Source organism: Lonchura striata, chromosome 9, assembly GCF_046129695.1.
Source record: "Lonchura striata isolate bLonStr1 chromosome 9, bLonStr1.mat, whole genome shotgun sequence".
Classification (NCBI taxonomy): domain Eukaryota; kingdom Metazoa; phylum Chordata; class Aves; order Passeriformes; family Estrildidae; genus Lonchura; species Lonchura striata.
The window spans coordinates 22,442,179-22,514,267 of record NC_134611.1 but is presented as its reverse complement, the minus strand read 5'-3'; the positions used below and the strand labels follow the sequence as shown (position 1 = coordinate 22,514,267).

Sequence of the window (72,089 nt, the reverse complement as noted above, 5' to 3'; positions counted from 1 at the left end):
ACATTTGTGCAACATATGTGGAAGTCACTGGGGAAGATACTCTGTTGGTATGTGTTGCACTGCTTCAAATCTGCTGGTGACATTTCCCCCCATATTTCATTTACCCTTGACGTAGATGTTGCTGTGTGTTGGCAATCACTGACAACCTGGCAGATGTTACAGGGACCTTGTTGCTTGTGGATTAATACACTTGTGAGGTGGAAGGTTATTTCAAGGAAGTGGCAAAGAGAGTAAATGCCCTGGGTTTCAGAGGGAAAGAGCATCTGCGTTCATTACTAAGGTTCACCAGTTAGTGGCACTCATGAATTTTCAGGTAGCAAAACCAGCCAGGTGTGTCATTCCCTGCTCGAATCAGGCTGATTTGCAACTGTTCTCTCTCATGTGTCTCTCAGCTGATAGCAACCTATTATTGCACATTTTGTATGTCATTGGTTTCACACTTTACTTTTGAAAATACATTAAATGCTGATTCTATCTGTATGATCTTCATCCAAGTTATCTTAAATACTAATTCTCCCCCAGCATCTTTACCATCAGATGTGATGTGCATGTGCTGTGTTTCTTATGTTCCTTTTTTCTGTTATGCATATAGAGATAAGCTCTCTCTCCTATTGGAGAGAAATGCCTCTCATGTGTTTCTCTGGCAGATCTAAAGCTTGAAGAGACCATAATTTTTAAATTTTCATTTTGCGGTATTTTGTGTAAGAGAAAAGCAATTTGGAAATGTCATACATTTAGCTAAGAACAAACTTCCTAGCATTTTACATGAAAAGCTACAGAAATTAGTGTACAAAATTCTCTGTTTTATCAGTCCTATCTGCAGATGTGTTCTTTGATATTCTGTAGTTTGGTTTGATATTCAGGTTACATTACATACCAGACTCATCTCTGTTCTGTCAGTTATTCAAAGAATGCCTTTGCTGTTCACAGTTAGCTTCCCACTGCTCTGTCTGTCCTCTGTCCTTACACCCTGGGACCACAACTAATATGCATGTCAGAAAAAAGAGACTTTTAGTTACTGCAGCACCAAGCTTAAAATGTAAGAGAAATCCTCTTGGAGAAAGAGAAATCAAAGTGTGAATATGTGGAATAACTTGATGAACTCTTGTCCTCCAAAGATTGTTCTGAATATACATTTCAGTATTTCCACCATGAATATGGTTCAGGTTATTACAGTATTTTTCTCTGATCATTTTTTTCAACCATTAGCGAAGCTAAAAAATCAGCTGAGGCTGATTTTTGCCAGTTTTAGATCATGTATGAATTCTTTCTGATAGAAGAATGAACACTTCGTTATCTGTCAAAGCCTGAGTAGTGTTTGAAAAAGCACCTGTCCCTGTGCATGTGCATGGAACTGAGAGATAACTGGCACACAGATGAAAATCAAAAGGAAGATCATCACTAACAGCAGTTTTCATAAGTAGAGTATCAATTACTGTAAAAATTAACTTTAATTTTTTTTCTCACCCCAATGACATTCATCAGGAGCAAGAGCCATGAAATCTAAGTAGTAAGTCTGAAACTCCTCAGGTTTGCCCATCAATCTAATTCTTGTGTAGCTGGGTGTCAGGGCTGTGCCTTTGTGCTCACCAATCTGCCACCACTGGGGGCTGCAGCAAATCTCAATCCAGCCAACTGCAGAGACAAAATCGTGGATGATTTAAACAATGAGCTAACATGAGATAAAGTGGTTGAATGAATTCTTAGCCACCTTCACAGCTATGTTTTTAACTAATTAATACAGGGACTCTCTTGGAGGGAATCTTGGACTGTCCTTAAGGCTTCCACAGGCAACTCCTGCCATGCCCAGACCAATTTATGTATTTCAATGTATTGATTATAAGCTGGGCAGGAAATCTGAACCTTCCAGGAATTCCTCAGTTGGTTCACCTTAGAAAATTGATGAAAATGTATACAAATACTCATTAGCCCACATACTCTAAGCTCTCCTGCATTATATTAATGCAGAACATTTGCCCTCCTAACAAATAGATATTGATGATAAATAGATAGATATGATACGAATGGGAGATAGAAATGTCAATAATTCAGAGGAAAGTATCAACCTTTTTTAAATTTCTTTCTCTACATTAAAATGCCATAATCTTCATTGTTCTCCATTATCTCTATGAAGACTACATAGATTTAGCACATAGAAATTATTTCTTACCATGGAGATTTTCTTCACAACACAGTGTGACCTTATTTCCTTTTTCCTTGACTAATTCAACGTTCCACAGACACTTTCTCTGTTTACCTTTTCACAAGCCACTACATTTTAACCACACTGGGGAGCATAAGTGCTACTGATAGTTCTAGTGAGCTTTATTTGAATTTTACTAGATTTCTTTTTTTAAGGTTAGAGCATATCTTACATCTCCTGATTAATTGGTAAGCACTTTTTCACTGGTATATGTGAACTTCACCCACAAATAGGAAGAGACTAATGAAATAGAATGTATTCCTAGATATATCCTAAGGGAAACCTGTGATGAAATAGACAGCTAGTAATCATATGGTAGTGCCTTAGATCTGCTTGGAACTTGGAACTGTCTTTCACCAAAAATGCCAGAAAATGGACATACAAATGGCAACTGTGGATAACCGAAGTAGCAAAATAGTGAGATTAGGGAACTCCATTTCACAACTAAGGATATTTGAGTTAATTTTTCTGGCTGTGAAATACATTATTAAATAAATCCCTTGAAGTCATATTCAAGCTATGAGCACAAGTACCTCCTCCTCTATTTCCTAGTGATTTGGAAGTAATTAAATCTGGGCATCTTTTTGCATTGAAAGCTGTTGAAATTTTCCGAGATGCTCATTGCTGATGTTACATTGTAAGAGGATGTCTCCTTGTGCATCTGAAGTACCTGAGTTAGTAAATATGCCTAGAAATTGCCCATAGAATTGATTTCTAGGCCCTTTGCAGAGCAGTGACCACTTTTTTTATTCAGCTTTGTGGCCCTGGCCTTGCTGCCCAAATCCCACCCCCTTTACAGGAGCTAAGAGTGGGGTCACAGTCATAGTGCCAGGTTGATGGTTGGACTCGATGTCTTAAAGGTCTCTTCCAAACTTAATGATTCTATGGTTCTGTGAAAACCCTGCTCTAGAAACATGAGTGCAACTGTCTCATGTTGAGGAGAGGTATAAATTGAGTGAGTTTTGATCCAAATAGGATCAGAAACACCGAGAACAGGTTTGCATCAAGTGTACCAAGAGAGGACGTTCAGCCTACAGCTGCCAAGTGTGAAACTCACCCTTGGCTCCCATGCTGCCATGGTTCAGAGCTGCTGCTGCTCAGCCAAATGCTCTTGTCCAGAGCTCCTCCTGGAGGTGTGTGCTTGTCTCTTCCCAAACCGCAGCTGTGAATACGACGCTCTAGCCTGGCAGCGAGGCAGATTGGTGATGATACATGCCAGGGGTAGGCTTGTCTGGAGAGGGATCCTGTAGGCTGTTGTTAGGCATGGCCCCAGAACAGCAGCTCAAGGGAGACAGGCTGCCTAATGCATACAGTGGGGTACTGCCAGAGAAAATGTTTCATAGGCTGCCTAGTAACTACTTACATAAAAAGACTTCTTATCACTAAAACAGAACTAGTTCCGTATTGAGAGATATTTATAGGGAAGCTTGTAACATTTCAGCCACACTCTCACAGATGGCTTCTTGATGTCTCATTCAGGCTCACTCATCTCTCTCCAAACTCATAGCAGAAACCTCTGGAAAGGCAATTTCATGTATTATGTATGTTTATCCTGTGTAAAGAGTGTTCCAGGCTCTGACCAGTGCCTACCTCGATGCTATGGAAAAAAAAATCTGAGATACATCTCAGGCTATAAGGTTCATCCCCATTTGAGTGCACTGAGAGCTTTTGACACTGGCCAGCACACATCTGCAGTACTTACACAACATTAACAAAACCACATTGCTCCTTTGGTGTTATTCTGCAGAAGATAGATCTTAGACCCTTTTTATTCTTGAGCTAATAGCTGAAGAGCTGACACATATTGGTCCTTAATTCTCAGAGTTTGTTCCCTTTATTTTAATGTATTGTTAGCACTCAATAAATAATAAATAAGTGCTATGTTGGTGTCTCTTTAATGAACTGAGCCTATAGTCCCAATGTGCAGTAGCTGTGCATGCACATCTCCATGTGCAGTATTAATGGTTGTATTATGTAACTGTATAATGGATTGTCAAGGAGTCTCTGGGACTCTTGCCTGAGAGAGGATTTGAAAGGAATGTGAACAGCAGAGTTTGGCCCTGGATTCATAAAAGTGAATTATCAACAGTAGAACAACATTTTCTATTCACTTGATAAATAAGTTCAGCCTCTAACAATCTGAGAGAAATTTCAAGAATATATGTCGTATTTGCTTGCTTATGAAGTACTTTTTTTTCTTGCTTTGAATAAACACAAGCTGAATGCAGATAATTGCAGCTGTGTTTTATAGCACCAAAGACAGGGCTAAAAATTCCCAGAGTGACAGGGTCACAGCTAAAATTCTCCCAGCTCCCAGTGAGACCTGCCTGGTACATGCCTAAGCTTCACAGAACTGAGCAATCGCTCTGCTTCACATTGCTACTGACTCCCTATAGGAAGAGGGATGCACAATGTCAGGCTCCTCCAGCCACCTGAAGGGGAGAAGAGCATCAGAGATGGTCAGTGCATTGCTAGGAGCCAGGCTGTACACACAGAGCATTTTGGTTTCTTGATATTGCTTGGAAGCATCTGCTTTCTCTTCTATTTAACCTGCTCACTCCTGGACTGCTGAGCCCCAAGCCCTGTATGAAATATGCACATGCACAGGCAGGGCATGAGAGGGAGAAAGGGTCAGCTGCAGTTTACTAAAGCATCAGAGGAAGAGAAGGAATCAAAGATGAATTTGGGAGGCCATGGAAGAAAGAGAGAAGGAGATGCAAGAGGCTGAAAAGTGTGCTACATGCAAGAAATGGAATGAGGGAAAGGGAGTACGTGAAAGATTAAGGAGAAACTGGAGGGAGAGGACAGGGACACCAGAAGGAGAGAGCATAAAAAATGTGTAAATGATGAGACATAAGTGAAGAACAGTGAGGGGAACAGTCGGGGTAAGCAGAAGAGAGCTAATGGACTATTTCAGTATCTTTTGGGAAGAGCCTGGAGGGAAGCTTTTAAAGCAGAGTTTTAAAAATTAAATAATCAGAGAAATAGTGGTTATATTTGTTATATCAGATGTTTTTAAGGAAGAAGAGAGCAATCTAGAGGGACTACTCAGCATTTAGAAGTTTTCTAATTCTTGAAGATTCTAACTTCTCCAGAGATTTTAGTCAATTTACTATAACAGTCATGGGCTGTTTTCTAGTATCATTACATCCACAGTACTTTTTTCTGTAGCAGAGATTAGTAGTGAAAGTTTTTCTTTCAGGCAGTTATTGCTTAAGTTTAACAACAGATCCTAATTTTCTTGTAAGAGAATAGGAATGTTTTTGTAGGTGCAGTGTTGAGAATAAGGATTCTGTGGATCCTTAAGAACCAAAGATCCACTGTACTGAGGTTGCACAACACAACTTCACAGCTTGGCACTTCCTTTTAGTCCTGTGTTCCTGTGCTTCTGTAGAAATCTGATAGATTAAAATTTAAATTTTGAAAACCTTTAAGCTTAAGTTAATGCCTCTTCACCAAAGTCCTCTTGTTTATACTTTAAGAACATGCTTAAGTTTCTTTGAAGTCAATAGAATTAGAAAAGCTCTGCCAAAAAGAGATAAAGGAATTGTTTTGTTGATGTATGCAGGCATATAATGAGTAAAATTTTAAGCACAAATCTTAGTATAGATACTATTATTTGGAACAAAAATGGCTGTAATTTATATAAAGAACGAGTAAAATCTAAACTAACTTGAAGATCTTTCAGACTGGAATAAAGAAGTGCACATGACCAGTCCTCTTCCTTGATGTAATGCTCACCACTCCTTATTTTGGTACAAACATGTGTTTTACATAAGCCTTTTCTAGTTTGCTGTCAGCACATTATTATAAACAAGGCCAGCTTGTGACAGATGGACACAATAACCTGTGTTTCCTTCCCAGGTGAAGATGATTTCGAGCAGCAGGTGCCAGCCTAAGAGAAGCCACGTGATGTTGCCATGCTCCATATTAGTTGAGGTAGGAAAATATAGTAGATACATTGCTAAGTTATTGGGTGTATTTTTTAATAAAATACTCGCAGCAACTGTTTATGTTTATGGGCTGCTCTCTGCTAGCAATTGCTTGTGGCAGCTGGGAACAAAATTCCTGTCCCTATAATATTCTTTCATGAGAGGGAATGGAGCCCCTATACCTGCAATTAAATTTTTAGTAATTGTGACATTCTGAAGTGCAAGAATGCAGGGAAGTGAAGTACCTCTGGCCTGGACCCATAATTTTGGTGATTAAATCTTAATAATACTCTCTAAGTCTGCAATTATTTTTGTTCTAAAAGCACTTTACATTTGAGAGTTGCATATCTTGGGGTGTCCAATAAAATATTGCTGTGAAGGAGAATGCAACTCTCCATAGTCAGGTTTTACAGGGTAACTCAGTTTAGAATAGTTGTGCTTATTTATATTGGCAGAGGTTTTGTTCCTCTTTATTTTAAGCCATTTATATGTTCAAAAACATTTTGGATCACACAAAAAAAATCCAGCAACATTATTCTTATCTTTTGGTGCATGCTAATTACAAAGAAAAATACTGATGGTTCTTCTCAGGTTGCCAGCTGACTTGGTATGAGGGAGCCTGAGGGAAATGATTAAGCTGTATTTTCAGCAGTCTTTCCTGACCTGCATGGGCACACTGGTACCATTGGATTCTGTGGACTGCAGACCACCGTGGAACCTCTTCAGATAAACATTTCTTAGGCTGAGTGAGAGTGGGGCATTTGCATTCAGTTTTCTGCTTAGCCACAGACTCATGCACCGTCCTGACCACCCGCTTGGGCCTTCCTGCAGAGGCTATTCAACATTGTTATCCCTGCATTTCAGGCACCAGCTGTTCTAGAAATTTCAGTGGTGCTTAGTGTTAGACTTCACAAGAAAAACTTGAGAAGTAAGATTTCCCCATGAATCTAATTCCTAGTCTCTGCATCTTGGTACCCATCTCCTTACCTCATTCTGGTACTGAGAAAGCAGTACTTTGGTTCCTGTGGGATGCACAGATCCTTTTGTGATACATTTAGAGTTATCTGATAAATGGAGAGTGGGGGATGTCATAAATTGAGGGAGACTATAGCAGCATGTCAAGCAGAAGTCTTTTATGGTGTAAATATTATGACTTAAATGACCTTTCCTGGAGAAATTCTCATCCTCAGTGGAGTCATGGAACCTTTTTGCTGTTTGAATTAAAGTGTTTAAGGTTTTTTTTATCAGCACATTCTGGAAGTTATTTCTGTGTGAATAGAAAATTGCTTCATTGTCTGGCATTATTTCTGTCACATAATTTCAGCAAGTTTTGTAACTTGGCAATTTATGTTCACTGTTTTCAAGTGATGCTTGAGATCCATTGTGACACAAATCACTGCAGATCCACTGGCTTTTCTTGCATGTGCAATGCCACAGTGAGACAGCAGCAAGACTCATGGCCTCTGTGCCATCACATCTAAGTATTAGGGGATCAAAAATTCTGATGATGTCATGATGCTATTAAATAAGTTTGCCATGAAATTAATTAGAGAGATTATAAAGAGCAGCTAGACCTATAGATGGGGATTAGGAAATGTGATTTTTCTTCCTGAATGTTGGGGGGATATAGTTAGCCTTGTGCCAAATCTGGCATAATTTGGAAAATCTGAATAAGAATTCTACACCCACATTTAATAAGATACCCAGGTAGAAAACAACAAATATGTTGCAGCAGATTGTATTCTACAATCACTTGCTCTTATTGTTCTCTAGGAGCAAAAGGTGATCCAAAGGTTGTATCAGCTGTAGTTCGGATATTAGGAAAAAGTTTTTTACAGAAAGAGTGATCAAGTTCTGGAATGGTCTGTCAGGGGAGGTGGTGGAGTCACCATCCCTGGATGTGTTTAAAAAAAGATTGGATGTGGCACTTGGTGCCAAGGTTTAGTTGAGGTGTTAGAGCATAGTTTGGATTTGATGATCTTGTAGGTCTCTTCTAACCTAGTGATTCTGTGATGATGTGATTCTTTTTTTAAAGCAACTAGATAGGACAAGTATGGAGAATTTGCTTCCTGCAGCAATTGTTTGGTAGGAATCCAGTCATTTGGAGAAACACACAACTTTCAGTGCGAGCATGCCTAGTGCCTTAAAAGTTTGTCTTTTTAGTCCTGCTAAAAGTCCTACAAAGCTTAGCTTTGTAGCCAAAAAGGATGGTGTAGAGGAGATATCTGCAGAAGGTGGGAGCTTCTTGAAGTGCAGAGGTGTCTGTGCTGCAGGGGGCATAAAAAGTGTGGCTTTAGGAAATGAACCGGTGCAGGAGATTCCTGTGAGGTGTATCCTCAGTGGCCTGGTGATGGTGTCATTCGTGGCAGAATCCCAGGGCTTACAAATGCTTTGTGTCTTTATAGCTGACTTTTGTCACTTGGGTTTTCTGCTTTCTTCAGTTTTCTGTCTTTGCTGCATCCTCATGAACAAACTACAAAAGAAAGGACATTTTCCAGAGGCACATGTGTGAAAACATGAATGTCTTGTAAATGGCTTGGTGTCAAATGAAATGTATGATTGTACTTTTTATATCTCCATGGATCATGAATGCGGAGGGATACACAAGGGTGCCAAAGAGCAGGTCTAATGAGTATGATGAACTGGACTTAGGTATTTTTAATATTTAATTTTTTCAAAGTAATCTAAGAAAACAATCAGCTCTATTGCTAGTTTTCTTCAACAATTACCTGGTAGTAAGGGATATTGTTTGTAGTTCTGTTTGAGAAATTCTGTGGGCTTGAGGATTTTTTTTCCTTTTCTCCATTGAATTGTTGCCTGTGTATCCTGAACTTGCTCTTTCTATGCTTTTCATTGTAATTTTATGAAATAACGGATAATGTCCAACTCGGGAATGGGATTTCAGGTGTAATGCAAATGAGAAATGTCTGGTATAATTTGTAAGAACATAAGTAGTTCTAAGGCACAACTGTGTGTGAGCTTCCTCAGCAGAAACTGTTACAGAGGAAGTGTGGGACTCCTGCCAGCATGAGCTGCATACATTAAACTACAACCAGAGCTGGAAGCATTCTGTGACTTTGGTGCACAATTTATTATATTAGTTCATTTGTCTCTCCCTTCTGAAAGAAAGCCAATAAGTGGGTTAATTTAATCTTACATCCAGATTTGTGCTTGAAAGTGAAGTCTTGTATCCTTCCCTGGCCAAGATACAGCTGCTAGGGGCCAAGCTGGGGTAAGGAAAGAGGAAACTCTGCAAGTTTTACTCTGTAACTGCCAATGGGAATCATCAGACATGAAAGGAAGACCTTACAGTTCCATGCAGAGTCCCATGCCAAAGCTACAGTCTAATTTCTTTACACACTTTGGGATGATTTTATGGTTCATATCTTCAGTATCACAAAATATTTTATTGTCCGGTCATGGAATTAGCAAAAGATAATGACAGCAAGTATGCAGAGCTAAAAATTGGTTGTAATTCTGTTAAAGTCTGGAACTTAAAAATGAGAGGGTGGATTCATGCAGGTAGAGACCATCAACCCTGGCCACTAAAACAGCCAGCCTGTGAGTAGACAAGGACTGATTCATCACACAAGTTTTCCTGCAAATGAAAAAGGTCTCCTTCAGTTAAAACAGAAGTTTATCTCCATCTTTCTGGTAACTTTAGCTGTTGTTCATAGATCCTTGAGCAATGTCTCTATAGGATCTGTAAAAACACTGGGGACTTCTAGGGTTCATTATATTTAGGCAATTAAACTGGAGGTAAGAGCATAAGGTACCCCAAAAAAGGTCTTGATGAGCTTGCTGTTTCCTTCCTTCACACTTCTGGATTTTCTGCTTGATGAGAGTTTTATACTGCCAACATATACTTGAGGAGTGGGCAAACATTTAGTTTCAGTGTATTCCCTTAATGGCAGTACAGAATCTTTAACCAATAAATGATCTTAATTAGTCTGACTATTTATAATAAAAACATACAAAGAAGAAGGCAAACTACAGTGCAGAAAATTGCCATATTCAAATGAGTAAAATTAATTCAGTAATATGGAAAGAGGTTTTGAACTGGTCTGTAAAACCTTCAGGCATTGTTCAAATGTCTGAACTAATTTTAGATTATGTACAAAATCAGCTGTGTCCTACATGGGTAGGTCTGTGTGATTTTTCTTTTTCACCCACTTGAATACTGCACCATGAATAGGCCAGTGCTATGTCAAATACTGTGCAGTAATCTGCTGTGCCAATCTTTCAAGGTATCATTAATTACCTTGGGAAGTGCCTTTCTTTCATTACAAGAAATTATAAGAATTCTGGGTGAATGAGATGAGATAGCTTATTTACATATTCTGAAGCTAGTCATATGATTTTTATTGAGCCAATTATGCCAAAGATTGCCAAGTTTACAGTCAGTTTGTATAGCATTGCAGTTACCAAAAATGTGTCTGTTAATGAAAATAAATTTGTAGCTATGGTAGTAATTTTCTGAGTGGTAGGCTTTTTCCTAAATTTATCTTAGGAAAGATTAAATAATTATAATTTGAGCTTTCAAGTATCAATGATTTATTTCATTTCACACTGACAAAACTGTATCTGTGGTTTTTTATTATAATTAGTGGTAGATATGCTAACACAGGCTTTAATTCTGACAATGTACAGGCCTTAGGTACATGGTGTCCCTCTGGTATCCCAAGTTTCTGTTATAACCTCTGAAGAACCATACTTCTTAATTTGCATACAGAAAGCCGTTTTTTTAAAGATTAATTATATTATTGTTGTAAATACTGACTAGGCAACTAATGTGCCGTGACTGCTGCTCATTATATCAAACTCAATCATTTCATTGCTGCCTTGTCCTCCTCCTCATTTGTTTCATCTCCATCTGCTCACTCTCTCATATTACTTGCACTACATCATATGAAGTACCCAAGCTTACTGGGTTAAAATGTTGTATTCTATGAAAAATATTGTCCAGGTCTATATAATACTGCAAAAAAATACAATAGTAATGCTTATGCTGCTACTAATTTGACCATTTTTCTCCCTGTTTGGATCTTGGAAAGTATAATTCCTATTTTGGAGCTAGTTTATCTATTGTCAGTGAAAGTTAAGAGTAGAACTGATGATAGCTAGTCATCAAAACTTCTGTCATTACTCTTACAAGTGGTATCATAAGAGGCTGGTATTTCTTAGAATGTAATGAATGACATTTTCAGAAGATTATTAATCCTGCCCTAATGTAGTAGACATGTAATGGAGTGTCTCTGTAAACTGCATACTAAGACCATAGGAAAAGCTTAAATTTGGTGCCTAACTTGTTTTAATCATACTGCAAGTGTTCTGGGCAGGACCCCATTTCTGATTCTGAGCTGATGGTGCTCCAGCTGCTAGGAAATTATTTTTATCTTGCATTATCATGGTCCTACAAGCACAAATTTTAGCAGTAAATGTCCAGAGTTTTAGGATTTACATCACAGTATATCATTAAACAATTTACTTTGTCAATTAAAATGTCATTTTAGTTGTCTCTTAAAAATATCTGTAGAGATTATAGTTCATTCTGTCCTTTCCACACTGCTGTGCCATTAACACAGATGAAATATTCCTCTCAGAAAAGGCTGGATTAGTGTATTAGTGTAGCAGTGCGGAGATCTAACAGTGAAACAGTCATGGGACCAAAAGCGGCTGACACTCTGATAAAGCATGAAAGAGGTAAACAGGAAAGACAAAAATAGTGGGATGATTTGCTATTAATTCTTATTTTCCTTCCTATTGAGAAGGCTTTTTTGGGTTGGCTCTGTTTCTTTACTGCCATTTGTCAGAGCAATGTTTTATAACTAGAAAATACAATAAGCAGTGGTGATGTAAGCACATGAAAGGTTAGTGAATTTGGTTTGGAATTGGAAATACCTCTTTGTAATAAAGGTCATGATTCCAAAATATTGCAAACTAGTGTGTCTAAGGCTTCTCTTGTCTGCCCTGCTCTACAGTGTGTCTCCTGAGCTGAAAATTCACTTAAAATTAGATAGAAAATGAAAAGAGCAAGATAAGCCTATGAGGAACATCAGGAGAACTCTTGCTCTGAGATCAGTGGCACTATTCCCAAGGAAGTTAATTTCAAAACAAGTCTATCAGTTATCTGAGTTTCAGCTGACAATTTAATGTATGAATAGCCTTCAAAAACAAAAATTGTGGGTTCTGGGCTTTTCTCTGCCATTCTTCTGTTGTACACATCACTGTGGTTGCAGGATATATTTAGCTGGTTGCATTAGTCACTGGGGATTGCACTCTTATGCTTCTATATGTTTGATTTAATATATGTTTGCATATTCAACTGTGCAGGCAATAAACATCATGTTCATTATAATAAAAAGCTATCTCTGCTTTCACTTGATCAGCTAACTGTGGTACATTGGTACATCTATAAACAGAAGTTGGTTTGTGATAGCAAAAGGCAGGACATATTTTATCAGCTGGTTTCTGGAAAAAGATTTATTTTCCTCAATGCAAATTTTGAAAGATAATATGCCACCAGCATTTCTATGGGGCATGCACTCAGAGCTGAAGACTGAGTCTTGTGCTCATTGCAGTCTGGCTGTTGACTTTTGTCTTTGGGTCAGGCCATTCATTCTAACAATAAGGGTGTCTGTATGCAGTTTCTGGGATTATGATTTTATGTGTATGGTAATTTGTATTAGACCGTGCTGAAGAAATGGGGAAAATAGAATTTGTACTAGGCAGAATTCACCACAAGATGTCTCATGTCTCACTACAGTTTTTTCACAAAGGTAGAGAGCTATCCAGCTAAGTCTGGTGAGTGCAGTGCAAATTACATGATTCAGATTCTTCTGGAGAGTGTGTTAAAAGCACATAAAAATAGACTGAATGTGGAATCCAGACATGACGAGTGTGTTCTTCAAGGGCTGATTAAAAATAAATGCATGGAGACTAACATCACTGAATATTGAAAAAATTCACAAGAAAGGGAGGAAAATGAACAGTTAAAGCCAAAGTGTGGCATTAGAAGAATGATTCTAAAACAGGGTGATCTGATTTTATTTGTTATTTCTTACATCCTTTACTATGCAAGATAAGTGGACTCTATGGCTGAAGTGTTCATTAAGAGTGTTTTCCATCCTTGTGACTTTGGGGTGGGTTGTGTACCTTTAAGTAACTGTTTTATCTGCTGGCTCTGGGGATCCAGATTAGAGCCCACACATGCGTGAATCTGTACAAGCCTTGGGCACAGTTGTCTATTCTTATGTGTATTGCTGTATATGTATTTTTAAATAGAACTCTTTTGTGCTCCTATGTGTATGACTCCTCTCAGCACTGGTGCAGATTCTCCTCTTACTCTAGGATGTTACTTACGTGAGGATAGATTTAAGGCCAGCTACCAATTTTCTTTATAGCTGTTAAATAAAAGCTTTAAGTGTTAATTGTTTTCATAGCTATCCATATACAAAAGACGATGTATTTCAATTCCAGGTTTTGGAAGGACTAGGGGGTCAGGGTAGGTAGTTATGGGACTGTAAGGATCTTCTACTGTGGCCAGAAATGAGACAGAGCACAAGTTGTTTGTATAAGTTATATGTATTTCACATATCTGATCAAACAATAAGATATGCTCAGGATAAATACTATGTATTGACAAGTTTTTAAAATATAAATAAATATACTAAACTTATTGGGTTGAGCTATGTTAAGGAATCTGATTTTAAACTTTATGATGGACTCTTTTGTTAACACGTAACTACAATGTATCTCCAAACCTGCTGCCATAAATGTGTCTGGCAAACCGTAGAGCAAAGATGAAGAATGATTTTCTTGTAAAATCACAGAATCACACAAGAATACATGGAGGTGTTTAAGGAAAGACTGGATGTGGAATTTAGTGCCGTGGTCTAGCTGCCGTGGTGGTGTTCGACCATAGGTTGGATTCAGTGATTTCAGGAGTCCTTTCCAGCCTAACTGATGCTGCGCTTCTGCGATTCCATGTTGAGATCTCTCCCGCCCGGCCAATAGCGGCGCTCAGTGGGCCTGCTCGGGCCCGTCCGAGCCGCTGGCAGCGTCGGGGCCGCTTTCCGCCGGCTCCGTGAGGGGACGGACAGGGGCACCTGCGGAGCTCCCCGGCGCCGTGCACCGTCGTACAGGTGTGTGCGTCGGAGAGGGGCCCGCGGTGGCTCCCGCCCCGCAGGAGGCGGGGGAGAGAGCGTGGAGGGTTCCTTGACTAATCCCGGCCGCGGGAGCCGTCCGGGGGTCGAGCAATTCCCTTCCCCGCCGGTCCGGCGCGGCCGCTGCTCCCGGGGCGGGGCGAGGCGGGGCCGCCGCTGCCGCCGCCACGCTCCGCCCGCCCGCCGCTCGAGCCGGTGCCCGCTCTGGAGCCGCTGCCGGAGCGGCGGGCCGGGCCCGCGCTGCCCTGCCCCGCTCTTCTGCCCTGCCCTGGCCGCGCTCCCCGCCGGGCTGACCGCGCTCCCGGGCGCCGCTGAGCCGCCCCCGCCCGCGGTGGATGCCGCCGGGGAGCGGGCGGAGCGCGCCGCCGGGGAGAGGGGCTGCCGCGGCCGCCGGAGCCCACGTACATGCGAGTGCCCTCTCCGCTCACCAGCATGCTTTACTTCCAGATGGTGATCATGGCAGGGACCGTGATGCTGGCTTATTACTTCGAGTACACGGACACCTTCACCGTCAACGTGCAAGGCTTCTTCTGCTACGAGGGCGCGTACCGAAAGCCCTACCCGGGCCCGGAGGACCGCAGCGCCGTGCCGCCGGTGCTCCTCTACTCGCTGACCGCAGGCGTGCCCGTGCTGGTGGTAAGCAGGAGCCGCCGTGCCCGCACTCCGGTGCCGGGCCGGGCCGGGCCGGGGCAGTGCCGCGGGTCCCGGCCGGAGCAGTGCCGCGGGTCCCGGCCGGAGCAGTGCCGCGGGTCCCGGCCGGGGCAGTGCCGCCGGTCCCGGCGGGCGGGGACCCTCCGCGCTCCCGGGACCGCGGCCCGGCCCCGGGGCCCGGCGGGCAGCGCTGCCGGCCCCAGCCCCTGCCCCACCGTGCCCACCGCGCCTCTCAAGTTTATTTTTAGCTCCGGTTTATGTAACTGCCGGTGCCTGTATTTCCAGCCCCGTGCGACTCCTTTTGGTAAAAAATTGCCCTTTTCGAAACGCGCGTCGCTTGCACATAGATGGGCAACCTGAGGAAAGGCCGGTTTTAGCACCCACTTACTGATGTGTCATCCGGTACTAATTAGAAAATCCCTCTTATCAGTTTTGTTTTCTAAAAGTCAACTGGTACGTGCAAGGAGCAGGGAGCAGTTTTACTTGGTTTAGTTGTCTCTATATGTCACAGTTACTGATGTGTGTGCAAACGAAACCTGTGTCTCTAATTGAACATGATCTTCTGTCAATCAGTTTTAAACAGGTGTGTCTAAAAAGTGATTTATTTAATCGATTTTCTATGGGGATCTCTTTTTTTAGAAAACAGCTAAGAGAAAGCTTTTTAGAAAAGCAGTGAGATTCCTTTCAAGCTGTTGAAGATACTCTTTGTGTTGTCAGATAAGGAGGGCATCAGCATCATTCAGTGATCCCTCACCACACTGAGGAGGAAAGACCTAGAGGGGAACGTTTGACTATTGGGGATGGATTATATATGGATTTACCAGGTGCATGCACAGTTACACATACAGAAAGCCCTTGTAAAGAGTTGATTTTAATCAACTGTAAGCATTAGAATAATAAAAGAATGCAATAAGAAGAGGCCTTTTAAGATAGCACTTATTTTTTTATCACAATAATTCATTTTCAGGAAAATGTAACAAAATAGAAGTAGAAAAAGCCTCATCAGGGTATGGCTATGGTAATCCCAGGCACAATTTTGCTTTTGTAGCATCATGAGATCTCAGATGGTATCAAATATAAAACCTTATGGTCAGGATCAGCCTTAGTATTGAAACTTGGTTCTCTTTTTAATTTTTTTTTTTCTCCTAAGGAATTCAACCTCTTCATTTGGCAAAACCAGTTATGTAGCATTTTGGCTTTGTTTGGTTCCTTTGATTTGAACGTCAGTTACTTGATCACTTTATTGACCACACTTGACCACTGTTTATTCTTTTGAAACCCTAATACTGTTGTGATTCTAAAAGGGAATTTTTGTTTGGGTTTTTTGGTTTTTTTTGCTGCTCTTTCTCTGATGTTGGCATGTGATGTTTGCTTTGCTTTTAATTTTTTTTTTTTTTTTTGTCTCAGGAATTTATAAAGATTATGTCAGATATTCATGTTGAGCATCTCTTTTTCCTAGTATGTGTCAGCAAGATGGATTGGTAGTTTCCATTCATTTCCTGGATGCTAGATGGTTACGTCAGAGCAATCTCCATGACATTTTGGGTTGGCAGTCTTGTAATTAGCCTTGCTAAAAAGATAATAATAGAATTTAATGATACTTAACTGTGTTTCATCTCCCAGTCACTAGTCTTTTGGGCAGATGACATACTTTGGAATGTCAGGGCATGAAAAACCACATTGTAGATGCCTGTGTTTCACTTTTTTAAAAAAGTATTTTTATTTCATTTTATTAAACAAAATATTCAGCTCCTGGGAGTCTCATTAATTCAACAGCATTAAGTCTAATAATTTAACTTTATTAAATAGATGGATTTTTCAGATTTTGCAGAGTTTTGTTCTGATTTGCCTTGAGCAATCCTCTTGTACTTTGTGTTTACTTGGGATGGCACTTACTCAGTTGTGCAGAACATGTACATTACCTTTGCTTGTTCTTTTCATTGAATGGAGTGGTGAAAGTAAGATTTCTTCACCAAAAGAACTTCTATGTTTTCAGCTGTAGTAGATTTCAGAGATTAGGTTCTCTTCTATTTCATTTATTTCTTGTCTATGATATTTTGGACATACATGTTCTGTGTAATCTTGTTTCTGTAGATGAAATATAAGAATGAATCATGTAACATAGACCTATTTTGGTCTGTAAAGTCTACATGCAAATGTAGACTAGTGAGGGAAATAGATTTCTGTGAATGCAGTTTCACATTTTTTCCCCACAATGAGTATTGTCCTTGAACACAGGATTTTAAATACTATAATTTATGAGGGTTTTTTAAAAAATCCTTTTTGTTCCCTGCTTGTTTGGTGAATGGGATTAATGCTTTTTCTGGAGTTTTGACATAGAGCAACAGAATATTTACTTTGGTGTTCACATCAACTGAGGTTTTTTTGAGTGATTGGACTTATTAAATTGGAACCATAGAGTACTTCAAGATAAGCTAGGTTATCTTAATGTGACTCAATTAATGACTCCGTTGCATTGAGCTTGAAAGAAGTCACTCATAAAAAAAGGTTTTTCTAATGATTGACCTTTCTGCATGCCTCCTAGTAGAAAACTAAAAAAGTAAAGTACCAGTAGCAGGACCTTTCTTGATGAGCACCTCATCAGCAGCAGGTCTCTGGCTGCTGTGAGGCTGTCCCGTGGCTGCTCATCCAAAACCCCTGTGCCACATCAGGCCATTGGGTTGGGCTGAGTGTCTGCTCACAGGGCAGCCACAGGCATGTGCTGACACCTAAATAACAACCTGTGTCATCTGACAGGGATGTACTGTGAGTGTTGTGTTCATCCTGACATTTTCTGGTTAGTCTTTAAAATGCTGCTTCCTGCTCATACATTCCTGCAGCCCTGGTGCAGCATTGCTGCCAGGCTTTCGTTCCTGAGTCAATCTGCTTCCTCAGCCCATCTGCCCCGTGCCATCCAGGGACAGATGCAGCTGGCTGGCAAGGCACAGGTGCTCACAAGTGTGATCTGAGAAGTGCACTCCCAGTGCAGAAGCAGACACTGTTTGATCTACTGCAATGCTTGACCTTTTAATGGGGTTTTGGCTTGTTTGGGATTTTGTGTGTATGTGTTTCTTTTTTGTTTGTTTGTTTTTGTTTGATTTAGTTTTTTGTTCTTATTGAGGATTTTCTTTTTGTTGTTGTTGTTTGTTATAATGGTATTTTTAAAAAAAAATTATCTTTGAATCAAGTGCTCTCATATGGGAAAGGGAAACAGACTGAAGGAAAGAAGTTTTGTACTCTGTACTTGAGACTTACTGGGTTTGTATGTCTACAATCTTTGGTCAAGTAATTACCATGTATTTACCAAATATTTGTTCAACTGTGATTTGGTGGGCAGCTGGACTAGATGATTATTGTAGGTCTCTCCCAGATGAACTATTGCATTCTAAATATCTCATAGGTTGTGTAGGATCTAGTAAGGAGTCAAATTGTGCTATTCCCTTTGGCTGTAACAAATTTATTGTCTGCTACGATGTCTCTGCTTGAAGCCCCTGCAGAGTTGCCTGGAGAAGATGTGGCAGCCTGGTCCCTGGGCTTGAGCAGCCTGGCCTGTGGAAGGTGTGCCTGCCCATGGTGGGTGGGCTGGAGCTAGAGGAGCTTTAGGAGCCCCTCCGACCCAAACCATTCTATGAGTCACAGGTATTGCAGCAGCTGTAGGGAAACTTGTAGAGGAATCCAGCAATTTTGTTGTAGGATGAGAAGAGCTGTTTTGTTGGGGTTTTTTTGGTTTTTTTTTTTTTTTTCCATCTGGTTTCCTAGCTTTTATGTATGTTCCATGAAATGAAGATACATTATCATGTTGGTTTTCTCTGGATTAGTCTAACGGGTGTAGGCACTGTTTCTTATCTGCCAAATCTGTACTTCATGAGTTCTTCTACTGGAGAATTTTGAGGGCTCAAACACTTGCTTTTGTTTAGTCTGTTTTTAAAAAAGTCCTGAAAACAATTGCAGCTTAACATATAATAAAATATATGGTCTGTTCCAGTGTTAGACTTTTATTTGTCGAAGGTCTCCTAGGTTATACTTTTAGGCACAGGTAATTACTTGAATGAGTAGATAAGTTTGCATAAGGAGCATTTGGACAAGCAGTAAAATATTTTAAAAAATGTGGATGAGGTGGAAATTGCAATAAGAAGAGTGGAAAAGTCCTAAGTGTGGTATTCTGTGAGGGAAGACTGAGACCTGGGCAGAGGTGGTGCCCCTTTTTCCCCTTTGTCTTTGTGACTCAGATTTGGAAGAGTACCAATGGCTCTGTGCTCCCATCTTTTTACTGTCCATAGCACTAATACCCTGACATCTCTGATATACTGAGGAATTCTCAATACATGGTTTATTTTTTTTTTTTTTTTTTTTTGGTTTTTTTTAATCTTAAAGTCAAATGTGAAGGTGACAGGAAATAGGTTCTTGATTTGAGTCTACTCAAATATGTAATAAGCATAGAGCTGCCAGTTGAGGGCTCAGTGCTATTTAAGCCATTTCCCAGAGTGCCAGTTCTTGCTCAGTGGGCTGGTTGCTTTTTTAAACTTGTTATGACAGATGTAGCTTGGGAAATACACGTCAGTCTAATCCTTTAGCTTCCAGTAGAAATCTTTTCTAGAACAGTGAGGCTAGTGTCTCATGTTTTCAAAATCTATAGAATGATAGTTCTACATTGTTTCTTTCTGGTAGATATTAATAATTTTGACCTCTTTAAAATACTTTGAAGTACAATCAAGGATTCCTTTAGTGATTCCGCATGCTAATATGGATGATTTAAAATATCAAAACTGTTTAAACAATAAAAGGTATAAAATGTGATGTATTGGACCTAAGATGTATGCTGACTGCCATATAAAAGCCAAGAGGAAATACTGATACATTTTCATTAACATATGTAAACAGTTTGATTATGCAAATGGTGTTTGTTTTTATTTCCAAGTAAAAAATATATGTTTATAGTACTTATCTATAAAATGTACATTTCTATTTGCTTAGGTGAGTTCCTAGCATATTTGTATTTTCTCTGAAAACCAGTTAAAGACTAATTTGTTTTAGGTTAATACATTTAATGTCATAACTGAAAAAAATATTTGCCATTTAGAGATGAAGTATTGTATTATCTCTTTTCTTTTTTTAGTGGACTGGAGGAATCTCTAGATTAGGCATATCCCAAACAAGGAATGGATGTCAAAAACCAGACATTCATAAGCCTTGAGCTTAGCTTTAGTCAGTAACTTTTTCCTTTGAGGAGGAAATTTTGAATCCTGGCAAAAGAAAGACTATAAAGTGAAAGATTCAATATAATTGCTCTTGTATCAAATTTACTGTACCCTCATACTTGGGAAAAAAGAAGATCATTCTGTGAAAATTGAGAAAAAGAAGCTACCTTTTGAAGTATCTGCACAGTTTTCCTAGGTCTGCTTTCTTCTTCACTGTGTTTGCTGTCTTAATAGCTCCAGGTCTGAGCAGCTCAAGAGCAATTGAAGAATATGCAGAGAGCTGAAGGAGATGGAACACTTGATTCCAGCACACAGATCTAGGTGATGTGACTGGACACCTCCCATCTCAGTCTTCCTTTCTGGACCTGCTAGTACCTATTTTCCTTCTGACATCTGTGATTCTATGTACTGTGGCATCAGGGACTGATCAGATTTTATCAGGCTGAGTTCTCAAAACTCTCCTGGCAGAGAAGCTTTTAGTTAACCTCTAGTTCACTGAAACTATTCTACTAGTGTGTAACTTAGTGCCATACATGGAAAGGGGTTCTGGATTAGATTGTGATATCTGGGACATTAAAATACTCAATTGTCTGTTATAAGGTGAGGAAAAGCATAATCTAGTATTAAAGTTCTGAAAATATTTCTGTGACTTTGCTGTGCCTCATGCCTAAGCTGTTTCTTCATTCCTCACCTTAATCAGAAAAAGCCACTACCTTCACAAGTATTCCTTCAATCTACTTTAGGGTGATAATTTTTCTACTTCATGGCTAGTACCAAGTTATGGACACATTGACAGTATTGGAAAAAAACTAAAGCACAGAGACTTTGTGAGAATCCACTGGAGTACTGCATCCAGCTGTGGGGATGCAGAGGCAAGAAAACCATGGACCTGCTGGAGTGAGTCCAGAGAAGGATCACAAAGGAGATCAAGGGGCTGGAGCATGTCTCCTGTGGACACAGGATGAGAGACCTGAGGTTGTTCAGCTTGGAGAAGAGAAGGCTTTGGAAGGACCTTAAAACACCTTCCACTACATCAAGGTGTTCTTGTTTCCTACAGGAAAGCTGGAGAGGGAGTTTTTGTGAGGGCTCATAGTGATAAGGACAAGGGTTTAAACTGAAAGGGTGTGGATTTAGAATAGATGTTAGGAGGAAATTCTTCACTATGAGGGTGTTGTGACACTGGAACAGGTTGCCCAGGAAAACTGTGGTTTTCCCATCCCTAAAATTGTTCAAGGCCAGGTTGGATGGGGCTTTGAGAAACCTGGTTGAAGGACTGAGAACCAGATGATCTTTAAGGGTCCCTTCCAACTGAGGCCATCCTATGATCCTAAGAATTGAACAGACTTTTCTCCTGGTCTGCTACTTGAAGAAGAAGTGACCTCTGTGCATCCTGAAGGAAATTAAAGTGTTTTGTCATTTCTTCTAGAGAAGAATCAAGGAAGCTTGATAAATAATGCAAGGATGAGCAGTTGCCAGCAGCTGTGTTACAGAGCAAAAAAATCCCAAGGGTATGTAGCAAGGTATTCAAGTTTTCAGTTTTATGTACTACTTACCGAGAAATCTAAGGAATTACCCAGCAAGGTATGCATTCTATCCTAGTGCTCTTTTTCTGGGAACAGTGAACTTTTATTATGATATCTGAACCTCTCATGATACTGTTTTTGATAAGACAGTGATAAAACAACAGAAAATTAAAGTCTTACATCCTGACTTGTATGAATTGGGTAGACTAGGCAGCCTCTGAAATCAAATAGAAATGGTTTTGAGAAACTAGTTAGCTAATCAAAGAAAATACTTCCAGGATTATTGAAATAAGTTATATATCAAAAAGCTAAAGCTTTTTAGCTTTATGTGCCTTTCTCTTGCTAGCACATTTTTCAGCTGTTAAAACTTAACATGAATAAGGAATTGCCAGAATACTTTTTAGTCTGGGATCACATTGTTCTTGCAGGCTCATTTGGTACCTGTTGTCATAGCTCTGTTTCAACTCGTGTGCACAGCTGTAACTTCTTTTCTTGATAGGTTTCTTCCATTCCCACGTGTTTGTGGGAAAGATATAAAACCTGCTGCCTTTGTTTTTGTTTGTTTTGTTGTTTATTTTTTTTTTTTATATGCAAATGCTGGGGACTTCAGGAAGCTACTTTTTTGGGGAGGAGGATTGACCTTGCCTGGAATGCAGGAGATTAAAGCTAAGGGACAGTTTACTTCATGCTCTTCCTTTGTGAATGGATAATTGCTTTTCAGCTCTAGTTAAGAATAAAAAAATAAATCGTGCTGTTAGGTCTGCAGTAACTTTGTGTACCAGATGCCAGTATTGGCCTGTTGGGACACATAGCAAGACAAATACATGATTTGATAGTCTGATGCTGGTTTTATCTCAGCATTAAACCACTAATCCAACAGAGCTATAACCTGGAGAAACAATTAAAAATTCAGAACTACTGTGTGCTTTCTTGGGAATTCTTCTTTATCTGTCTGTCTTCCTGTTGTGCTGTGATGCCTTACATGAACGGTGCCTGCAGAAGTTATGTTTGTACTTCCACTTGAATGTATTTCTGCTGTGCTTAGTATGCATGTGATTTACAAACACTAACAATATCGAGGCCATATGCTTCATCCTTTGATGGGCTCTCTGGAAGTAAAGTGGCAAGCAGATGTGAACAAGGCAGGCAGGGTTCTGTTTGCAACAGCTGAATGCCTGCTTGTCCTACAAACGATGCACTTATGTTTAAGTGAGAAATTGTTAATCCAACTAATCCTGAGTGATTAAGGAGTTTGTATCATTGTTTATAATCTAAAATAGTAGGCTTGAAGTAATAATCAGTTTTTCAGCTAAACAATTCTTGCTCATTGTACATCATGCAGGATTGAGGAGATGGGTGTCCATATGATATATAATAAATGGCAGCCAAAGTAGGATTGTAAGTAGCTTTAGCTGTGTTTTTCAGCCTTAAAAGCAGAGTGATGTTTAAAAAGCTTTATATGCTCTTGCAGCATCTCTCAGATACACCAAAGTGCATGATGGCCCAGCTTTCATCATACATGGTTATTTATTTAGCAGAGATGTGGTTACCTCACAGATTGCAACTAGAAAGTCCAGCTGAAGTGGGTATACCATATCTCTGGCACTCAAAAGGTTGTACATGAGACTGCTTTAAGGAGGAATGTCTTTTGAAAACAAAGTCCTTTGTGTTTGCACATAGTACAGTGACCATGGTATTGGACAGTGACTAGGAAAGCAGTTCTAGCACTTGCTATCTCTGATGGGCAAACTGCCTTTGCTAAGAGTGTTTCTATTTGCCTGTGGATGAGAATATATTTATTTTTAATGTAAAATGCTAGTTGCAGTAGAAAAATGACTGTATGTATTAAGGCTTTTTAGAATCTATTAGTTTAAAAAATTGTTCAGTACCGATTCAAAACTGACTTTTAATTCTGGATGCCACTTCCTGGGGTATGAGGCACCATGAAAACCTTCCTGGTTTTACAGTATGAAAACCGGGGTTGTGGATTCCACTTCTGGTTGCCAGTCTGGATAACATATTATCTATAATTCTGTGTGTATTGTGTAAATGTATTATAAATATTAATTGTCTAATTATTATACATTGTATATTTATATGAAAATTTCATTAACCATATGCACTTGCTAATATGCATATTATAAATTATAAATGTAGTATAGCTATGTTTTAAAAATATTTTCTTTGTCTGCTGTTATTTCTTCTTGCCTCTCATCCATGTCAGGTTAAAGAGTATGTATGAAGGCATTTGGAGTTCTTAGTTTTCTAAATAATTATTAAGAAAAAAGCAGCTACCAAGAACAGAAGTCAGCCTAACAATATTCTGCTATTCAGATTTTATTTTTTTCTTTCTCTATACAGCATATTGAAACACCTGTTGTTTTAGGTTGGTAGGTTTCATGCTGTCTGTAAAAAGCATCAGTCATACATTTTATTTTTTATCATTCAAATTTTGAGTAATATTTTGGGAATTTCTTTGATCAATGTATAGTTTAGCTCTTTATAAGTGCTAAATATAAGAATCAGTAAGTGGAACTCAGCTTCCCAGTATAGTTATTTTGGGTAATAATAGGGATTTCTGTGACCTGTCTGTAGCAGTTTAGGGCTCTGACTTGACTGAATTAATTCTACTTAAAGATTTCATAATCACAGGCCAGCTGAGTTGTGATAACCAACAACATGAACTTGCAGCCCGTAGGGAGCATGAGGTGAAGTATTTGAGCTTGACCTGCTTTAATCAGGACTTGGCTCAGGATGTGTTGGTTTTTTGGGTTTTAGAGAGTGTGTGCACAGGCTGTCCATGACAGGGCTCTGCTGAGAAAAGGAACCTCCAGGGTGTGATGGCTCATGGCTGAGCCTGACCTACCAAGTTCAGGTCTGTGCAGGAGTTCAGCTCTGTGCAGAACGATGCGTGGACATACCCAAGCTTTGGCATATATTAACAGTACTTTGATCATACTTGCACAGATTGAGCCAGATGGCCAGAGCCTCTTCACTGCTCAGTTCCTGCTTTTCCTGTTCCTGTGAGGAGTGTCCTTGGCCCTCAAGGCTCTGCCATGAGGCCGGTCCTGAGGCTACTGCCATCATGCATTCCAAGTGCACAGATGTGAGTCTGAGCATCTGACAGGCCCAGGGGAGCACTGGGGAGCTTGGGCTGCATTAGGCTGTGGGCCATAAGTGTGTTCCATGTGGATGGTGTGGGGACATTCCAGCTGCTAGCATGGGCCCCTTTGCCAAGTGCTCACGCTTGACCGAAGTCAGGGCTTCAGTCAGTCACAGGGACTCTTTCCAGGCATTTAGCAAAGGCAGATGAGATTTGTAGGCAGACTGACCTTGGGCCATGTGAGTGGTTTGGGGCATCTGCAGCTGGCAGAATGAATGTACAGAGCTGGGCTGTGAGCTCTGTCAGGCTTTCGCTTGGTAAAGGGATCTGACCACTCAAGCAGGATGGACACATAGCTATTGATGTCCAGCTGTCAAATGGTAGTTGTGAAATTAGGCTTCTCTGTAAAGCACTAGGAGATCTGTGCACAATCAGTTATACCAGAGCTAGATTGTAAATTTGTTATCTTGGTATTCTTAATGAATTGTCTTGGTATTGATAGAGTTTAATCCTGTGCTATTTGAATCACAAGGGTTTCCTGAGGTTGAGTGCTGTGTGTGAATGAGTTTGGTGCTGATAGAATCTTTTTCTGGAACTACATTCATTTTAGTTAGTTGGTACTGCAGCTTTACTTGGTATTTCTTTTGTTTCTGAATTGATAGTGATTGTTGTGTGATTAGGAGTAGATGGAAATAATAGAGTAGAGACTATTTCTTTAAAAAACTAAGTATGTTTACATATGCAAGTGTGTATGCACAATGTGTTGCCAGAAAAAAAGTCATGTTTACATGGTTGATTGTATCCATAGTTTAGTTCACATGTACTTTTAATCTTGAATAACAATGGCAAAAATATAATGCCTCAAAGAATTTATTCATTTACACCAGAATACTTAAATTGTTATCACAATTTATGTGATATGTGTGCAAGCACCATTCATTGCAGCACACTTTGAACTTCTCTTTGTAGTAATTTAAATTGCTCCAATAATGAGATTGCATCCAAACCTGGCTAAAAAAGGGTTTGTGCATTTATATAAAAGTTTGTATTTTATATAATATCCTTTATTGTCTTCACAGAGAAGACCAAAACCCAGCTATTATAAAGTCTGCTTTAAAGACAGTCAGTGTCGGAGCTTCACAAGATCTAAAAATTTTAAATAGACTCATTCATCCTTAGAACACTTCTCTCACCACTTGAGTTTTTTTCAAGATATTTGATAAAGCCAGTAGCATATTTACTGTTATTTTAGAGATCTGTGCAAAGGAAATGATCCTTGTTAGGGTAAACCATTATGCACTATTTCATGAGTGGAAAGAGATACAGTCACATATTGAAGAAGAGTAACTGGGTTTACTTCAGCCAATAGACTTTGCAATTAGTTTTGAGAATACCATTGCATGCCTTAAAGAGCTGTTTTTATGCTCTGCTGTCTTCACAGCAAAGTATACAATCTCCCCTCTGTCTTGTAGGCATTTCCTGTACTAGGAAATTTTTGCTGAAATTTCCCACTCTTGCTACTCCTGTTTCAGCTTGTTGGCTGCTGTGCCAATGAGGGCACTTGGGACTTCCTCTTAATTCAAGCACTGCATTGTGTAAACTTCTAAACAGGGTCAGACAACATAGTGTTGCCAGCTGCACATCTGCAGCCATCTGGATTTGTGGCAGGAGCAGTAAAATAGACGTTGTGTAGCAGAGTTGAAAGAGTGACAAAAGTGGTGCAAATCATATTTGCAGAAAACCCACCATAGAGAAACCCACCATAAAGAAAATCCACCATACTTGATCTACAGAATATACAGTATCATTATTGAAAGTCTTTCTACTTGTGTACTTATCAAATAAAGATAAACGGGATATGCTACTGCTATGCAATGTTTTGGGAAAAACTTGCTGGCTAATTCATTCCCATTGCATTGTTAAGAGCAGGGATAAGTCATTATTAAAGCTCATAAACAAGTCTCTACCCCACTTGTATGACATCATTAAGAGTCTGTTTCTAATAAATATCACTTCAGTATCTTAATTTATTATAATAACTTTCCTAAGGAGAAATAATTGCACACTCTGAAATGACAGCTTTCAGTTCTGAGGAGGAGATGCAGGGGGACTGGTCACCCATTGTTTTGTATCTGAACTTGCTAGTTGTTCGGGGTAAGGCTAGAGGAGCTTCTGACCTCTCTTCTTTTGGATCCTTTCTCTCTGACCAGCATCTCTAGTGACTGTTCTGGGAATAACATCATGAGTTTGCCTGGTCAGTGAAGCTTGAAAAGTTAACTTCTGTAGAGTCATTCTCTTTGACTGTGTTACTCAAGTGTCAGTGCAAGGTCTCTGCTTTTTCTCTGCTTGAAAGTTTCTGTTTGGTCACTTGTTTCCTGGATCTCAGAGGCACTAGAAGTGTGAATTAATACTATCAGGGTTTGTTACTCAGTAATTTTACTGCTGGTTTTATGCTGAATGCACATATTTTTTACAAGTAACCCTAATGTGATACAGTGCAGAATAAGTCATAGTTTTAGACCAAATATTTAAAACATACAGACATGAAGTATATTAGAAGAATGACTTATAATTTAATATGTTTAGGAGTGGGCATTGCATTTTTTGACTTATCTTTCTGATTTATCTGACCTGTTAAACCTCTTTCTCAAATACTTGATACTGCTTCACTGTAAAATTGTTTTCCTAGTTTTGTTTTATTTTTCTTGTGACAATATTCATATATCTAAGACCTATTTCCTGACTTTGGATGAGGTATTGCTCTTAATCTAGAGTGTCATAGCCTTCACAGCTAATCCAGCTCCTGTTGAAGTTAGTGAGGTTACTACCTTGGATTTCAACTAGAAAAGGTTATGACCTTGATATATTTAATTTGTTGGCAATTACACTGTAGCCTAAGGTAATGGTAAAGGGAGAGGCCATTGTTAGTACGAGTGGAACTACTTATGTGATTATAAAGAGAGCTATTTTATTTTGAAGGTAATTTTAATAAAAAGCTTAGAATTCTTTTATTGAGCCATCTACTTAAATTTATCATTATGAATAAAATACTAGTTGATAATGATAAACATAAGTAATAAACCAGTTGTGTCTATGTTTTGTAGATATACATATTTTGCCACAAAATCCAGAAATTTTTTGTGGAATTTTACAGGTAGTGATCCTACATACAGCATGTTTTTTCTCACAGCTCTATTAAAACACAGGGTACTTACTCTGTTCCAGTGTTTGGTTCTCCATTTTCCTTTGTTTGATGGCAATGGCAGTTCAGTGAAAGTGGCTTTCCTTGAACTGATCTCTGGCATAATATATCTGCAAAACATATCTGGCCTTGAGTAGAAGTGAGCTAGAAGTAAGACATGGAAAAAGCGAGAAATACAGATAGTCTCCTTCTCCTGAGCCTCTGAGAACAGTTGGCTACAGTCATATACTGACTGTAAAACCCTACTTTGTGACTGGAATCTTTAAGAGATGCCTTTTATGTAATCAGATTTTATTCAAACAGGGATGAAAGGCCATTTATGCTGAATTTTGCAATTGAATGTTCATCCTGGGTAGAAAAGCGCAGTTGCATAAATCACGTAAGGCTTAAAATACAGAGTAACATTGCTGTTGGAAATGATCACTGGTATGGGTGTCAGATGCATTGGTATTGTGTTTATCAAGGAGTCATGTTTTCAATATGTACAGAAGGGTTAGGACACCAGTCTGCCTCAGCAGACAGAGCAATGTACAATTTTCTTGGCCAGGGAAGAAACAACAGAGTCCATCAAGGCCAGGTCATAAAGAACCAGTATTCTCCACGTGTCACTTGACACTTGAAGTCCAATGGAAGACTTCCTTGATTCAGCTGAGTGCAGAGATGAGCATATATAAAATTAATCTTCTAACAGAGAAGATAAATCAAAAACCTTTGAACATTTTGTTTTTCCTTCACAAATACCACAGTATCTTAAAGATTGAAGTTAAGTGCTTAAGAAAAATGATAAATTTTGATGTAAAATTCTTTTTCAAACTCCTTAATGAAATAATTCTATTTAGCAACAGCCTTTGTCATGAATCCACCAGAGATCAGGAAACTAAAATCATATTACAACTTATTTTCCTAAGAAGGTGTGTTTGTGAAGTGTGGAATTCGCAAACTTTACATAATGGCATCCTTGCTTTGTAAAAAGAAAATGAGTACAATTTTAAAACTGTAACAATTTCCTATGATAACCTTATTTGGAGCATTTGAGCCTAAAGTAACTTCACAATTTGAGATGTGAATTTATGGCTTTAGAAGGCAGTTTTGAATTAATTTTTCTCTCTTCCCCTCAGCATTTACTAGGATTTTTTTAGATGTAGAGATTTTCTCTAGTTAACATTTTTTTTCCTTGCTTTTTAATGTTACCTTTTAAAATTAGAAAAGCTTGATGCATGGGCAAGAATTCTCACAAATGTCTCTTATCTACTACCTCTTGCAATATGTTCAGCAAGAATACTTGTGTTAGTATTGCCAGCATTTGGATAGTTTTAGAGCCAGCTGCCAGACACTTACTTGGACCCCAGACTGCCACATTAGCGTTCCTGAGCGTGTTCTTCACATTCTGGCCATTTCTAATTGCCTGGAGAGCTGCAGTGCAGAACAGCTGCATGTTCTCCATCTCACAGTGGTACGAAAGGTTCAGCAGACGTGAGCAGGAGCTGCAATGGCAAACACAGCAGTGGAGAGGGCTGAAGGCAGAGCTGGGTGTGGAGGGCAGGGCAGGAGCTGCAATGGCAAACACAGCAGTGGAGAGGGCTGAAGGCAGAGCTGGGTGTGGAGGGCAGGGCAGGAGCTGCAATGGCAAACACAGCAGTGGAGAGGGCTGAAGGCAGAGCTGGGTGTGGAGGGAAGCCCAGCAGGGTGGGCACACCCCTGGGCTGTGTGCTCAGTGCTCAGTCCTGGAGGATCGAGTGCCATGCAAGGCCCTGCTCTCATGTGCCACCAGTTGTGGTCCTCTGGTGATGGCACAAGGCCTTCTACTAGTTACTCTCAGGACAGCAGGGCATGGTAACTGTTTCTCTGAATGACTTTTTACATGACCAACCTTTGCTCTGGCATGGTGTGATTTCAGCCCTGGTGCTGCTCTGCAGGGGCTTTGCCCATCAGACACCACAGATGGACTCCAGAGGAGATGCCATTGGCACACATGATCAATTGCTCAGCTAAAAAAGGAAGCTCTTAAGAGACTCTGTACTTCAATATATTTAACTTTTTTCCTCTCATGTGGTCATAAATGAAGACAATTCAATGAATGATGAAGTTGTCCATATGTCTGTGATTATGTTCTCATGTGGTTCATTTCTGGCTTCCTGCTTATAAATGCTTGGCTACCATGTGCCTCTTGCTTTCAAATACCACTAAAGTCTTTGTGAAGAAAGCAGCCTTTACCATTGTTACATACTGAGTATATCTACAATGTATTAAAAAGGGAAATAAAGAATATTTGTTCATATCAAAAGCAACATTGCTGTTAAATACCATATAGCCTTACTCCACACTACAAAGAACTAAGTAATGCAGATAATATTTCACTATTAGATATGTAATATTTTAACGTTATTTTTCTTTTTTTTTAAGTGGACATGACCAAATATAATGAATTTTAGTATTCAAAAAAAAAAAATACGGGGAGTACATATTTTTAAAACAAAATTTGCAGGCTCAAAAAGGTTGCATATTTTTTTCAAAATCTTTCTTTAGAAAAAGCAGTTTTCTTTTTTACATCATTTCTGTAGACCTTTAGAAGTTGCTATGTACTACGGTCCTATATCCTCATGTTGAATGAAAGAGGGGATATTTTCTATTTAATCAATACCACACAGATTTATCTAGGATTTATTTTTTCATTTTCTGCAGAGCTACTGGTCATTTCTTACTATAGAAAATGTACTTCTCTGAAAATTGACCAGGACATTTGCTGTCAGTTTAAGCAAGCAAGAAGCAATAAGAACAAAAAACCCACAAAGAAAATGGCCTCAAGGGAAAGCTCTGCATAATGAGCTTGAAAATGCTACTGCTGGAAATACTGTTGCTGCTTTTCCTGCCAGGGATGTCACCTCACTCAACAATTTTAGCTTCAAGTGGAGAGTGGAGCTTTACTTTCAGCATCACTAAAGGCCAAGGTTTATGCTGCTGGATTTCCCAAACTGAGGCCACTGTGCTCATTGGTACATGGATGGCATTTCTAAAGAGGAAATAGGCCAAGAATAGCCCGTGGTCTCAAAAGTTAAAAAGACAAGGTAAAGAGCAGGAATAACAAAGCATATAGAAGACATATTTTTAGAAGAGATCTGCACCACACTAAGTGGGAACTCATAAATTAATAGGGAGGCCATGCAATTTAATTGATAACAATTTTCTAGAGATATGTAAATAATTCCCAAGATTTTTAGCTCAATTTCCTACCTTCCTTTCTTGCCTGGTAAAGGAAGAACAAGGAAATTCGTTCTAGAGAAAAAAGCAAAGCTATGGACTGCCTGAGTTGCTGATTCCCCCAAGGTTATTTCTTGAAAATGGTCTCATAGAAGCCTTGGTTACTGCTAAAGTCATGCTTAAATGGGAGAAACATAATGAATGAAACGAAGTCAGAAGAGAAACTACAATGCACAGTATTGTAAATGATCTTCACTTGATGAGTTGAGCACATGGATGAATATTTAGTGGTCTTTTTAATGCAGTAATCACTTTTCAGTGTTACTCATCTATCTAAGTGGTTGCTGTAGTTACAGCATAACCCTGAGAATTGGCAGAGAGGGAATTGTGTATTCTTTGACATTCTCTAGCCTGTGTGAAATATTTCTTGAACATTTGTGTAGCCTAAAGTACATTTTAGCTGGAAAGGTCTATGACTGTATACACAGAAAATTATTTCCTAATCTCAAATATAGATTATCAGCTTTACATTTCAGGATTTATCTTGTTTAAACATATTCATGTACTCTCAGATATCTTGTCATGCAAGTGAATATTTAATCGCACTTGAGTCATGGGGCATTATAGGGAGTTATGTGAAATATATGAAAATGTAGGCCATAAAGTAAACCTCATTATTATTTTAAGAAGTGCAGATTTAAGGTCATTTATTTATATAGGTGCTGGCTGTTGTAAAGCATAGGAGACACTAGGGGAGGTTTGTTTATGGAGTCAGTTTACTGAAAAATCAACAAATGTCAGAGCTGCTCTAGCTCTAATATTTGGAGTGAGTCAGGCTTGACATTCTGAGTTGAAAAGAATGCAGAATTTAGAACCAAGTTAAGAATATACTGGATAGAAGGGAAAATTAGATTTTTTTTATTGACATAGAGCGCTAAAACTAGGCACAGCTTGCCTGGATTCAGAAAAATGACTAATACAGACAAAACCTGGACTTGGGAGGAGGGAATCAATGGAAGGAATGTGTGCAACATGCTATAAGAATCCTAAGAAGAAAACAAGGAAAGGGACGGGTATTAGGTAGTTGATAGAAAATGCATTAAATGTATTACTAGTATAAACTTGCCATGAAAATCAATCAGCTAATATATTAATATGGAGTGAAGAGGTGAAATAAGAAGAAATATTAATTTTAGATCTCATCTCTCTCAAATTCTATTCCTGGCTGTCAAATGGATTGTCACATCACAGACAGGATATGATTGCCATGGAGATGGTTCCAAGAACTTCTGTAATTTCATTTTTGCTGGGTTAATATTTTTTATATGCTTCCATAAGAGTAAGTGATCATCCTTGTCTTGTTCCTTGTTGCAACACTTATGTACACTGTTTTTATCTAAGGACTCTGCAAGTTGTTTGTACATATGTTCTTCAGAATACTGGAGAGCCTGCACTTTGTACTGTCAGACTTCACATGAAAATTGTTCTTCTCCTTATATACTGGAGCTGTATGTCAAAATGGAAGGATGGCCTAAGGGAAGGATGGCCTCCCCTGCTTTTAACAACTGTTAAAATATTTGTGAGCTAAGAATTTTAATACATACCTTTGGGAAATTTGTACAGTGATCTGAAGTAGTATGACCCAGGTAGAATAAGGTAAAAGATGCTTCTAATATCCTCTCTTTTTTATTGCAATTGTATTTCTGTACCTGAACTTGTGTAGTTTTGTCCTGAACTTTGTGTAGTTTTTGTGTTTATATTGTCAGAACATTCAGATTCTCCATTGCAATCTTTAACTGCCAGTTTTGGAATATTCCATAAACTTTTTGCCCCAAGAGTTAGAGAAGGACACAAATAATTCTGTTAAATTAAATGTCATTTGTTGGCTGGTTACAACTCGCATATACAGTGGAAGGGGTAATGGTGGTTCCTGTGCCAGCAAGAATGCAGAAATTGCTCTTTCCAGGAATATACCAAGCATGCAATTGCTGTAAAGTGCAGAGGAGATACTGCTTTCCTTTTCCTCTGCCCTGTAGAGCTGATTATTTCCAGTGATGCTGGAGAGAAGGGGAAGGAATTGTACTGGGAAGAAGAATTTCTCCTGCGATTTATTGAGATTGAAAAGGATTTTTTCTTCCATTTCTGAAGCATCAATAGGCTGATTATTAAGATGAGCAGTGCTTGTGCTGAAGGATGGAGGAAGGAGAACAGCTTTAGCTGAGCTGCCAGTACAGAAAAATAAAGAAGCTGTATTTATTGCCAAATTCTAGAAGGATTCTATCAAAGCGAATCCAGGGAAGCATAGAGATGAATGCCTTGTGTGCTCAATGACTCCTATTACTTCTGACAGGAGAGCACGCGGCCTTCTGTAGCAGAAGTTTTGTCTTCAGCCGAATTCCACATCCTTCTGACCTTTGCACCTACATGCCCACCCTTAGGGTATTCTTGTTCAGCTAAGAACTTGAATGCTGCTATTCTTGGAACAGAGGGTTTTCTTCATACAGGTCACCATCAAAGACAGGAAATGTAACAAGGAAAAACTCGTGGCAGCAGCAAAGATCTAGATGCAGCCGATGAAGACATTGCTGGAAGTGAGAATCTCTTTTCCTATAACTGAACAAGCAGTTCTCTCTTTAGTAAACGCCAGCTTCCCTACCAGGCAAGAAGACAACCTTTATTCTTAGATCAGCAGATTCAGTCTCTGCTCAGAGCTGGAGAGTTGAGCTTGCTGGCACTCTGGGTGTTCTTGCAAAAGGTTGAGCACTGTATCTCACAGATGCTTCCTTTGTGCTGAATTCTGCTGTTTCCTGGAGTTTCAAAATCTGTAAAAATTTTACTGAAATCTATTGAGTTTAGCAGAAAGAATTGAAGGCAGAATCTGACTCTACTCAGGTTGTCAAGTCCATGAGAGGAAAGAAAAGCATTACTGTGACTCACAGTATTAGTGTTTCTGTTCTCACCTTTATGTATCACATTAAAACTGATAATTTTGGTATTTTTTTTCATGAGAGCTATAGGGATCACTGGGCTGAATTCTTCTTCTCATAAATTGAATGATCTTTAATTCAAGGTTGAATTATTTTTCATGTTACTAATTATAGATGAAGAAATTGTACTTTACTGGGATGGAAATTTGCTTGCATCACAACAGAGAGAGGGTATTTGTTAGTTCAGGTATTGAAATTTCTGTTTTATCTAAAAATTCCACTAGGATCTGAAGCCAGTCTAAAGTAATAGATAATGACTGTTTTGGTGGCATATTAAATTTTGCTTTTTACATACTTGCCTCCAGAGTTGTTTTTGCTACTTGTGCCACATTACTTATAGGTAGCACTTTCCTCCACAATTTAGCCCAAGGGTATTTGCATAATGTACAAACAGCTAAGGAGTTTCATTAATTGCATCCTTCTTGTTGACAACAAAATATGCACGTTGGCCAGTCCCCACAGGTTATTTTATTTATTTTGTAGAACTGTTCAGACCTATTGTGATATATGAAAAGAATTCTATTTTCCTGGTAGGGCAAAGGTTTAGAAAAATCTTGGCAATTAATCAGATTTGATAGCATTATTGCTTGTATTTGTGGAGTATTAAGATTTCACTTTGGTAGTCTTCAATCTTGTTGATCAAAGTGTGAGGTACCTGTCAATAAGCTTTAAGTTTTTCATGTAGAGGAGTGAAAGGGCCTTGCCTGTGAGTCCCACAGTGAATCAAGATTAGAATCCAGTGGTCAGTTTGTGATCCTTCTGCTCTGCTTTTAAATTATCCCTGCCATAAAGCTTCGTATCATATATCTGCTTAAAGTCTTGGCTTTGGCTATCAAGTCTCAATCCATAATTGTAGTGAGTATGTTAAAGGTCATACTTTGTTTTACAGGTAAATACATAACCTAGAGAAGATATTTTAGATTCAAAATACATTTTTTCTCATTTGGTGATTTTTATGGTTTCTTGCCAGCCATAATGTGAATGATATATAGACATTGAGAACTTAATTTATTTTGGTGGAGTGAATATGAAACAGGCCATTCTTAATGTTAAAATATCAGTGGTGACACTTTGTTCAAGCATGAGGAACAGAGCTAAAGCCAGACTTGATAAATTTAGCTAGCAAAATGTGAATCAAACCCTGTTAAGTACATCCTGGCAAACCAAACCTCTGATGTGAACAGGAGCTCTATTAGGATTTTTTTTCCCCCTTTCTCTCTATCATAGCCCAAAATATAACACTCAACCCTGCAAAGTGCTGAGTGTCAGTGAATGCCATGTGGGAGCTGAAATATTCAGCATCTTGCAGGATTAGGCCTTTACTTTGGTCCAGATCTTGGGCATTATGTGATCTGTTGTTCTTGAACTAATAGATCTTTCTCTTTCCCCTCATCCTGAAAACTAGGTTATGTTATATTGACTACAAATCTGGTTGTAATAATGTATTCTCTTCTAAGGCAAATAAAGTAAAGCAAGCCATAAGGCATATATATCCCTCATAAGAAGATTAATGTACAGAACTTGATTCACTTATGCTGCCTTTTGTGCTGGTTTGGTCTTGTTTCTTTAAGATGAGATGTCTGTCTCTGTAATATTAGTGTATTTTACTTGCTGTAATCTGATGCACCATTTCTCTCCCCTTTTTTCTTCTCCCCTAAGATTATCGTTGGAGAAACTGCAGTCTTTTGTCTACAGTTAGCTACAAAGGATTTTGAAAACCAAGAGAAAACAATATTAACTGGAGACTGTTGCTATATAAATCCACTGGTGCGCAGGACCATCCGATTCCTTGGTATGAGCAAAATTACTGCTTTCATTTTCTGAATGGTGAGAGTGATCACTTATGTCTTAATTTTGACCTGCGGAAAATATTCAGATAACTGTATAATGTTTAGTGTGTAGTCTTAACTCAGGTGCAGTTTTCCTTTTAGGTAGCAAATGAAGCTTTTTGGGAGTTTGGATTAAAAAACAGTTGCAGAAACAGCAATAAAAGTAGAAAAAAGCTGGGATCACTTGGGGAGAAAAACAACCAGCAGGCCTGAAGTGGGGTGAAGTGTAGAAAGGTGGTATCCTTATGACATATCTATAGCTGATAGTAAACACACACACACCCCAAAATTGAGGAGATTGGGATATAAATTGTTTGAAGCCAAGGCAATTTGGCTGCTTTCTTAATTTGGATATTGTATTATAGTCTCTAGCAGAAAACTGTGCAAAATCCATGCTACATTGGTTTTAGCTGAAACTCCCCCATTGACTTTAGTAGCTATGAGATGCCATATTTTCTGTTTAGTTCATTCTAAATGTGTTTGGAGGGGGAAGTCCCACCACTCCAAATGTGTATTGGACATTTCCAGATGCTGCTTTTTAATACATATAGGGATGCCATAGCAGGGCTCAGTTCTGCTGTTTTCTTCTCTCTCGTGGCTGCATCTGAAGGAAACAGCTGGAGGAATGAAGCCTTGGGGCAGCTAATCCTGCTGTGTGCCCCAGTCTCAGGGGGAGGGAGGGCATGTGCAGCTGTGTCTCTATTTGCAGTGTTTGTGTTGCAACTGTGCCTGCCTTCCCAGAGTGTGATTGCTCCCTGTAAGCAAACTGTCTTGTATAGGTTTGGAGGAGGTGCAGAGTGATGATGAGGAGCTCCTCCCACTCCAGTTTACTCTCTGTGTAATCAGTGCCTGAGTTTTTTTCCCCATCCTTTCTTTCCTCACAGAAGCAAAAAAAAAAAAAAAAAAAAAAAATTAGATAGGGGCGGCAGGAGTGGACAAAGGCTTCTCTGCTGTTCCAGCAGATGAGGCATTGCTACCCATTGTGTTCCCCCAGAGTGATGTGTCCACCTGTGTTGTGCAGTGCCCACCCTTGGGACTTGTTGGAAGGTCCTTCTGTGAAATGACATGGCCAGGCACAATGTGCTGCAATGTGCTGCTCAGCAGAGTCTAGCATCTTGGGAGGAATTAACATCAGTGTGACATTGCTGACCAGCAGGATCCCAGAAATCAGCCTTGGTCCCCTAGCTTTGCTAAAAAAAATCCTGACCTTTACAACTGTATGTTTCTGTGGAATAAACTCTGTGTTTATGTCTGCTGTGATGTTGATCCATTTAAGTCCTCATAATGCCCCATGAAACTGGGATTTTCCAGAACTCACCCTATATTCACAGTGAATTGGAGTATGGGAAAGGTAAGGTGATTTACCCATGGAAATACAGGGGGAAATCTATAGCTCAGGTGGAATTGGAACAAGCATTCACTGGCTTGGCTTGTCAGTCAGGCTGCTGTGTTTGCATGTTCTTCCAGAGCTCAATTTCTATTTACACCAGGATAGAGAGAGACCTCAGAATGGCAGAAATCTTTTTGAAGTAATCAGATACATGCATTTAGGTTCTAATGAATGAGTATATGAACTTAATGCTTTGCTGATATATCTGATTAAAAAAACTCTTTTGCATAAGTAGTTCCTCAAATATATAAATCTTTAGCTCACTTTGTTGATGTTGTGATTAATATGCCATGCATAGAGATTTACCCAATAGCAGGCAGATGAAGACAACTGGTGCATGGCAATATTGAATTATTCAGTACTTTAGATTCTTTACAGCTGCAAGGGAGGGAAAAAAAGGTTTTTCCAGTGTGTGTTATGACTTCACAAGTTACTTCTCCATCAGGATCTGACATTGGTTTTCAAGCAGATTTATTGGGTGAAGAATTTCCCTCTGTCACTTCTGTTTAGTGAACATGGGCAAAAGTTAGGTACCAGTAAAGCCAGCTACCCCAAACAGGGGATATGCATGGCTGTGGGGCCTAGGAAAGCAGGCTACTTGCACAAGGGGTAAGTGTTCTTATGAAAGATGGGAGAGACATCAGGCATGTGCAGTGTTGCTGCTGCAGTTTGTAGGAAAATACCATCTCCAGCATGAGCCATAGTCTTTAGGGTAAAGTACAGGGGAGGATTTTTCATGTTATTGAATGGAAGAAGCTGGTCTACTGCTGTGATAAATACTATAAATTGTCAGGAAATTTAACTCTTTGTTTCCCTCTTCAGGAATTTATGCATTTGGACTGTTTGCTACGGACATCTTTGTAAATGCTGGACAAGTAGTAACAGGGAATCTTGCACCCCATTTTCTTGCACTTTGTAAACCCAACTATACAGCACTTGGATGTAAACAGTATACCCAATTCATCAGTAGCGTACATGCCTGTACTGGAAATCCAGACCTTATCATGAAAGCCAGAAAGACTTTCCCATCCAAAGAAGCAGCGTTAAGCATATATGCAGCTATGTATCTGGCTGTAAGTATATTATATTATTTAACATCACTATACTTTTGAGAACAAATGGCTGGCACTGTGAGGGGGAGGAGGGAGGAATGGGGCAGAAGATAAGGCCCAAAATTGGCTGATTTTCTGCATGCAAACCTTCTGTGGGTTACTGTGAGAATGATTCATTTGGCTTAATTCTGACAAGGTGTAGTGGTTTCTGAGCCTTGAAAACCAAGAGAATGCTAAGACAGGACAAGTTGTCCATAAAGGTTATAATTTATGGATTTAGGATACCCAGTTCCTTGGTTTACTTTTCTCCATTTCCAGGGTGCGTGGGACAATCCTTTGCTGCATGCTAAGGAGTAAGGGTAAGGATTTCCTCTGACTTGTAGTGGTACCTCTCCATCTTTTAACCCAGTGCAGATCAATAGAATCACACATGGCCATATTCTTTGGTGAGGTGAAGCAGAAGGTTGAGCTAAATGTATGTCTGATCCCTGCATGTTTCTCAATATCCCTGTGTTAGTATCAGAATTGGTATTTATAGGTACCTCATGCAAAGTCAGTTTGGCTCTTATTGTGCAATAAAGTGGGCTACAAGACAATGCACCCTTTTTTCCCCTCTCTCCTCTCTTTTACAGAGAGTGATGAACAGCACTGGGATAAAACCTGGCATTGACTGCCTGGATTAGAGCTGTTGCATAGGGTGTGGAGGGGCAGGGGAGAGGAAGAGTCACCATTTAGTCTCACTCAAGTAGCTCTGGCGTAGTTTGGAGTGTGTGTCATTCTAGTCTTAAGCAGGAGCAAGCACATCTTGTTCCTTTGCTGGGGACAGTTCTCCCCAGCAGATGAGTGTGGGAGTGTCTTACCTGACTTGTGCTGGGACTCACAGCCCTGTGCAGCCCTTTGGATGAGCCCAGGGCTGCCTTCACAGTGTCAGTGGGAAACTAGGCAGGTGTGTGGAGCTTTGTGGTCATTGCAGGAGGAAGCCCGTGCATTCCCTCAGTGTTTGAACAGTGGCCTGCCCATAGGTGTATGTATGTGTATACATGCACATGTAGATACACATGTGTGTGAGTGTGTATTGCTTTTGAGCACATGCCAATTAAGCCAGCTTTTAACTGATCTAGAATCTGATACTTGACAACATGGCAAAGATCCCAACCTCAATATGTCAACTCAGTGCTTCTACACAGTGTTTTAGAACCAGTTGCTTAATATCTGCAGCACTGATGGTAACATTTACAGGTTCCTTGTGAGCAATGTCTGTTAAAGAGATGTTGATCATCAGTTAGCACAGGCAAATGTTTGCAAATAAGAGATGAAAAATAATATTTTATTCTAACTTGAGGCAAGTACAAGTCTTCTTCTAGTATTGTCTTTATTTGGGGAGATATCTAAGGATGAAACATTCTAAATTTGATGCAAGCTATTTTCGAAAATACTCAGAATTTTTTACTTTAATTGCTCCTGTATTTCTCATCCATCTGTAAAGTTTGATTTCTACTGTTGCCAAGAGTCAGAGTAACTAGGAAACCAGCTATTCAGCTACTGCAAAGCAGGAAGTAAAATAGTATGAATACATTTTAAAAACAAAAAGCAGACATCAGTAAGGTTTAATACCTAATATAAGTGGCTTTTGACATGAGCAAGAATACTCGATGCAAACCTTGTCTATGGTCAATATACAGTTAGCAATATAAAAAATTAAAGCTGCTGAGATCCATTTCATTACTATTTGCTCTTTCAGTAACTATAGAAATGAATATATCCTATGTCATTACTCCTGCAAGGTGCTTGACACTGGTATTATTTAACTATAGCATTATTAACTACTCTCAGACTTCTGTGTTCCTGTAGTAGCTACTTGTTACAATATTGTCAGGTTTGCTGTTTTGGTGGGTTTTTTTCCTTAAATTATAAGCATGGATGAAGCTAAAGATACTGTTTATTACGCTCCAAGGGGAAAAAAATTCAATGTTTCAATATTTGAGGTCATGTCCTTACACTGCCATGATGTTTATCAGGATAGTTGGCCCTAAGTAACAATTTTCTCATCACTGTTCACTGGAGTAGAAGATTTAAAACAGTAGCCTAGTCTTTCTATGAGCCATGCTACAACAGTTACTGAGAGCATGGACATAAAGACCTTCATATATTACTCACTGTTTCATTAGCATATAATCGTTGGGACAATATGTTCTTTCTTTTTGGTTAACAGAAATTTTTGGAGAGAGGGAGAGATTGTTATGGAATCTTCCCTGGTTATTTCAGCCAGCTGGGCACAAAATAAAAGCAGCTTAAAGGGAAAAACAAACAAACAAAAAAACCACACAAAGAGCTGACCCAAGGGTCCTTGCTCTCCGAGGTGATGAAGTAAATGCTTTTAGACTTGTGTGATTTTTTACCAACTAATTTAGAAACAAAACCTATGCTTTATCTAATAATTCCCCTATCTCATTCCATTTAAGTGCAGCCACATCCTTATCGCCTAGCATCTGTGCATATTGTCTTGTTAACAATAGCTTCTTTTTTTCATCTAAGTTCTTGAGTCTTCCATTTTCCCCCTTTTCTCCCTTTTGAGAGTGGGTGGCTGCTATGGTAACTCAGAATTCCCCTCCTGCTTGAAAGTGCAGTCATTTTCCAACAGCTGTTTTGCTAGTATTTAGAGCTTTGTAGTGTTTGCTTCCATTACTTCCAGTACCTATCAAGAGAGATTTAGCAATGGAAATATTGAATGACAGTTCTCTCTACCCTGCTCCAAACACAGATACATTGCCTTTCTTCTTCAGACTTTCAGGTTTATTCTTTCCAGTGTACCAGTGTTTTCAAAATGAGCTACTGTAAATCTGTTCTGAAATCTCTAATTAATCTGGCTGGTGCTTGGATTTTTCCTTAGGTGTCTGCTCTGATCTTTCTGGAGATCTTTTTGTTTGTTTGTTTGTTTCTGGTTGAGTTGGGTTAGTAAGTTCACTGCGTCTACTTTCATTTCTTACCAGCACTGGAATTCACCCAGCTGAAACAATATTTGTTACATAGATATTAAGGCAAACACTGCAGCTTTATTAAACAGTATATAATTGTATAAGACACACTTTGATATACATAAGCTGACATAACCTGGACAATTAGAGGTAAATTTTGAAGCAGCCAAGTCTGCACATATTTAGTGTGTTTTCCACAATTGAGACACAGGAAGTAGAAGTCATGAGTCTTTTTTTGTTAGGATTCCAAAGTGATATATGGAGATTTATTCAGCCTAATCCCATAGATTTAAATTTAAGACTTGTGACTAACAATTATCCTTTGGTAGTGCAGACCTAGGGGATTGGTCATGGTTAGCTGTAGTTTAAGGGAAATTTTAACTCTATTAAGTTTTGCCCTTTTTTTGTTGCCGTTATTACATTGCACAAAAGCAGTTGGGTAAGATAGTGTTTGAACTTCGTGTTACTGCACACATTTCATGCTTGCTTTGGATTTGTAATGATAGAGGAACAGGCTTCATGTCTTGATAGTTGACACAGTCTGTAGGCAGCTTTTGTTGCTTTGTACTCTGAACCCTTGGCCTCAGCCATGACTTCAGACAGGACTAGCAGATTGTAAAGCCTACAAATAATATTTTCTTCTCTGCAGAACTTTTGTTTGGCCCATGATCATATTGTCTGCAAGGCTCTTGCTCCTGGCATTTTGCTGCATTGATTTTGCTGTTCAGCGTGTTTCTAAGTCACTGGGAAAAGACAGCAAGACAGTCTGGGTAATAGTGCTGGCAGCGTGGTGACATTCTCCCCAGAGACACTCCTTGATCCAGTTATAAGTGTAGGTGTAGTCTCGCCTGTCCTTTGTCTGAAAGTGCCTGTTAGATTCCAGCTAAATGGGCAGCTGGTGAAGGCATGATAGGCTTCTCAGACAGACTTAAGGGAGTGTTTAGGAAGAAAAGGACTAGCAGAGCCACCTCACTGAATTGACTTTGTTGTCTATTTTTTGTTAGGAAATTAAAGGGTTCTTCTAGCTGCCTTTCAGGAACAGTGCTAGGAATGTGGAATTTCTTTTTAGTATCTTGGTGCAGCAAGTATCCCTCAATACCGATAATAAAACATATGTCATGAGCTTCACAAAATGAGTGCATTGGTTTCTTTCAGACCAAATAATAATATTACCACTTGATCCACGAATTTGTCTAAAGACCTGTATAAATTTCATGTCAGTCAGCTCTTCATTATAATTCAGATCCTCAAGAAAACAGCCTTTGTAATAGGTGCCTTATGGTCTCGGTACAGAGAAAGATACCTCTTACCTTCTCCAGTTGTTTTACAGTTACAGCTATGGGGAGCTTATAGTGGGAAAATTAATAGTAAGGTCCAGAATTCTGGAGCTTTCTTTTCCTTTTGCTAAGCCAGCCCCTGACTTTGAAAGCTAATTTTGGTCTAATGTCATACATAAATAATTAGGTCAAAACATATAGAGAAAGCTGGAGGAGGCTTCAGAAACACTAAAAGAAACCTTCAATGGACAGCAGAAGGACCCAGATGATTCGAGAATATGACTTTGGTTTGCTCTAGAAATAGTTTGGCCCATTAATTATTACCAAAGGAAGCTTAAAAGATTTTGGATTGTCAAACTGAATTCTAATTAAACACTGAACCTGTTTATAGACTACAACAGCCCACTATTTTTTCAGCTTTTTGATATGAGTGTCTATTTTCTTGTAGGTCTGATGAGTAGTGAAAGTTCCTTGGGTAAAACATTTATAACATTACTTATATTATTTAAATAGTTCAAGATAATTTCTTTAATGCTAGCCCATTGTAAAAACAAAAGAAAACATGAGATAATTTATGTTTGAAGAGCTGTCTGGGATGGGTGCCTGTGCCCATTTCTTCCTCATTCTTCTTGTTCCCTTACGGGTCATTAGTCATTGATCTTTGTCAGTCTCCCAGTGTTTGCAAACACTGTCCATCTAAATCAGGGAGAAATGAAATAGCAGACGCAGGAGGGATCTTCTTACCTGCATCCCTAGGCCCCAGGCTGATGAAATCAGCAAGGAAAATTATCTTCCCTCCTGGCTGGAGCACCCAGCCTGATGTGTAGCTCCAGTGTAGCTAAAATGGGATTCTGAGACCTGTTACACCTGTGTTTGTGTGCTTAGATGTTGGTGTGGGTGGGCCTAAAGATAGCTGAAAGATGCCTAGAAAGAGCTTGCAGCGTAGCCCAGGAATCCACTTTGTTCTGCACTTTACACAGAGTTCCTGTTCTTTTCTTAACATGTTTTGGAATTATTTTATTTGTACTAGATTTAGGACAAACTTCACATGAGACTTGCAACCTGACACTTTTGAAGTACAAGCCAGTACAAGACCAGTACAAGCTAAATGCCAAGGGTATCATTGTTCCTTACACTGTGGCCTGAGCCAGTCACATCAGAAACTTCACAGGTAGCTTTGTCTTTGGTGGTGATGGTAATAATTTCTTTTAAATTCATATTTCAAACCCACTTAAATTAAAGTTTTTCTTTCAATTTATGAGGTTCTCTTCCAGCATGAATCTGTGGTTGCTTTTCTTCAGTGCTTTGAGTAGGGATTTGAAGGACATACTTGGTTGTAAAAACATTCAGAGAATTTCATGCAGAACATTTTTTGGGTTCAGCTTTGTATTAAAAATGTTAAAGTACTGCAGAATCAAGTATTTGTACTGTAATATGTTTTGTCTTATTAAAAATTGAGGTAATTTTCTTGGGCAATGACCAGTTGTTATAGATAAATGAAATAAGTCACTGTGACTTGCCTTAAATAAGCAAGCTTTTCCTTCTCAGAAGTCATTTCAATTAATATAACACAATACAGAATTAAATGCAGGATAGCTTTCTGCTAACTCCCTTATGTCAATTTTACCCAAGCTGTATTTGAAATTTGATTTTCTTATTGAGTATTAAAAATATTCCAGTGTTTTTCCTAGCACTAGCTGTCCTAACACATAGTGTGAGTGTGGATAATGGTGGTAGTATCCAGTAGAACAATGAGACTCCCTAAAACAGGTGGTTGCTGAATTCAGTGCAGTACTGCTATAGCTTGGAGAAAACCAGTGGGGCTAAAAAGCTGGATATTAAAGTTGCAGTTCTCTTATCACCTTTCCACATGGTAAGGGTAACTCACTGAAGACAGCTTGCAAAAGTACAAGTAGCTAAGATAAAAGAATAATCAGCAAAAACAAAAAGCAACTGTTTCTGAAATGGTCTAGGAAGAAGACAGGAGAATGTGGCTTGAAGATAAACCCCAGAACTCTTTTTTCCACACCTTTCCTTTGTCTGAATTAGTGGAAATCTTTCTACTGATTTCCTGTTCATCATATAAAGTACACTGAAGGTTTGTGTGTTGGACTTCTAGATGTTATTTGAAGATTAAGCTTTGTTTCATCCTCCAAACAATGGATCTTTCTCTAGTGTTTTGAACAAAAATACTGTTAGATGTTACTCGTTTTAGACCAGCACTGACCACTACTTCTTCACTTAATTTATGGTAACTACAACCACACTTTCTGAACTGCTTCTTGGCTCGATTGTTACAACACTTTGTAAACTGATTCCCTGGTTTCAGACAGTACAAAATCCCCAAACAAACCCAAAGGACTGCCCATTTGTTGGCCAAAGAAGTGGTACTGGTTCTTCAATGCAGGCTCATCTGTTTTCCTTCTCAGTCCAAAGTGATGGCATTGCAAATTCAGAAGTTCTAGGGAAACCCCATAGAAAATACTGGCATTCTTATTTTTAAAAACTTAGATCCTGTTTAAAATTTAAAGATTTAGGATTTCAGTGGTTTAATTACAGAAATATCTTCTGCAAAGAGTAGAAACTTCTTTTGTCAAAAATCTTGTTAGTTGAAGTATAATTTTTGGGGGGTGGGGAGGAGAGGCATTGCAAACAGTCTTAATGCTAAGTTTCAATAGAATGGGAAGTCAAATATTTGGTATTAATCTCTTCTATTGGCTCATCAGAGCTTGGAAAGTGCTGGGTTAAACCTGGTAGTCACTAATGCACTCTTAGGGCAGAAGAGCTGCTCTGTTATCAGGCACAGCTTTTAATTCAGTAGTATTGCTCAGGGAGAATTAGACTGCAGCAGGACAAATGGATTTCTCAGTCTGATGCATAAAACCTGCAGCATTTAGATTGGTTTGTGTGAAGCATGGGGTTGTATTAGTTCAGCATTGGTTGAAACTATTATTATATTCACTGGTTGAAACTATATTTATAAAAATAGATGCTGGAATTTAGTTCAGTTTTCACTGCTCTTTGACTCTTTTTTACCTTTTCACTGATTTTTGACAAATCACTAATTAGTCACATTAAGAAGTGGTGTATAAGAAGAAAGGTTTTTGCAAATTAAAGAAAGGTCTTTATGTATTCCCTTTCTTATTCTGCCTGGTAGCTTGTAATAGTACTAATAGTACTTCAGGGTAGATATTTTTTCTGTTACTGTCAACACTGCCCAGTGAAAAATCAGTCTCTGTTTCTATGTATTCATAAATAAGTACACAGACTGAGAGTAAGCAGATAGGATTGTCCAATTTGTCTGGCTTTCTGTAGTCCTTTCAGGTTCATGTAAAATGCAGTGTTGCTGTGTGGTCTGATTCTTTTTCTGTATCCCTAGGAAAAGGATGTGATGACTTTATCTACTACTACTTTACCTCCTAATTTCTTTACACCCTCCCCCACTCCAGGAAAAAAGCACCAAATACACATATTCTAGTCAAATAAAATACAGAGCTTTTATTCATCAGTCTTACACTTTCTTCCTTTCTAATTTTCAGATGTATATCACCAACACAGTGAAAGCCAGAGGAACAAGGCTTGCAAAACCTGTTCTGTGTTTGGGTTTAATGTGCTTGGCCTTCCTTACTGGAATCAACAGAGTAGCAGAGTATCGAAATCACTGGTCAGATGTAATAGCAGGATTTGTAATTGGAATATCTATAGCAGTGTTTTTGGTAAGTGTGTGTCTGTGTCACTTCTGTTTGGAAAAAAAAATCAATGTATAACATTGTATCTCTAAAAAAGCCTTCAGATAACTAAATAACAAAAGACACATATCTTAGTTTTCCTTATTAGTCATCAGTTTCCTTAGCAGTATTTACATACACTCGGAAATGTGAAGTCAAAAAAGGACCGATCCAGTTAACTCTTTTGACTTCCATATAAACCAGATTGTAGCATTTCAAACAGTAATTTAGGCAGCAAGGCCCACTTGCAGGACGTATATATTCCTCAGAATAACACATTGTTATGATTTCATGGATAAAGTATTAAATTCAATATAGTGGTACCCACATTGATCAGAGAATAGGGTAACATTTGTTTTTCTGGCTTTACAATAACTCTAATGAATTTATTTCATAGTTGTTCAGGTTTATGTTGAAATTTCATATATTCTATGTCAAAAAATTTTTCTTTAGCCTTTTCTTTTTCTGGAGCTTGTTCCAAAACCAGATAGTTAATCACAGTTGCCAATGACTACTGTCTGTGTCAGAAAACTATTTCCAATCTATTCATCACCTTCACTAATATCTGCAGTGCAAGACAATAGAATAGAATAGTCACTGCTGTTTAATGCCCATAGGTTTGTCTGCCTGGTAACTTGTAATAGTGCTAAATACACCTTTGAAGTATTTTTCCATGAAAACACTTTTGAGTTTGACTATTGGATCACAGGGTCTTGGTCTCAAGATCTTGGATCTGAAAGCATGGCTTGGCTGAGAACCTTCCCAGGGATGGCTGGGGGTGGGTGTTTCCACTCCTCGAGACATGCAAGGGTAGCTGCAAGTCTCCTTTAAAATACATCTGCTTGCATTTCCAGAGGTTCCCTTCCACACAAGGTGTCCAGTAGCATGACATAAAATTTAGTTGTGTTTTGAAGAAAATGCAGTTGGCAAACATTACTGCTCAGCTGAGTGTTGTAATTAGAAGCACAAACTGTTACACATCACATCATGAAGTCCCTGTGTGGGAATCTGCTTCCCTGAGCAGATTTGAAGTTACATTCAGACTGGGCATGGTCCTTGCCTTCTTATTCCCCTTCTTACTCTTCATTTGAGAAAGTCTTTTCTGATCAAAATTGAGATGGCGCTGGCCTTCCCAGGAATTTAAGGTTAATGCCATGTGATGCTGCAAGACATCTCTTCATGAGACTGATAATAATTGGTGTCCTGTTGTGCAGCTTCAGTAATGGATTATCTTTCAGAGAAGAGGTTTTTTTGGTTCTCAAATAATGCATGTACCAATAAATCGCTTGAAAGTCATTTGTCTTGAAATATTAATTAAGGATTTTCTGTAAAACATGAACTTCACATTTCAGTGTTTCTACTGTAAAGCTGTGACTAAAGTTGGTGTCATTTCTGCCTAATGATAATTGTCAGGATCAAAGCTTGAAAAAATGAGTTGTTCCTTAGGTATTCTGTTTATCTTCAAATCCCTTCTAGGTTGTTTGTGTGGTAAATAACTTCAGAGGACGTCAGCCAGAACATGAGCATTCTCATCTGGATAATCTGACCCAGATGCCCATGATCAGCATACCCAGAGTAGAAAGCCCTTTAGAAAAGGTAATGTCTGACTTCTTAAAAAACAATTCAATAAAACGTGGCTTTCCTGGAGGGATGATCACAAACTATCCTGAGAAGAGTGCCAAGGTAATCAGATTTAAAATAAAGAAACATGTCAGTGAAAGAGAAAGTAGAAAGGTATTAAATTCAGTGACACCCCTTGGGAGACTCTTCATGTCATCATTTCACTGGTGTAGCTGCTGCTAAGCCCATGGAGTCAGGCTGAGTAGATCTGAGACCATCTCCCCTTGTGTTCCTCAAGTAAATGTGATTAATACTCTGCCTGATAGTCCACAGAACATAGAATCTTAGAATGCTTAGGAAGAAGGTCTAACCCCTGGCCCAAGGGGCTTTGCAATTCAGGTACAAGTGGCATTTATCCTATCTGTTTGTGGTACATCCTCAGCCTGGTGTAGAGCATAGGATGCAGTCCCTTCTGGGTCAGTTGTGGGGATTCTGTCATCAGACACATGCTAGCCCTAGGACAGGCTGCCCACTTGGAAGTGAGAGTAGCAAGGGCCATACAGTAACTGCACTAACCCCATGATCTCTTGTCAGAGCACAGGGGATTTTAGACTAGAACATGCTAGTGAGAGTCTCCTGCCTATGCCAAGACTTTTTGCATAAGTATCACAATAACGTTTATTTTAGTTTACTGTGATAACCATTTATATTTTTTGGAGATGGTGTTGTACTATATGTTAGGTAAGATTGTCTGACTAATTTTATGAGCAAAAAACTACTGAAATAGATAACATAACCAAATACAGAAAATATTTTAGACATTTTTACCAAGGGGAAGCTTTGAACTAGTAGTGCGAAGTTTAAAGGAAGGCTTGCTTTTCTAATGACTGTATCTGTCATAATTCATTAAAATCCATTGGGTTATGTCCATATTTGAAGATGGCATTCCAGATTAATTCTGATAATTTTTTCATGTTCAACATAAGAAGCGTTTCCCAATCTGTCTTATTCACTTGAACGTGGTGGAAGTTGTTCTTTAGTAAGAATTGCTGCTAGTCTTGGGTTTTTTATTCCTTTCCTTGAAGGGAAGGAAGATTTCTTTTCAGAATGGTCTAACATGCCTTTTTGAACCAAATATGTCTAAGCTACTTCTGCTGATACTTTGTTCACAAGGAGGTCAGAGTCTCATTTGCTTGAACAAGCATTTAGATGATGAATGTGTATCTTCAAAATAATCCATTCAGTAAACTTTCTGTAAAATGTCAAAACAAAACAAGCAGTCATTTGGCCTGGAACATACCAAATCAATAAGAGCATGTTTTATTTACGTGCTAGGCTCTCATGCAATAGAAGCCATTTCTGTGGCTCAAAAGCTGTCATAGGTAATACATATACATTCTCTGGATATTGAAATTTAATTTTTTTTTTCTGGCGATAAAGAATTCATTTTAACTTCATGTTTCTACCTGTTTTGAGAACCTGGTTTGAGAACTCATGATCAACAGTGTTCTTTTCCTGAGACTTGGCCTAGTTTGAAATGCTGTGGGGAAAGCTATGGGAGAGTGGGGAGGATGGTGGCCGGAGTAATGTTTGCTCTGCTTGTGGATATCCACTGCCATTTGTGAACTGCCCAGGACTCTATTATGAATGAGCTTCTTTCCTTCTGAACCCATATTCTTATGGCAGTAGACAGTAGCTGTTTGCTGTCATGCAGCTTCTCTCTAGAGATTAGTTTTAATTACTCTGGGGACTGACCACAAAGTGATACCACTTGCTGAGATGTCATCTGTGTGTTGCGAAGCCATTTTCCTTTTCAGACAGAGAGGATGTGGTGCAAGGATGATAAGGTGAAGACTTTGCTATTGCTTGGAAATGCTTTCTTCTGTTTCCACTTGCAGAAAATTTAAAATTGAATTAGCAAAAAATTGATGAAGTTACTTACATTTGAGTGCTTTAGGTTTTGAGTTTCTACAGATATTTTTACCTTTTTTTAATGTATTTTTTTTTGTTTAATCTAAAGTTTTAGTTAGAAGATGGGCCCTGTTAAATAAAAGGCATTAAGAACAGTACTTCAGGGAACTAAGGTGTAAATTAAGTTAGGTATTCTCAATTAACTACCATTGCTACAATAATTTTTGAATTAGTCTTTGCTTCTTAACTCTCTTCTTATTTTACATCATTTGTTCTGGAGAGAGAGTGATGCTAAATAATTTGTGTGCTATTTGCCTCTTTCTCCTTTAGAGACGTGTTACGTTTCACTACATTTCAGTCAGGACTATTCCAGTTCGATATTCTGAATGCACATAGATTTACATTTTGCTCATTTTAAAACTTTTTTTTTCCTTATTTGGAATCTACAAGTTCTTGTACCAATATTAAAGACAGGATACTGTCAAAAATTAGCTACTGGGAGTAGCACAAATCCTGTCTGAACTTATCAAGGGGTAAGGCAATGCAAGTGGGAAGCAATGCAAGCGTGTGACTGGCACTAAGAAACAGTATAGGTATCTGGGATCAAGCAATTAAAACTCCAGCATTAAGGAATTACTTAATTAGAAATGCCTGCCAGATAGGATCCCACTCATGGCGATTTTGTAATATATTCACCTGTAAATGAGTAAGCACATGATGCATCATGCAGGCCTGGAAGCACATCAGTTTGCTGTTTCCAGGTCTGCTACTCGCTATTCCGGTGCTTTCTCCATGTAGAACAAATGCTCCTGGCATGCTCACCGTGCTGCCACTGAGTTCTGGTGGAGGTCTAGCTACATTTGAAGTGCACTTATATGGGCATAAGTTTTTGTGACACTCTGAATTGAGCTGCTGCTGCTGCTTAGTGACAAGGTTAGCTCACTGTTTGCAGGACATATCTGCTTCATTGTGGTGCATGCAATTGGTTTAGTTGTTCTGCATGGGTACCCATGCAGTCAAATGAGCTGCAGTTGCAGTGATTCTTGAGTGATCCTTACCAGGGCCTGCTCAGCAGTGTAGACTTTTACCTTAACTATAATCATCCTCAGAATTAATGAAAAGAATGAAAGCCAAGAAACCTCATCACTCACCCATCTGCTTCTTTTTCTCTTCTGTCTCTGACCTTCTTCATCTCTTAGAAGACAGCTGGTGTTTCAGTTAGCTGGCAGCCTCCTACTAAGAGGAAGTTCTCATCCTACCACAGTCAAGATTAGAGAGTTCTGTTCTTTTTCAGGAATTACTGAGAAATGGGGATATTCTAGATAGTACCTGGTTCGGCTTTATCCAAGTGCAGTCACAAACTATTTCCTGTTTCAGGGGAAACTGACATTTTTTCATGCAAAAATCACCTGAAATTGGCCAGGGCTTATGGAGATCTCCTAGCCATCATGTAGTAGCTTATGATTCTGCTAGTCTTATTTATTTTTTGTAAGTATTCTAGCTTTGAAAAAAGTCAAATACAAATACAACATGGAGCATTTCAGGACTAATGGAGGCAGTAGATAGAATACTGAGATAGAAGGTTTCAGAAGGAAGTGTTGGATTAGGAGATTTACCATTGTTCATCTTCTGTGAGATGAGATGAAATAATTACTGTGTCTGATTATCAGTGCTTTCTGTAGCTATTCAGTACTACTTATTTGCACAGTGGGTTCTTGGCAGTGCTCTGTTTGACAGCTAAGCTGCGTTTATTCCCCAAGGTACTGCTTGGCATTCCTTCATGCTGCTATTTGTCAGCAGTGCCCAAACCTTCCCAAACACAATCATTGTTTCTTGTTACAGTGAAGTTTTTTATACTGCCCCGTAAGACTGACTATCCAGCATGACTGGACTCAAAAGACCTAGGTTACGTGCTCTCTCCTTCTACCATTTCCAAGTTTTAATGATCATAAGCATTTGGAGTTCCTCTTGCAATATGTGACATTCTTGTTGCCCATCATATCAGTTTTTAGTCAGTGTTAACTGTCTCAGAAATCTTCTTGAGTTTGATACAGTAATTATTGTTCTATTCTGTATGTGCCAAAGTTAGTGATGGTGATAAAACATTCTAGCAATAGTAAGTGTAGATATTGCATGAATTCTGCTAGTGTTTTTAAGACTGGGAAAGCTTTCCTCCTCAGAATTTAAGGAGTATTGTTTTTTTCTATTTACTCCATTTTGATTACTCATGAGATACAGAACAGCTTCTTCATAATGCAGAAAATTTTAGTTCTCAATGTTACTGCTTTTTTTCTTCATCTTAAGCATGTTGGTACCAAGTCTTCAATTGTTACATGCCCTGGTGTGCTCACGGCACCATGGCTTAGGGGGCCTGGCCTCTCACTGAGCTCACAGCTAAAAGCAAAATACAAAGATGCTTTAGCTCATCATACTATGGGCAGATGTGGGATAGGGTTGTGTCCATTTCTGTTGCTTCAAAATATTTCAGTTGAGAGGTCTCCAAATGCTGTAGTGCCTGATGTCCAAAAGCATTTGTAGGTGTCCATACTTTCTTCTCCAGGATGGTTTGCTGGGAACCCATGTGCTTACATCAGTTTATAGGCATTTTTTGGCATAATCATTCTCTCTTGATAATACAGTCTGTTAAGTGAGATACACTGCAACGTTACTTCACAAACCATACCACACATACCACAAACACATACCCAGGAGAGTCAGCATATAAAAAATCATAAGCAGTTTTGTTTCAATGTCAAACATTTGAATTTGTAGTCATGTCCTATTCTTCTGCTTAAATCTGCTTCTGGGGGATTGTACAAGAATTATTTCTGATTGAATGCAAACGGTGATCACTACATCTAATACTCAACTAAATGAATACTTAAACATGGGAAGTGGAACAATATATTCCGTGTGACCTCCTCAAACGTGCGTGTCGTAGGTGTTACAGAATCGAGGCATTAGTCACAGTCAAGAAGACGCTTTGCAAGGAGCCTCCCTCAGAGCACGCATCCTTAGGCTCTGCTCGTGGCTGCCAGGGACGGAGCGCCGCGAGCCCCTTGCTCTAAGGCAATCGCGTATGTGCGCAGGAGCCTTCTGTGCAGGCTGCAGGGCAGGTCCACCTCCGTGCCTCCTGCTGCTCTGAAACGCTCGTTTCTCCAGTAAGAGCAGAAAATACACTCTGCTGACTCAGAATTGTATGATAACATTATTATTATTGTTTGATCAACTATCATTTGCCTAAGTACTGCAGTAGTATTTTTCTATTTAATGGACTCTACTGTGGGAAAAATTACAAACAATTTTACAAAGTCCTGTTTTCAAAAAGGGATGAGTCTTCTTTTAGGATGATGACTATTTTTGAATGTTCCTAACTGTATAGATAAGAGCAAAGTAAAAAAAAAAATCTAAAAATATTTAATATATATAATGAAAACTGCAAATCACCAAAAGGTTAATGTATTTTTTCAATGCTTTGACATTATAGCATTGCTTATCAACAGAAATTAATTAAAACTTAACAAAAGATATAGAGTTGTGGATCATTTCCCCCAGAAACCTGCACTCAAGGCTTAGCCCTTGGCTTTACCTTTTTTGTTAGTGGTGTGAGAGCACAATTATGATGCATGCTTTGCTCACCAGCCTGGTACGGTCCTTTTAGAATGGACGGTACAAATGCTGGTCTGCCTGTCTGTGAGACTGCTGCCATTGAGCAGACCCTCAGCATTTCTGATTCTTTTGAGAGCTTTATGGAAAAAAATTTCCCATGACATTGGAGAAGCTGAGGTTTTGTGCATGGTTTTTTGCTTGTCTTCCTGCATCTGTGTGAATCTGTTTGCTGACAGTAGTTAGTATCTCACTCTGACCCTTGTCACAGCAAATCTAAGCAGAGTTAAAAGAGTTGAAATGTAGTTATTCCAGAGAGATGCTGTTTGTTTGGGCTTTTTTCTGCAGAGTGTCAGCAAGGCTTATTTGTAGTTTTGCCTGAGATGGTAGCATGAAAAAGCATGAGTAACCAGACAGCTGCATGAATCTGTATCAGTGATTCTTGCCGTCAGCAAGTGATTAATTTTGACCTAGTTATGCATCACCCTGCTGAGTCCATTGGAAATGAATTGACAGGCCTTCAGTAGGGTCCAAATCAATAGGTCCATGATCAGCAGCTTAGCAGTTGTCTTTGAGGGCTTATTGAGGAAGGAGGATTTTCTTCTGTGTTATTATCTCCCATGCTCTGCATGTCTTCCCAGGATGGTGACCTGCTGGTTTTGGAAGTATGGCTGGCAGGAGTGTGAACCACATTTTCCTTTCCCTAAATAATCATTATCCACTCTTGAATTAATGCCACATGAAAGAGCATTTAGTTCTCTGCATCACAGACAAATGTGTGTCACTTAGAGACAGGGATGGCACGTAGCAGGGCTTGAAAGAATTGATTGAGATGAAGAGAAATTATTTTTTCCCTCCAATTCCTCATTTTTAGACCATCTTATGAAAAAAGTGAATAATTTTGGACTGAGGATTTAAGTTGACAGGATGACTTTTGAGGTCTAAATAAAATAAATACTATGAAGAAAATGTCATCATAGCCTCACAGCAACTCCAGAGACATTGAATTTGCACACTGTATCATCTTTTGTATACTCGAAAAAATAATTTGGTCAGCCAAATAAAATGCTTGGGGTTGTTTTTGTTTTTTTCCTAAATTAGGAAGTCTAACTTTTCATTTCTTCTGCAGAATAAAAATCTGCAAGAAATTACATTTGTTACTATTTTTTACTGAAAACTTTTTCATAGAAAGTTGCACTGTTTTTTTTTTTTTCCTAGTGCTTTTTTAAAAAAATCTGGTCTGGTTTAATAATTATTGTTTATTTAAAATACATAAATTCTGTTTTGGGGAAGAATATACATGATGCTTGCTGTTAAATGTTGAAGAGTATTCTTTTATGAGAGCTGGCATAGAATACAGCAAGAACATTGCTAGAGCTAAAATGCATATTGTAGGAGAGGTGGAAGAGACCTTCACCCCTGGACGCAGTACAGTTATGGCACAGTGAGAGAGGGAGCAAAGCTGCCAGCCTGGCTTGGAGATGGGGCCATAAGGGGCAGCTCTCCAATCAAAGCATTTCTAATTTCTTCTCTCTAATGTGAAAAAGCAAAGATACCTGCCTGTCTGCCCCTGCTAAGATTGATAGACAAATATTCAGGCAGTTTAAAGAGGAACTGAGAAGTTAAAACTTACATGGTGGACATTGTTTCTCTCTAGCACTTTTTATGCTGTGTGATAAGAGATTTTCCAAGACTTCCCTTAAGCAAAAAATGGGAGGTCCCACTCTCCCCAAGTTATCCACATTTCCCTCCTCTTCAGCTCACATTTCCTCTCTTCTGAGTTTAATCTCTCCCAGGAGACAAAGTGATGAAAAACTCTGCAGTGCTTTGCTTGGTGTTTTACTCTCTGTGCATTTGTTGCTTGGGAACAAAGACATGGCTTAACATCAAGGTTCCCTTTACTAATTTCACCATTGCATGGTTTGTGAAAAATGGCGACAGTCAAGGTTACAGTGTGCAGTCAAGGTTACAGTGTGCCCAAAGGGAAACACTTTCTCTGGGTCCTGCACATCACTCTGTGGTTGCCTTCCCTTTCAGATGTTATCAGAGTCACTTGCTTAGATTTGAGTATAAAAAAAGTAGCCAAACTCTTTGGGATGCTGCAGGGTTTCAGAGTTGCACATAGAATGTTTGTGTTCCAATATACATCTCAGTGTTCCTAAGAATTGTCCCACTGAAGGAAAGAGGAAAATGTTCTTAGCTTTCAACTGGACACTAGTGAGTCTGAAAAACAAAATTTGAATATGAGTTCTTACTGACAAATGCCACTTGATTTCAAGCATTTTGCATCTTGATTTGGTGCCATTGAGCTCATGAAGAGAAGATAATCTTTAAAAAATTAATATTAAAATTGTATTTACACTGAAATAGAGTATTATAATCTGTCAGAAACTGTCATTTTAATTTCTAGGAATTTTTTTTCAATTATGAATAACATAGCAATAAAAGTACAGCTAACTCAATTATTCACATGTAATTTAAAATTAAACTTAATTTAAAACAAGCAAAAGCCATCTGAAATTAAAATATAATAGAACCATCACACATAATTACTTTATTCAGCATACTTCCCTATTCAGTCTTTCAACACTTAAGAATTGCTATGGGATTGAGTGAGAGCAGTGCAGTGAAAATTAGTTTTATTTACATCATCCTTCAGTAGTCAATCTCCAAGTACATGGCTGCCCTTCAAACCCAGGAGGCAAAAGTTTTCACAATGGTGACTGCTGTCTGTGTGGTTTTGTGGTTTTTATCTGTTTGTTTTTCCTTTAACTCGTAGAACCACATCACGGCCTTTGCAGAAGTCACATGATGTTGACGCTGAGGTATATTCACTCCACTGGACTTCATCTCTTTTCACAGCCCACACATGATATTTGCAGTGTATCAAAAATAAGAAATTTTTAGAAGTCCTATTTCTGACTTGATTTTTACATCACTAAAATGATACCAACATTTTGAAGAATTCTTAAATATTAGAACGTCACTTTACTTTCTAGCAAAAATATTAACTGTTTACTTTTATGATGGAATGGGACAAACTGAGCACTAAGTATCTGACATTACCCTCTATTTTGGCTTCTCATTGTTTTCAATGGTTCATGTACCTATTCCAACAGTACTTTGTATTTTGATTTAACTTTGATTTTTAAAATCTACATTTTTAATTCAGCATGAACATGTTTCCATTTGAGGCAATTTCAGTGTATAAAAACTAGACAAATATTATGTTCTGTATGAAAATGCTGTTTGCACATTGTATTACGCTGTATTCCATGTAAGATATCATTCAAACAGTATGTTATATGTAAGACTGGTGCTTCTGCTTTTGAAGAGAAAAAAATGCCAATTTTTACTGTAATAAGTATTGTATCATAATTAAAAGTTTATTTATTTGGATATTTTCCTGACATAATTGTAGTTGAATTGTTGTTTTGTAGTTCTTGAATGTCTTGGATGACATATATGTATCTAGGTTAAAAGAAATGAGAATAATTTAGAGAGTTTGATCTTTGATATATTCTTTATTACTAATAATATCCCATGAAAGGTTAAGGGCTCTGTTCTTAGCTTAGCATATCTGATGGGAAGCTGTGCTATTCATAAGTCATTTAATCAAATTACTCAAGGCAGCCTGCATCTTCTCATGATTGTTATACTCCCTGATACTATACTGGGAGAATGGGTGCTAAGATAAGAAGAGGGTCACCAGCTTAATGAGAAAAGTTCATCTGAGTGTCTACTCTCCATTTTCATGGAAAACTCAAGGAAAAAGCAAAATGGCTCAATTAATTTTTTTTTCAGCCTAAGTGACCAGGACAGGCAGACTTTATCTCTACAAAAATTTTTATCTCTGTTTATGTTTGAGACTCATATTCTTAAAAATAGAAAAAAAAAATCCTCTGCCAGTCTGCATGGTGTTGACAAATTGATTTTTCTTCAACACCAGCCAGTGTTACCATATCTCTGTTATTGCTGTGAATATTCAGATTAAGCCCCCCCCCTCCTTTGGAAGACTGTGCTGACTATTCATAGTGAAGTTGTTCTATAAAAATTGAGCACCAATTGGATCTGAATATTGTAAATACTGAAGACATTCTTAACATGTGCCAGACAGTATCCTTCTGGCAAAAGCTGATAAAATGCTAGCACTGTAGAAACAGTGAGAATACTATTGGTCAGTGCAGGCTGTTGAGCATTTTAGGCCTTAAATTTTCCAGAGTTCAGTGTATTTCCTGTGCATTAATCACTGTTAGAGTATGTTTGAAACACAAGGATGTAGAATCAGGTATATTTTTTCTGTGATGAATTCTAATGCATTCTCACATAGTTATCAGGTAATGCCTGCTTTTAGTTTATGTTTTAACCTCTGCTTTCACTAAAATACAACTACCTAAAGAGTGCTTGGCAAACAGGGCAAGGCCAAGTCATCTCTGAGTGCAATAGAGCATATGCCACGAAGTCATTGTGCTAAGCTGAGAATGAAGAGATTGAAGAAATATGTCTGTGGGGAGAAAATACCTAGAATAGAGTCCTTAGCTACAACTAGGTTACTTAGGTGATTGAAAATCCACCTTTATTAGACTATCAACTGTGTTTACAAAATTGTAGTAGATCCAAAGTTTGTATCACCGTGTTAAACTCACCCTGCTCTTAGTCTAGCTAGTTAGGTTCCAAGGTACTAATGATTTCTCTGTGTGCAGATTTAAATGAAATGTTCACTCATTTTTGCATGGTAGCAAATCTGCATTTTTTTATATCTGATTTATAAGATTACCAAGAAATTCTTTTATGTTAAAAGAGATGACTCTTTTTCAGTGTACTGTATATCATCAGCTTGTAACTGGTCTCTTTCTCAGGATCTTTCCCAGTCAAATATTTGGGTTAAAATTATCATACTATCTCTGTGAACCAGCAGTGAGAAAACAAAAAGAGAGACACTCCGCTGTATAATGTATTTTTAAATAAAATAATTTTTCATTCATATGTAGTGTATTTTTTTAGGTGTCTGCTTAACATATATTTTGGTTGATGGTGTGCATGTAATGAAATTATGATTTTATGTGAATTGCATTTGATGACATATTTTCATAATTAACCAGAAATCCCCACGTTATGGACCTTCCCTTAGAAGTGGTTCTGGTGAACTTGAAAAGCATGAGAGGAAGAGCTGTATTGCAGAGTCCACAGCCTGTTGGGGAAGGACTCTCCCCAGAATGTGGACCAGCCAAGCTCCAGACACTGCTTTGATTAATTTTCAGAAAAGGCAAGAATTTGCCCTCCCACATCTGTGAGTCTCAAGTGCCCCAAAATTTGGGTATTAGCTCTTACATTCTGGACCCAAAAAAGCCTTGAGCAGGAGCAGTTTTACCAAAACTGTTAAGTTGGCACTTTTGTACTAAAATGGCTTTTTGGTGACTGCTTTTTAGAAAATCCCAGTGATGAAGGAGCATCATTCCTCATTCAAGGAATATTCTGGTACAGAGTGGTTCCTACTGACAACAGTGTGGTTGAACCATTTCAGTGTTTTGAATGCAACTGATTTTATTATTCTTGTGGACCTTTTCCATGTGTACTTCAGTGAAACAGCTCTGTTCTATTTATAAATGAGATGTTTGAGAAGCATCCCTAAAGTTACATGCTGCTGTGTTCCTAAAAATGGAATTTCTAAGGCATATGGGGACACCAGCTGGGCTCCTATCCATACCATTTTAGATTCTCTTATATGGATTCTGCTGTTCGTTTATAATCAGGAACTGCGTAAGACATGCGGTGATGGCATCCAGGCTCGCATTTCTTCAGCTTTTAAAAATGTTCATTTTAACAATATGTATTAAAAAAGGATAATGTTGGTATTTTTTAGCTGCAATTTTCTTTGCTGTTTGCTGTTGCCTTCTAATTTTGGTGCTGCGCAAGATCGCAGTAAGTGCAACAGTCCGTTTGCACATTGTGTTAGCAGGGAGTTTTTTATATTCTTCTGAAGTCTAATTTTGGTATTTCTGAGGCTTGCCATCAGAAAGCAAAGTGCATTACATTTTAGGAGCAGATAAACTGATTCTGTTTTGATCAAATATATCCCTGTCCATCTGCATAGCCTCAGCCTTGGGGACATGCAGAAGCATTTGCAGGTGGAAGGGTGAGCAGACCTCCAGACCTCTGAGCCCTGCAGTACCTCCCTCCAGGCACATCAAGAGCATTTTTACCCAGCTCTGCCTCTGACAGCTGCCTCAACCCCAGCATACTGGATTTTCCTGCTGTACACCAGCATGAACAGTTTTTTTCTCCTCTCAAGCACCTCTGAGAGAGTGGACAGATCATGAAGTGCACTACAAGCCTGACTACAGCTGGAGCCAGGAGCTGCCTGGTTCTCACTTGGACAAGTGGAAAGCTAAAGGAGGACCTAGTATGGCTTCAGCTTTTGGCCTTTTCTTCCACTTTCTCTAGGCCTTTTGGTTTTCAGGGATTTTGATGAAGCAGAGAAAAGCAAATATTTACAGTCTCTCTGCCACTTGAACTTCTGCTGCATGCCTAGGGTTGTGAAAGCTTTACACTTGCTGTTGCCCACTAGGGACTTTCCAGTATAAGTATTGCCTTTTTGGCATCCTCTCCTGTGTGAAAATGCCTGATAAGTCTTCTTAGAGCTTCTAGGTTTGACCTGATGTTTGGGGAAGAAGACACTGTGAACACCCCAGAAAGACCCCTGCAAGGGTGGGAATTGAAGCCCTCATGTGACTGTGATAAGCCTGGTTTTTGCTCAGCATTTGCCGAGTTGCCAGACCAAGGTATGACTCCAACAGGTTTGTTGCTCATAGTAAGCTGCCTGTATTTACCTCATTAGAAACCTCAGTTCCCTTCCAACACAGAGGATTAGGTACTTGGTTCCGTGGTCAGTACTGGAGCTTGTTCTTTCTCTGTAGGGAATCCTAGGAACTGCAGCATATCCTGCGTGAAACTTGTCCCCTGTGTCTGGTGATGTTCTCCTAGTCAAGCTCTGGAGGTAAGTGGGGCATCATTAAGCTTTACAAGGTGCTTAGCTTCCATTTGCCTGTAACTCTAGACACATGGTTTCTGATAATTGGGAGTGGGGCTGGGCCAAGCCTCATCCCTAATGGGCTACAGCTGTGAGCAGCAGGTGAGCAGCACTGACAGCAATGAGCCATGGAGTGCCCAGGGGCACTGAGCAGCCACCAAAGGGAACAGAGGGCACACAGGTGCAATGCATGAACAGGAGGGCCATAAAAGGCTGGGCTAAAGAACAAGAAAGGACACCTGGAGCCTTCTGATGTGGTAAGATGTTGCTCTCTATGGGCAGATGCCTGAAGCCTTCTGATGAGGTAAGTGTTACTTTGTGTGGGTTGATGCTTTCTGAAATTGTTTGATGATGCTCCTGGCCTCAACTGTGCCTTATGCTGTGACATGTAACCATCCCATGATCTGGGTGTGTGGTGATGGCAGGAGCTGGAAGCACTGTAACTGGCCTCTGCCTGAGCTCCAGATATATGTTTTCTGGGAACTGACAGCCAGTTCTCTGCCTATGGTGTCCTTGAACTCAGTTTCTTCTGTTCCAGTTGTCAGCTCTTGATACTGTGTTCTGCTGTGAGATGTGATATTCATGAGGCAGAAGGGGATCATGGCTGTGTTCATCAGCAGACCATTTTAGATGTGCTTTCATGCCTTCTACTCTGGTCTGTTGTCACTAGCTGCATAAAACATTTGGAAGGTTAATCTAATTTAAGTAGGACACTTTAATTCTGAACAAAACTTTACACCCAGAGGTTTTACTTGATTCTAACTAGTCTATAGCAAATCTCTAGGTAATTCAGATAAACTGTCCTGAATTGTCTCTTGTGTGGACAAGTCCCAAGCCTTTGGGTTTTTTTCCCCCAGAGCAGGTCTGCTGTTTTAATATCTTCCTCTAGTGACTACAGCCAGAACAGTGTACAGCAGTCAGCTTCCTGAAGAATTACTGAAATCCTCTAAAATGGGGTGTAGTAGCCCCAGTAAAGAGCTTGAGTCCCAAAAACCAAATTCTTGGCACCAGTATTCTCATCTAACACTTTTCACAGCAAAATAAATAAACAAAAATAGGAAACCAAATCCTTTTTCTGTCAAATTTCTTCCTACGTACCAAAATTAAACCTAAATACATACATTCTGCAGGTAGTCTTGTTAGCAATCTTTAATGTGGTTCTGAATGCAAGCTGTGAATTCCTAGGATTGCTCTGAATAGGCAAATAATCCTGAAAAAGGGAATGAACATGTCTACAACTGTAAAAAAAAAAAAAAAAACTAGAGGGATGGAATTTCTGTTTTTGAAATGTACTTTCTTCACAGTAGAAGAAAAATGCTACTTTTAGTCTGCTGTTTCTGCTAAGAAATCATTTGCTATTTCATATTATTTTCTACTGTTGCTTAAGGAAAAGCAGCTACTGTTCCTTCCTTAGCAACCTCTATTTATAAAGTAGCAACTGACAAAGATATTCTAGTCAAATATTCTAAAAATAAGTCTGATGTAATGAGAATAAAGTGCTTATTTAGCAAAACAAAAAAAATGGCCTTTTGTTTGCTTTGAAGATGGGACTGAAGCTAATCCTAGTTGAAAACATCAGGAAGATGATAAAGACTCTTGTCTTTTGGTAACAGTTTACAATGTTATCAAGACAAGGTATAATACCTTTTCTCTATTTTTTTTTTTTTTGCCCCCTGAGAATTTAGAGAAAACATTGTAAGAGTGTTAGTTTGGATCATGTAATCTTACAAAGAAAAACATAGAATGCCATTGGTTTTGTATTATGTGTATTTCATGGAGTGCCTATCAAAGCCAGTGAGCACCAGCCCAGTAGAGGAGGAATAGAAAGACTAAACAAACTATTTCTTGTCAGTTGGAGGATGAGAGATTTCCCACGCTGTGTTTTTTCAGGAAAGAAACCAAATGAGTAGGGAGACTTGATCAGCTGATTATGTGACAGAATTCTGTCATCCTGGGTCTCCTTTGGGAATGCTGCCTGCTTATAGTGTATATGCTTCATTCAGTTAATCTTTTGCTTAGAGGAGCAAACAATTTTGAGATGTTTGAGCCTTAGTTCTTTGTCAGATTAAGAGAAGTTGATATTCCCATGGCATTGGACACTATGTTGCTGTCTTTTTTTCCTGCCTGGTGACCTGGCTTCCCTCCATATTGAAGGTAAAAGGCTGTATACTGCATTTAAAAAAAATAATAAAATGGACTTTTTCTTCAGGAATCTGGTTACCTGCATATAGAGCTTAAGAAAATCTCTCTCATGGATGTAATTTCTTTTGAAATTTGGGATTGTAAACTCACTTCTACCTGTATACTGCTATAAACCTGACAGTAAAAGCTTTTTATAACTGAGGGGAAGAGTCACCTGTACAGGCTTAATGGAAGAGCTGCAAATCTTAAGCAGTGTAGTGGAAGATATCACAGGAGTTTGCTCACCTAGGAGTCTCTTTATGGCTTTCTTGATCACGTGCATTTTGGTTTCCAGATGTCCCGCTCACTGCACTGTGGTTGTGGCTTCAATTGGAAGGAAGGTTGTTGAGAAGCATACATGTTAACACAAAAGAGAACAGTACTGTGGCTTTCTCCTTCATCCTCATTAGCTTTTAACATACCTGCATTTCTGTCTTTTGCTACATGGCTCTGTGCCCAGCGTTCACTTCCTGAATCTGCTTCTGGCATTTTTATTTCTCAGTAGATGTCACATATTGCTCTGTCACATTGTATAATAACCAGCAAAGGACTTTGCCAACGTAAAATTGCTTTTTTAGATGCAGGTATGAATATAAAAGTAGAAAAATGTGGTGTGGTACCAATTACTTTAATGAAAGTAGAGCAACAGCAGAAAATGAGATTGTTTCAGAAGAAAAATGAAGGGTGGTAATGAAGATTTTATAATAAATGTGAGTGAGAATTTCAGCTAAAGAGAACTCTGAACACAAGTGAGATTTCAGAAGATACAACTTGCAGTGACTTTATAGGTGGTGAATAAGAATTCCCTACACAGTTGCTAAGCAAATAGATCATACTAGATTAATTCCTGACAGTTGCTAAGGCAAATAGATCATACTAGATTAATTCCTGACACTGCAGATCCCACAGGAAGTGGTCTGACAGTCATGTTTATAGGCACAAATATGGCCTGAATTTGTGATGAGTCAAAAACTAATAGGAAAGCAAGGATGTTCAGGACTGTGTGTATCATACCCTCTGCAATATAACTGGAAAGGAAATTGGTGAAGAAAGGCCTAGATAGTGCTCTTGTTTATTCTGGTTTGTTTAATCCAAGGGGGAGGGGGGATGCCGGTTTCATATCTTTTTGTCATTTGCAAATTGGACAGCCTGCTTTGAAAGGCAAGCCATACCCCACCCCTGGTCTGGTGTGAACTGGACCTCGGTTGCAGGCCACCTGCTGCACATCCAGTTGTACCTCCTCTCCTGTGCTCCTCTCCTGCACATCTCTGCTCTTGCCACGACTCCAGCCTGTGCTCACAGACCATCAGCAACCAGAGCTTTTGCATTAGCTTTGAGGAGGACACGGGAGAGCTGCACCTTCCCCTCTCACTGCTGATCTGTAGCCAGAGTTGAGATGCACAGCTGTGCTTCCTCCTGCTGGGGTAAAAGGGTAGCGAATGTCCTCAGCAGGACAGCGTGCTGCGGGGAGCTGTGCCCTCAGTGGCTGTTGAGTGTTTGCACATTTGTATTGTTACACTGGTATTGTTCTTCCTTACACACTTGGTTGTTGCAAGAGGCTGCAAGGTTACATACTCAGTGGTTAGCCCTGGAGTATGGGATGGCTCGTTCACCTACCAGATGAAGACTAGAATTATGATGAGAATTTATCAGCTGTGGCTCCCAGAAACTTTCAGATGTCCTGCCATAGCCCTTTTCCAGGACAGTATGTTATCAGAATAGGCTTTCAGTTTTTCTTATTCCTGGAGTAAAAGATAGATATGATTTCTATTAATTCTCTGTAACAGATGACATCATGTTTTTCATATGCCAGTTTCTTGTTCTTGATTAGTTTTTGAATTTATTCACTCTTCCATGTTGTTTTTTATTGCTTTTATTTCCAGATGGCAGCCTACATTAACCTGACATAAAAAAATTTCCATTTCCTTTCAATGCCGTTTCTCTCTTCTGAGCTTTACACTTCAGCAGTGTTTAAGCATTTCATCTTCGTCATTGTTTGATGTTGGTTTGCAGTTTATAATTTTTTAGAATATATTGTAGACAAATGCATATCTTCTTTTTGCACTTTTCAATGCCTGAGCTCCCAGCTCCCTGAGGCAGTGGTGGAACTGAAATTCTGTCATGTGCTGTATTGTTGGTCGTGCTGGTTTCAGTGCAGAGGTACAGGCAAGGACAAATGTGACACTTTCCAGCAGCAGGGAGAGACCTTTTGGCCTGGGCAGAATGTCCTCATGGCTCTTGGTTCTCATTGCTGAGGGCAGTATTTGCAAACCTGAAACAGTGGCTTATATAGCACAGGGATGCTCCAGCAGGTGTATAAACTTGAAGGAGCAGTCAGGATATGTGCACATCTTTTATTGTGCTGAAGGCCTAAAATTGAGATTTCTGTGAAAGGGGAAGGCATGAAAATGAAATTAATTAATAAATTAAAATGGAGCAAGAAATTTATCTAAGTATTTAAAGAGACATTTAGATGCTACAATTCTTAAGGGGAAAAGTTGCTTACTGAATCATGGTTCCAGCCGGGAGAGTGTTAATTTTCTTCCTGATAACTGTGTTTTGGATTTAATATGAGAATACTGCTGGTGACACACTGATGTTCAGTTAGTTGTGTTAGGAGTACAGCTGGTACAGCTGACCCGAGCTGGCCAGAGGGACATTCACAGCACAGAGGGACATGCTCAGTAAATAAACTGGGGGGAGTTGGCCAAGAGCTGCTGATCACTGCCTGGGGATGAGCTGGGCATCGATCACACAGTAGTGAACAGCTCTATTGTGAATCACTTGTGTTTCTTTTGGTTTGGTCCTTTCTTTTTTTATCTCCATTATTCTTTTTGTTATTATTATGTATGTTTGGGGTTTTAGTGGGGGGGGGGGATGTTTTTGGAGTTTTTAACTTATTTTTAATAATTAAGTTGTTCTTATCTCAGCCCACAGTTTTTACCTTTTTCTGATTCTCCTGCCCACCTCACTGGGGAAGACAGAGTCAGTGAATGGGTTGGTGGTACTCGGTCAATGTTGGGTTAAACCACGATAAACACATCAGAGAAAATCTCTGCCAGAATCTCTGGTTTCCAACTATTTTACTGAAGAAACAATGTAAACTCAGAAAAATGCAAATAGATTTCTGCCTTTTCTGTGAAACTGAGCCTTTTGCTGTGCTGCCCTATACAGGAAATTGCAGTGTATGATCAGTGTACAAAAGTATAAATTGACCGTATTTATAGATTATAGTTATGTAACAAGAGTTTGTTTTCTGACCCGCTGTTCCCTGAATGGAGCTCATCATGATCACTATGAGCAATCAAGTGGAGTTTTGCTGAATATGGTTTTTCAGGCAGGACCTCCTGATATCAGCTAGATAAAAACCAGCTTAGCAGCTGGGGGTGAAGACTACTGAATCCATCATTCCCTGATTCCCTTATCACATACCCATGCTCCTACAAAAAGTTATAACCAAATCACTCAATTTATGACCTGACCAATAGGAATTTTGACTGTTGATAATAGCATTACAGTTTCTAATTACACCAGTGATTGGAGGCTTCTAGACAGTCAAACTGACAGTTTGACTTTAGCTATCAGGGTTCTTATGTTTCTTGCTGCTCATTTATTTCTGGAGAGGTCTAGAAGAATGGTCTGTCAGGCAGAGAGTGAGGGAACATCAGGAAAATTTCTACAGCCATGTGGGTGCATTTTGAGTAATAACGTAGGGCTCCATTTGTTAGATAAGGTACTTGGCTTTATAGCTATGAGAAGGTGTCACAGGAGGATTCACATTCCTCATCTGTTGAAGCATGTGGTCACTGTGGAATCTAAAAGCAACATCATGGTAAGAGGTTTTATTTTCATCCAAGTATAGTCATCTGCTCCTTGCTCCTCCGGCCCACAGATATTTCTGAAGCACTTAGGAGAGTCCAGAGAAGTGAAAGTGCTGTTTGAAGGAACTGGGGAATTTTTTTTTTTCTCTGTAGTAGTTGTCTTCTGCATCTTTTAGTACCTGCCCTCAGATTTAGCCTAATGAACCCAAAACTGAGAAGGGGGAATGAAAGATCCTGCCAATGGAAAATCTTGGCTTGAGCTGGCAGATAAGTAAACCATTAAGAATTGGAGCCAGACGGTAAAATTACAGGATATACATTGAATTTTCCTGAAAATTTAAAAATTATGCATTTCTCCTTTCTCTTGATTTACTGGATACTCATGACAAAGACTAAACATAGAACACATAAAGCCGTATTTCCTCAAAATGAAAATATAATTTAAGAATTGTTTCCTTTTCCTGTGTTCTGATTTCTTTCACTTAACACAATCCTAAAACAATTGAAAAAACCCTGAAATATGTGCTTGCTTACAATGCTTAAACAGATGTTTAAAATGAGCGGGGGATTTTGGTTGGCAGATATCAATGAATGGGGTCAACCAGGTAAGCAGAACACTTTACAGTTTGACTTGTTTTTCAGCAAAACCAGCCAGTTTCATTTTTATGCATTAGTTCTGATATCAAAAGGCTTGGTCCTTTGGCTAGTCTCCCCTGACTCTAATTAAAAACTGCTTATTGCTTTGGGGACTATACTCCTCTGTAAACTTGCTCTTTTCAGCAGTAAAGAAGCAGCTGTTAGAAATGAGCATTGCTCTTGTTTCTGTTTCTCTCTTCTTCTGGTCTCCATGTCCCCCCTGCTAGTAACAAAGAAGCAGGATGTTGCAGACAATAGCCAAAAGATCTGAGAACATCTCTCCCCCTATTTTTCAAAAATTGTGTTTTAAAGGTCACTTTAGTTGCAGATATGTTTGTAGCTGTCTTATTTCCTTTGGTGAATGGAGTTTAGCCTGATTTGTCATCCAGGATCTTAGTCATTTGGATGAAAAAATCTGTAGTACATTTTGTACTCTGGCTAAGCTCCAGGTATATTCTGCCTGGCTTAATTTACTCAGTGCCACCAACAGGCTGATAGAATTTTGGCTTCCTGTAATGTGCTTCAACTTGGTATAGTGTTGTTGTCCACCACTAAACCCACCAGTTCTAGGTGGTCACTGGGAAAATGGTAGTGGCTGGAAAGGCAGGCCCTTGGCCAGCCACACAGTGCTAGCTGGTGGTCTGGCCTCACTAGCTTTGGGGATATTGTTGCCAAGGTCCCTAGAAAGCTTTCACAGGGATGACAGGTGCATAAAACATGTCCAGACTGGTTTTTGAGCATGAAATTAGCTTCATGTTCACCTTATTTGGAAAGAGTTTCATAAAGCAGGAAGAAGAACTATAAGAGATGTTACAAGGACAGCTCCATCTATGGGTAGGAAAATATGAAAGTTAATTTTGAAAGGCATCAATAGTTTACTATGTTTCATATTTGCATATTCTGTAGCCCACTCAGTGATGCCTCTCAGGGTTTGGCTGAAGTCTGTGGCAGAGACTGATGGCTGAGTTTTCTCACCCCTTGGTATCTGTCTTACTGTAGAAAATGAATTAACTGAAGAACAGTGAGATGAATACATGAAATGTTATTATAAAGGGAAAAAGAACAAGGGGATAGATGGGGAATTCAGAGTTTGAAATATGGAAAATACGTTTAAAGCAGGACATTCAGTCTGGAAAGCAGTGCATATAAGGATAAGATGCCTTTGAATGATGAGTTTTGAAAGTTATTCTTCACAGAGAAATCACATTCTGATTTGTGTGTTGTATGGAGTTGTTTTTTATTATTTTGTAAACTCCAGAAGGTGCTCTAAGTGTTTATAAGAAGTTATGTTACTTCAAAAAGTGCTTTATTTATATAGCTATTTTTATACCAATAGATCTCTTTTTGATTACTGTAGGCTTGAATTTAGGCCTGAACAGATGGTAGTAGAGCTAGCTTAGGTGAGTTACAGTTGACTGTTGGTAGCAATTTTAAATTTTTCTGTCTTTGGACCAAAGTTTTCAAATGCATTTTAACTTTCAAAAGTTAGTCTTTTTTCAAAGGTATTAACTGCCTGTATCTACTTGAATGTACTTATGTCTGGATAAAGCAGTCTAAAAACTTGGATTTGGGCTTAATCTACTGGCAGTTATGAGCTGATGCTGGAATGATCCTACAAGGGTCAGCTTGAAAAGCTTTGTATTTTTGGCTTTATGCAGTGAAGTATGATTGCATGGGATGCTGAGCTGTGGAAATGCATTACTATGGGAAAGACACAGTGAAGGGCTTCCAGACATGCTGAGGAGCGCAGCTTGAGGTTTTGGATTTCTCTCAAGCTCTTGATGAGCTCATTGGACATAGCCAGCAGGAACTGAAAGCAGTGAGTGCCTCATCATTTAGTTAGTGGGGGCAGAGGTGACCCAAACAGTCTGTGCAGAACAGATTAGCCTGGCAAGATTCCCAGGAATGGAAAGTATGAAAGCAGAGATTATACCTCCTTCCAGTGGGGTGGTGAAGGCAGGCCTTGAATGCTGCCTTCTAGCATGTGCTCTATGGACAGACATGGCAAGAAGTGCTCTCCTGCACGGAGTGGCCTTGCTTCTTCCTTCTGAGGTGTTGAGACTGCTTAGCCAGCTCCTGCTAGGCCATAAAATAATCTCTGCAGGAGGCTGTTTCTTCAGGCTAGGGAAAGGTGCTTATATACCATAGCTGAGGGATTTGCTAAAGAGTCTGTAGAAATCAAATGTCAAATCTTGAGTTTCTGATGGGAGTTCAGGAGATTTTGTGTGCCTATTAAAAGCACAGTCTGTGCTATTCATTTGAGAATTTTAAGTGGCAGATTCACAGATTCTGAAGAGCCCTTTCTTGAAATCACAGTCTGGATTTTTAAAAGCTCTTATGTTCCATATTGGAATATTGCTTAAAGGAAGGAAATCTTTGTTTTGACTCTAGTGTGTGTTAGGAGATTCCCCACGCTTACAGGAAAGAGCTTTGCAATGTTCTATTTGGGAAACCTAGTTCTGCTGCACTTAGCACAAGCAATTTAGTAGTATTTCTGCCCTGTTTGTCTTTGAATAAAGCAAAAAGAAACCAACACAAGGTCTGATTTTTCACTATCTCTGATGTTGACTTCAAGCTTCCAGTTTAGATGAATATCTTTTGGAAGGAGAAGAGGAGAAAAAAAAGTCTGGGGAGCCGAGTTGTTTTTTGGCATTTCGGCTGAGGTTGGAAGATTTGGAGTTTTTAACCTATGGGCAAGTCACTGGGAAACAAAAGCCTGTGCCTTATCCCACAGCTCCCAGCAGGTGTCTAAGAGGAGTGCTGGAAGATGGCTGATCCTTCCGAGGATGGAGAGCCCTTCCTGCTTTGGCTGCTCACACATCACAGCACGGATGATCATTCATATTTTCCCAGTGTCAGTTGTTTCTCTTAAAGCAATGGCTCTATAGGCAGGGATGGTGATTTTCAGGGCCAGATTGGTAATCCTTGTGCAGCTGCTGAAAAGGAAATATTTAACCTGCTCTATGGATGTTGACCATCCCTCTCAGTTTCCCTAGCATCCTCAGTGGTTGCCACAAGCTATTAGGGATCCAGTCACTGAAAATGTTTTCCCACTATTTAAAAAATCCATACTCAAATATAATTTGTTAAATGAGGCCCGTACCAGTGGTTCTTGAGAAACATGTTTTGTTCAGGGCAAATTAATCAAAGTACAAACTACAGAATAAACAAATTTGAAATGAAAATGCAATGAAGTATTAACTTTGAAAGCACCAAAGGTTCTGCTGTAATACATTTATCTTGGTGCCTGCAAGCAGTCCTCTAATGGAAAAAAAGTATTAAAGTGTGTTTATGACAAATTATGACATTTCCAGCATTTCATTGCATAATAATATTCCCATGTTAGAGAAAAATCTGTCCTTGCATTTAAGCATGAGAATGTTTCTCTGATGTTCAAGAGTTCATTTTAAGATTAAATTTTACAGTCCTTACCACCATTAAATTATCACAAATACATTAGAAAGTATTTTTAATAAAATCCTGCTAGGCTCTATAAATTATGCTTCTTTGTCCAAACAATTGAACATGCAATTTAATTTAGAGAAGCCTATGATGATTAAAATATGAAAAAACCAAATCATGCAAAAGCCGAGTTTCTTCTGTAATGAAATTACTATAATGAAATTTGTTCTGAGATTAAGGGTAGATTCTATATCAATACCTCATTTTTTAAATTTTTTTTTTTTTGGGTAATGAGTTAAACTCGATACAATTTATTAAAATATTGCTAACTTTATGGAGTTTTTCTGGTTATAATCTTCTGGATTTTATGCAACCTACACTGTGTTGTATGTAATACAATGTTAATAATACATGATATTTTCATTTTATTTTGTAATGTGTACACATTTAAAATAATGGAAGAACAGTTCTCCAGGACTCATCTATGATCCACTGCAGTATTGCACAGTGTACTTGCAATTAATTTCGAATATAATCTGCAGCTGTTATAATGGTGCATTGTACTTTTACAGGCTGAGATCACTTGGAAATAAAAACAAGATTTAAAATATTTCCAAATAGTAAATAAGCATAGAATGTTCTTCATGCACTTTACTGCAGATGCTTTTACAGTTACTTCAAAACACTTCGGGACCTACCTGGTAGTTTAATAGGTAATAATACCCAATTAAACTGCATAATTTCCCTCCACACATCACCTCCCTGAAACATTCAGGTGGATGGGGAACCAAACAGAGCATGCAGAGGTTTTGTTTTTGTTGATTCAGTGTCAATAAATTCTGTCTGTGGATTGCTGCCAACTGAGTTGGTTTTTTTTTTTCTTTTTCTTCCTTTTCTCCTTCAGGAGTTAGAAAACTATTTTTAAGGGCACTAGGAGTAGAAATAACTCTATATGATAGTAATGATACAGGAAAATTACCTTAATCATGCAGCTTGCACAATTCTTACAGGTATTTCCAACATATTAGTGAGTATTTATTTTAATGGCTATTGCTGACACTTTTAAGAACTGTGTGCTGTTGACCACTTGCAATTCTGTCCACAGTACGCCTTCTGTGAGTGTGGGTGTTACCACAGACTTATTTTTAATTCTACAAATGTCATTGTGGGCTTCTGAGAGCTAATTTTTCTACCCTAGTGATTTCCTCTGCCTCCTCTTTGCTCCTGCTGGGTTTGGAAGCAGCCATGTGCCATGACTCAAGCTGTCCCCCTGTCCTGCCACAGCAGTGCCAGCTGTTCAGTGGCACCCTCCAACTGCTCCTGGGGGCTGGGGCACTCCTGGCACTGGCACTTCTCTAGGAGAAGTTATTGTTTCAGCAGGAATTGTGGCCCCACAGTGTTCATTAGACATTTTATTGGGAAGATCTAAACTACTCTGTTGCAGAAATGACCTGCTGTTGTAAGAGTGGTTCAGAAAAGTTTTTGATTGCAAATTCAAGTTTCTGAACTTGAAACTGGGATCTTTGTAG

The 72,089-nt window shown here is 39.0% G+C and overlaps 1 protein-coding gene across 1 annotated transcript; it reads left to right on the top strand.

Annotated features, from left to right (window-relative positions):
* The first annotated feature begins 14,610 nt into the window (after positions 1–14,610).
* PLPPR5 (phospholipid phosphatase related 5) lies at positions 14,611–58,474 on the top strand. Its single transcript, XM_021525397.2, has 6 exons — positions 14,611–14,936; positions 35,822–35,954; positions 38,204–38,454; positions 46,225–46,401; positions 47,890–48,009; positions 56,270–58,474. Exons 1-6 carry the CDS (start codon positions 14,706–14,708, stop codon positions 56,300–56,302), a joined length of 945 nt encoding a protein of 314 aa, XP_021381072.1. The 5' UTR covers positions 14,611–14,705; the 3' UTR covers positions 56,303–58,474.
* The last annotated feature ends 13,615 nt before the right edge of the window (positions 58,475–72,089 follow it).

Bases quoted from the DNA above. Each gene is read 5' to 3' on its own strand.
- PLPPR5 (XM_021525397.2), top strand. From the start codon at position 14,706: ATGCGAGTGCCCTCTCCGCTCACCAGCATGCTTTACTTCCAGATGGTG. The intron at 35,955-38,203 runs GTATGAGCAAAA...TTCCCTCTTCAG, and splicing joins CAGGACCATCCGATTCCTTG to GAATTTATGCATTTGGACTG. The intron at 46,402-47,889 runs GTAAGTGTGTGT...AATCCCTTCTAG, and splicing joins TATCTATAGCAGTGTTTTTG to GTTGTTTGTGTGGTAAATAA.